Genomic DNA, 72,089 nt, shown 5'->3' on the forward strand with positions numbered 1-72,089 from the left:
GAATAACAGATATTTATTGTTAACCAACTCAATGGTACTCATTTAATTGACCTCACAAGGACAAAAGGCTGAGTGGACCCACTGGGATTTGAACCTGTGACCATGATGTCAAACATAGGCCCCTACAGTAGATGCATTAGTCCACTAAGCCACCAGACCTGGTGTCTAAGCCTGAGCCCTGCAACTCAAACCAAGGCCTACTGATTGATAGTTCACAAGTGGGGTTACACTCAGCCCAAAGACATACACGCAACCAGGGAAAACCCTGATCAATTTCACACATAGGCAGCTACACCACATTCAGGTTGGAGGAAACTGGTCCCAATAACACGTTAGGCCAAAGTCTCAGGTTCCCAAAATACCACAAAGTTAAATGCCACATGTAGTTAGGAGCAATCAGGACACCGCATGCACATCACACGAAGTGATCATGAGTTCTCCATGCGGGACATCTGGACACATACACACTGGTTTACACTAGCTCTCCTCATTATCAGATGGTTTTACTTATAATTTATGTCTAGGCCCAGACCCACATGCTGTCTAAGAATGTGAAATCATTTTATTGTACCTCATGAACTGTCTATATGATCGGCCAAAACTTCTGTACATTGAGACTCTCTCCAGCCGCTGCGTTTTATTAAACCACCTTGTTCCTGTTCTGCCAAATGCCTCTTGTCTTTTAATTTTTTTTAAGGAAAAATCATATCCAAGCAGCATTGCAATATTACTTTTAAAATTCAATAAAATATTTTTTTTTAAATGAAAAACCTCCACAGCAGGAGGGTGGGTGAGAGATCATAGATCGGAGAAGATGGGAACAGTGAGGCATCTTCACAGCAGGAGCATGGATCAGAGAGATCATAAGACTGTGAAAAGAAGATAAATGAAGCATCCCCACATCAGCACCGTGGGTCAGAGAGATCATAAGACCATGAAGATAGGAACAGTGAGGCATCTCCACAGCAGGACCGATGGTCAGATGGATCATGGGACTGAGAAGATGGGAACAGTGAGGCATCTTCACAGCAGGAGCATGGATCAGAGAGATCGTAAGACAGTGAAAAGAAGATAAGTGAAGCATCCCCATATCAGCACTGTGGGTCACAGAGATCATGCAACAGTGAGGCATCTCCGCAGCAATACCGATGGTCAGAGAGATCATGGGACTGAAAAGATGGAAACAACAGCAGGGCAGGAGCATGGGTCAGAGGGACCATAAGACTGAGAAGATGGGAACACTGAGGCATCTCCACAGTAGGACCGCGTGTCAGAAAAATCCCAGTTCCATGAAGTTAGAAGCAGTGAGGTATATCAACAGCAGGAGCACAGGTGACAGAGATCATAAGACCCTGAACAGAGATAGAACAAGTGACTCATCTCCACAGTAGGACGTCAGTCAGAGAGACTACAAGACCGTGAATATAGGAACAGAGAAGCCTCTCAATTGCAGGAATATGGGCCCTAGAAATCATAAGACCATGAAGGTACGAAAAATGAGGCATCTCTACAGCTGGAGTGTCGGTCATGGAGATCATAAGATTATGAAGATAGGAAAAGTGAGGCCCCCCCTTAGTTGCCTGATGGGAGAGGCTTCTTTGCCCCACCAAGCCCTTTGAATTTTATTGGGCCTGAACTAGTCCTTTATTGGCTGATCGTAGGTCATGCCATGGGAAGTGCCATGAAAAAAATTTCTGAATATCCTAAGGTCCCCCTCCATATAATGCTTTATGCACCAGACACAAAGCCATGAAGTCAATGAGTTGCTGGATCGGAAGCCAATGGAGCTCCCTAATACTGTTGGAGATGGGATGGAAGTTTGGGATGTTAAGCAGCACCTGCACTGCAGCATTCTGCAGACACTGAAGTTTTAATCGTTGGTGTTTGCCAATGCCAAGAAAGAGCGCATTGCAGTAATCAATTCTAGAAAGAATTAAGGCCACTACCACAGTCTTTCTGAGATTGTGGAGAATTTACGCAGAATCTTTAGGAGGAAGATGCACGAGGAAGTCAGGAGATTGATCTGACCTGCAAAATTGAGCTGATCATTGAAGATAACTCCTAGGTTTCTGACCTTTTCAATGGGGCCTGGACACTGTCCTGTCTCTGCCTCAGCTGGCCACAACAAGTTATTCCAGAGTGATGGTCCCTTTCCGAACTCCACCACCTCCATTTTATCTGTGTTCAATTTAAGATAATTCAGATGCATCCACCAAATGATGAGCTTCAGACAGATATTAAATATCCCAGCCATTCTTCCTACACTCGAAGATGTGGATATGACTATCTGTGTGTGGTCAGCATGAGAGACCAAAGAGAAACTGTGTTCTTTGATCAGCTTAGCCAGAGGAGTAACGTAGATGTTGAACAGTGTCGATGACAATGCTGAACCTTGAGGAACTCCACAAAGGAGAAAAAAGGCCTCTGATGTTAGGTCAACCCAGCACTACATCTGTTCCCTGAAGGTAAAATAAGCAGGGCCCGATTCACAGAACTAATCTGAGACAAAATCCTAAACTTACTACTTTTGGTATTCACAGAAGACACTTACTACTTTTGGGGTTTTCACAGAATGCACTTACTACTCTTGGTTAAACTTACTACTTTTGGTTAAACTTACTACTTTTGGTATTCACAGAAAGCATTTAGTAGTAGGAAAGTTAGAAGTTCTAACTTTCCAGTGAATTCCAAAAGTAGTAAGTTTAACAAAACTAGTAAGTTTAGGATTTCATCTCAGAGTAGTTCTATGAATTGGGCCCAAGGAGAGTAGGGTTCAAGCCATCCCCTTGATTCCGATTGACTTCTGCCTCTGCCTTCCTACCAGTTGGTTAACAGTCTCAAACGCTGCTGAGAGGGCCAGTAAGATGAGGATTGCTCTCCCCCCCACTGTCCAGATGTTTACGTATCACCTCGGTGGCCATGACTAAGGCTGATTCTGCAAAATGATGTGGTCTGAAGCCATGTTCGGTGGAGTCTAAGAGGCCATTGGATTCTAGGCAGCATGCTAGATCTTGATTGATGGATTTTTCTAGAATTTTGGCCCCAAAAGGTAGGCAGGATATTTTCCAGTAGTTTTTAACTTCGGTTGAATCCAATGAGGGTTTCTTCAAAATGGGGCTTCTACAAGATTTCTTCTAGGAAGAGGGGAAGTTACCTGACGTAAGAATGTTGTTCAGGAGTGGGGCCAAATAGGTGCTAACCCTAGCCAAAGCTGTGTAGAGTATAGCGGGGGACAGGGATCTGCAGGGGAGCCAGATTTAATAGATAGTAGCAGGTCATTTACTCTATGAACGGTTAGAGGGGAGAAACCGGACAGTTGACAGGTAGTAGGATTTTTAGGAATAGCGTCCTCTACTGACATCATATTGGTCTTGTCTGGAGCGTTCCCTGCAAGCTCCTAGTAGACCGTTTGAATTTAGGTTTGGAAGAAGTTTGACACTTTATTATAGAAGGCTTGATCTGGGGGAAATTGATTCTCCGACTGCAGTTTAGACAAAGCGGTAACAGTTTTGGAAAGCTCTCTAATTGAATTTTCTGCCACCTCTATTTTAGAGGTAAAGTAATTCATGTTGGCGATTTTAATTGCTTCTTTGGATTCAACTAGGGCTAGTCTATAATTGAGTTTGCCATGCTCACTGTGTGTTCTAGATGCCTACACTTCGCTTTTATGATTTTAAGTTCTGTTTTGTACCAGAGGAATGACGCTTGATTTCTTTGTTGGTTGCTTGATTTTTCTGGGGCCCGTAGGTCAATTGCTGATCTGATTAAGCTTTCAGGATTATCAGCAGCCTTATTGTTGTCTGGGACTAACAAGGGAGGGTGTTTATCAAGGGCCTTTTCTAGATGCTTTTTGTTGATTTTGTGCTGCGGTCGGGTCTTAGCAGGATGCAGTCTACTTGGGGAGGGCACTTTTCTCTCCGGAAAAAGGAGTTTAAAGACAATAGCCTTACAATCTGTCCATGGTAGGGGCAGTATTTTGTCCAAGATAATATTAGGGTTATTCGTAAATATGCCATCCAGTGTCTGATTGGCCTAATGAGTGGGCTTCATGATGATTGGGCCTTATGAGTGGGCTCTATGATGATTGGCCTTATGAGTGGGCTCTATGATGATTGGGCCTTATGAGTGGGCTCTATGATGATTGGGCCTTATGAGTGGGCTCTATGATGATTGGGCCTTATGAGTGGGCTCTATGATGATTGGGCCTTATGAGTGGGCTCTATGATGATCTGGGTCAGCCCAAACCCAGACATATTATCTAACAAAATAGATGTGTCTGCTCTGTTTCGATATTCAAGGTGAAAGTTAAAGTCACCAAGTACCGTAAGAGCAGAGGAATCTAAACATGATTTCATAAATGTTTGCAGCGATTGTATAAACGGAGCCCTTTGGCACGGGCGGCCGGTAGAGGAGTAGATCGGAGAATGACAAAGTATTACTGATTTTAATATTGGAGGTCATAGCTTCTACTCCAAGATGCTGAGTAGGGTCAAAAATAGCCTTAAAGCTAGAGCAATATATAATTGCTATGCCCCCTCCCCTTTTCCCTGCCCTGTCTACGCTTCCCAGTTCATAGCCCGCTGGTAGCGTTCCAATCCAGTCGGGCTCAGAGGTTTCATTGGCCCAAGCTTCCGTTAAGAAAACCAGACCTGGATAGAAGTCTGCATCAAGCACTCAAAATCATATTTGTGCTTGATCAGAATTCTAGTGTTCAACAAGATGCAGATTAGCGAGTTACCAGCAGGGTTCTTTTTCCTCTTTGAAGGTCTTGGTGAGAGCTCCACTATGGGAGTAGCTGCAGTATCACTGACCAAAAGGGAGAAATTACAAAAGTTACAGTGATAAGAGAGGTTGTCCTTCTTCCCATCCCATCGGAGGAGTTACAGCACTTATCATTATTAAGTGCAGGTAGCTGTTCCTTTGAGTAGATAGGGAGGGGAAAACGACCAGGGGTCCTGGCGCATGGCCATTCTGGACGCTGATGGGGGCAGACAGGCTTGCCTTTGATGCCCCGGTGGGGTGCCCGTTGCATGCGTCTGCTGCGCGGTCGTTTCATCATGCTCTTTTATCCCCTGCATGCAAAAAAAAACTAGCACACTGACCTTGTGAAGACGGGCTGTCTCTTAGAGAGGGTCAGAGAGATCGTTAGACCACAAAGAAAGGAAAGTGATCTACAGAAGGAGAGTGTTTGTCCATGAGAGTCTTCAGTTCTTGTCTCATTCATTGCACCCTAAGCACCTTAATAAGGAAAATCAGTTCTCTCACTTGTCAATGTGAAGAAAGTGTCTGTAAGAAATTGGGGTACTGTTTGAGAAAGGTAAAAACTTACTCAAGCAGGAACCACAATCCTTGTGAAGGTGAAGTCACAAGCAAAGCCTAAATTATCCTGTGCTCAACCCCCTGTTAGTTCGGCACAGAGCACTCAGGCTTAACTCGGAGGCAATGTGCAAAGTATTTGTGCAACACTTCAAACAGTTTCACTGACAACACACCTGAAAAAGGATCCCACATCAGAGTAGAAAAATAGAGTACATTTTATTAAATATAATAAGACCAAAACAACTAAAATCCAATCAGTAAAATAAGAAATATGCAACTTTTAAGGTTTGAGTGAAAATAGCTCCAAAAAGCATAAAGCACTGATTGTGGCTATCTGGCAGCACCAGACCGGGACAAAGATACAAGTTCAGTCCGACTGCGATGAAGTGCTGACCAGCTACAGAAATCCAGTTAGGTCAACTAGGATGCCTCACGCAGCTGAGACGATGCGTCAGTTCCAAGTCCTACAGAGCTGCGATGCGAGGTCCTTCGTAGTTGTCAAGGATCCTGTTGACGAGAGCTTACAATGCTAAGGCTGTGTCAAGGATGCATTGCGCAGTCGAGGTGAAGTGTTGGTTTCGAGGAGCTGTGAAGCTGGGATGCGAGAGCCTGCACCATTGTCTGGGCAGCCACAGAGGGATTTGCGATGCAAGGTCCTGTGTCGGGAAAGCTTTGCACAGGCGGTGGTTCTAATGTGGGTTACCGGGTCGATGTGGACTCCTTGCATCTGGAAAATCCTTGCAGCAAAGGAGATGCGTTGGTTCTGCTCTGGTTTGCGCTGATTGCAAAGGAATTGAGTTGTGTCTGCTGGATCCAAAATGGAACTAGTTGAGCCCCTTCAGGCCCACTTCCAAGGGTCCAGGACTGGGATGGCACAACTTGGCAGGGTGGAACTCACAAAATCCAGATGTTGGGTTTAAGGTTGTTGCAGCCTTCTGTCCCTGAGTCTCCAGTCAGGAGGCCTGGATTCAACTGATGACGGTCCAGTCTTCTCACGCAGGCAAGAGGGCAGCAGGTCAACACAGCAAGGCAGAAGACCAGCAAGGCAGTTGTCCAGCATTCCAGCAGAGTGGCAGTCCTTTCAGCAGCAAAGTAGTCCTTCTTAGTGACAGAGTCTCTACAGGTCCAGAAGTGTACTGAAGAGTTAGTGTCTGTGTTCCAATAATTTTACTAAGGACCTCCTTTGAAGTGGGAGAAGCTTCTAGAGGTTTCCCTATGAAGTGCAGAGTTTCTTGCCTCCCCTGCCCTGGCTCCACACTAACTAGAGGGGGTATGCAGCCCTTTGTGTTTAAGCAAGACACAGCTTATTCAAGTGTAAGTTGGGTTGTGCCCAGCGTCGCCCTCCCATCCTGCCAGTAATGGCAAATCTAGGCTCACCTAAGCTCTTTCTTCTGTGTGGCTGTTTAGGGGGAATACACAAAGTCCAATTGTCAGCTACACCCAGTTATGTGACCCAGAGACAGGCTGCAGGCACTAAGGATCATATTTACAAGCCCCTATCTCCACAGGAATGTCAATTTTTATGACGTTCCTTTGGCAATAGGGGCTTCGCCTTATTTAAAAGGCAGTGTCAAGCCACTTAACCTGGCTTAACGCTGCCTTGCAAATAAGGTCCCCTTTTATGCTATGCTTAGCATGAAAGGGGAGGGCACAACACCCCTTGATTCTGATGCTACCCCTATTTACAAGGAAGGCGTAAATAGGAGGCAGCTCCAGAATTAAAAATAGGGAAAACCTGGCCTTACCCTGGCACAACGAGGACAAATGTTTCATTTCTCCTCGTTTTTGCTGTTTCTATGTGTGCTGCGCTGTGCAGCACACATGAAAACAGCAAAAGGCCAATGATTGTTTATGTGCAGGAAGGTCCCCCTTGGCGCTAGGCTGCTAAGTGTAGCGCCAGTGCAGGGGGAAACGCAGGGTGCAGGGCTGCACTATATTCTTGGAAATATGGTGCAGCCCAGCGTTTCTGAAGTGGCAGAGTGAGGCGTTAAGCCAGGAAGGCTAACACCTCACTCCGCCACTTCCCTTGTAAATATGCCCCTTTGTTTCCCAAGTCCAGCCTTGTTTACTCTCTTGTGCATGGAAAGTTACCTTCCAATATTGGGCCCAAAGTATCCCTTAAAGATGTTGCAGGCAAGTGGCCTCTCAGCTCACATAAAGGCCGCAGGCCCTTCTGTCAGATGTAACATGATGAAACAGGCGCCTTCCGAGGAACTCCATATTTCATCCTAAGTATCAGAACGAAGAGTTCTGAAATCATTATCATTAGCGATGCGGGCCGATTAGCATTTCCCATACATATTGTGTATTTCACATTACCAGGGAGACATTAATGAAAAAAAGCATCTGCTAATGGCCCCCTCCCGCCCTCCTCTGCTGAAATATGTTGAACAAGAGGCGTTTAGCAATCCTTACACATGGCGGCAGCATTTACAGGACCGGTAAAGGACTTTAATCTCTTGACGAGAAATGGAAGCTATAAATCTTGCCACTGTACGTGTTTCATTTGACAATTATGCGGTGCAGTTTCTGGCTTCTTGCCCCTGGTCCAGGGCTAGGTGTGTCTCATTGAGTTCTGGATCTCAACAGGGGATAATTTGGGCCTGATGTATCAAAGGTTTTTGCCCATTCTGTGTCTATGGGGAAATGTGTTGATACATATGGCCGAAACTTTCACACAATTCGCAGAACCATTCATTAACTGTAGTGGCTTGTTTACATTCTTTGCTGAGCCAGTGGCAGTTTTATACAGTAAAGCACAGTGAAAAGAATGGCCTTTAGGCACTCAGTGGACCAGATGAGCGGTTTAGTTGCTAACTTAGAGCATTTTAGGCACCTGGTTGTGTATTGAGAGCAGATGGCCTTTTCACTTAAACAAAAGTTTTAGCCTGTACTTGTTCAGGAAAAGTTGGGAGAGTATGTGACCTTGCAGCTTTGGAACTGGGAAACCAGGTTGGTGTCGGTGTTGGCATTGTGGGAGCGGGCCACCACGCAACCGCTTCTCTCCCGCACTGCCAAAGTCGACCACCTGCCAGATTAGGCGTTTACTCCTGGTTTGGCGGGCGGTCCAGCGGCGGTCCAGCAGAACTGCAGATCTAAGGTACATAAGTGAGCATTAGAAAGACAACACAGAGGGACTGTAAAAGCCAGCTCCTTCACCGTATTGACTGTGAAGTCCACGCCGTGCAGCAACAAGTGGTGTATGTGATAGAGCAAGTATTCCCACGTTAAGCGACTTGCTTGTATCAAGAACCTCAAATAACCTCAATAGACTAAATCAACCTGTTTGTGTTACTATTATTGCACATTTTACACTACACAGGGTGTCCCAGAGACGCTTGCCTATGTGTTTACTAAACAGTAATACGCTAGCCTCTAAAATGGCCGCTGCCTTGCGGGAATTAGTCTGCGCATGCCTCGGTCATAACCATGTGATGTGACGCACTCGCAGTTCTGGTGGGAATTTGTTGCTCATGCGCAATACAGCAAAAAATGGCCGCTTTGTCTTCTCATATGCTCCGAGCTTGCATCACCGCTTTTGCAAAGCTGTCCGTTCTGCTTAAGTTTTAATGCTATAGTTATTATAAAGTAAGGGGTGTAGTATAGCCAATCATGGTATACAGTGTATTCATTTCTTCTGTGTTTCTAAATTGTTTTCGCTTGCTTTTCATGTATCGTATTCTTTGGGCCTGGGAGGTGGTTGCTACTCCATCTTGAAGAGCCCGTATGGTACTTGTCATGTGATGAGGGAAATGAACCTTGCAGCAGTGGAACCCAGCCAGCTGGCAGCCAAAGCCAAGATGCTCCTAGGAATCGATCTGTAACCCAGCAAGACGAAGCTGACTTGCACCTAATTTTGATACATTTGTAATGACTAATGTATACTCTATTGTTCACTGTACATCTTGTGTCATGGGAAAACTAGAATGTAAGGGGAGGGTAAGAGAATTGAATATTAAGCCTGAGAAAGTCTAAACTTTAGGTGGTGTGATGACTTAACCTCCTCCTTTGTCCAATCAGAACTTGGGGATCCTTTCACTTGCAACATTGGTGGGTGGTACTCTGACCCGAAAAACAGTATAACTAGCCTAGGGTTAGCTAGAGAAATTGTCCGACTTGTCCGAATAGCTGACCTGTCACTGACCCAACGTACTCTATAGGAGACTGATACAGCGAGCTGCGGAGCACTCTGTCCGTATTTTCCACAGACCCAGTCGGGGATTTGGGAACCTTAAGTGCTGGCGAAGCACTTTGCAGGGAGATTCGAGAACTCAATCGGGGTTATTGGCAGATTCCTTGCAGAGGGAGTAGCGCAGGCGTTGTAACCGAAGCTGCAGGTGTTGGTCGTACCCTTTGGTGAACCCGGTCTTGATCCAAAATTCTGGGGTTATCCTGTCCTGACTGTCCATGAGCTGAACCTGTTCGCCTACTGGCAACCTAAGTCCTTGAGGGTCCTTTCCCGCCTTTTCCAACTGACCCGTGGCCAGGGTTAGTCTTCAATCTATCCTAGGTAAATATAATCTGTGTGGGTGTTCGTTTTTCCTAAATCTCCTTCCTAACATCTCGAATAAAGCATACTTGCATACGTTCCCTTTTCTCCCCTGTCTTTCTATAAATGAGATTTTCATGCATTTTGTCTATTAGCATGTTCCACTTTTATGTTCCATTCTTATCCTTCCTATAGAGAATAAGCACATCTGGATAAATCAAATTGCATAAGTTTCATTTCCTTTGAACCGTTAGTGAATTTGAAAGACTACTTTGATTAGTATGTTCCCTTTCTTTACCCGCCTTTAGTGAAGTTGTGAAAGCCTGTTAATCTAAAATAGCATGTTCCTTATTTCCCTTCCCTTTATTTCTCAAATTCTAAATGATTCTTACCCTCATTCATAGCTATACGATATTTCTAATTCTAGTTATAGACAGTTTGATCTGTGTAAATCTTTGGCTCATGGCATATGATTATGATGATTAGATAAAGGTGTTCAAAACTTCTTGAGTCTGTGGTCATTATAAAGAGCATTTTATCAAATGGGGAAAGGATCACTTGTCCTGCGAAAAACTCAGGTTTGCAGGTTGGTAACTGGGTGTCTCCCAATAAAATGACCCTCATACACGTGTGTTTCTCTCTTGCTTGTTTTCGTAAGCGGTATATGAGGTGTCCCCGCTTGTATCACATGTGTGTGCGTAATCACTGGGTCAAGTCATTTGTGTGCACCCTCCACCAGGAGGTTGTACCTTAAGTTTTAAGGCAGTAGTGATCGTGGAAATAGAGTGATCGGGATAGTGATGAGTGATGTTAAAAGATAGTCCAGATATCCAGTACTTGGAAGTTTATTAATTTTGGAATTGGACCATTGTTAAAAGAGGGATGATCGTGCTGCTGTGGAATCTGTTATGAATTCTAGCGCACTTAAGGGTCTGCTAAAATGGTCGACATGTTTCAGCTCTAGGTGACAATTTGTCAGACAGCTTTCTTCAGGACCAGGGGGTCCTCATGTCGTTAATCCACTGTGGAATGTAGCGTCATTGTTAATAAATCATTTTACTTTATTTTACCAAGACCCCAAATAAAAGTAATTCCTGAGGACAAGTATTATATGAGGGCCTATGCTGTTTCTAGTCATGCACCTTCTTAGTAACGCATTATACTAGACACAGTGATTGGATGGTGTGTGAGGGTGCCTTCTTACATTTATTTTCTATCTTCTCCTCAGTATATTCCGTTGGTTGCCCTGTGTCTCTCACATTCATCTCTTCCTTGTGTCTCCCGGGCTTCCTCAGATTTACCTGAAGTCTACGAGTCCCTCTTCTGTGTCTACTCAGTATCAGCCTCAAATTCGTCTCTTCCTTGTGTCTCCCGAGCTGCCTCAGATTTACCTGAAGTCTACGAGTCCCTCTTCTGTGTCTACTCAGTATCAGCCTCACATTCTTTTCTTCCTTGTGTCTCCCAAGCTGCCTCGGATTTACCTGAAGTCTACGAGTCCCTCTTCTGTGTCTACTCAGTATCAGCCTCACATTCGTCTCTTCCTTGTGTCTCCCGGGCTGCCTCGGATTTACCTGAAGTCTACGAGTCCCTCTTCTGTGTCTACTCAGTATCAGCCTCACATTCGTCTCTTCCTTGTGTCTCCCGAGCTGCCTCGGATTTACCTGAAGTCTACGAGTCCCTCTTCTGTGTCTACTCAGTATCAGCCTCACATTCGTCTCTTCCTTGTGTCTCCCGGGCTGCCTCGGATTTACCTGAAGTCTACGAGTCCCTCTTCTGTGTCTACTCAGTATCAGCCTCACATTCGTCTCTTCCTTGTGTCTCCCGGGCTGCCTCGGATTTACCTGCAGTCTACGAGTCCCTCTTCTGTGTCTACTCAGTATCAGCCTCACATTCGTCTCTTCCTTGTGTCTCCCGGGCTGCCTCGGATTTACCTGAAGTCTACGAGTCCCTCTTCTGTGTCTACTCAGTATCAGCCTCACATTCCTCTCTTCCTTGTGTCTCCTGTGCTTCCTCAGATTTACCTGGTCTATGTATGTATGTATGTATATGGTGTATGTATTTGAGCTGCCTCAGATTTACCTGAAGTCTACGAGTCCCTCTTCTGTGTCTACTCAGTATTATAGAATCAATGAATAAAGAGCAACGCTCAATGATTTTAAGTGATTCTTTATTTCAGACGGAGCGCCGGGTTTACACTTCTGCTCTACGTGAAGCGGTCGGCGCCAATGACTAGAAATGGCCGCCTTCCGTCTTCGCGTGACGCGTTTCCTGTTCCACCTAGCGGAACACTAGTGCGCTAACGCAAGTGCGTTACCACATATCTCCCCCCTTTACACACAGTAACTCAACAATAAAAGTTCTTACTTCCAGTCCATGTTAAAGTCTTTGAATCTCTCTGGTGTCTTCACTTCTCTTCCCCCTCTGGTTCTCACCTTCATCGTTCCCTCTCTGCACTCCTGTTCCATGCTTTCATTACCTTGCGTACCACTCTTGTCTGTCATGTCCTTGTCCTTCTCTCCATTCCTTTCGCTTCTCTGTTCTTCTCGCTCTCCTGCACCGTTTTCCTCCTCGGCTACTTCCTGCTGTCCTTCTTCCACGTCCACGTTCCTTCCTCTGTTACTTTCTTCTTCTCCATCTCTTCCGACATTCTCTAGACCATCTTCCACGTCGCATTCCTCTTTGATTGTCCTGCTGCACTTGGCCATCCTGTCCTGTGACCATACCTTTCCGTCGCTTAGCAAGGCTGATCGGTCATACGGTTCCAAGACTTGTAATGGCGGCGAGAACTTGCTCTCACCCTTCTTCTTGTGGACTGCTAGTTTGACTCTTACCCAGTCCCCTTTCTCCAGCTCTGCCTTCTTTACTTTGTGGTTCTTATTGAAGTGAGTCGTATAGATCTCCTGTGCTCTTTCCAGGTTCCTTTTCACTATTGCCGGAGACCATCTGCTCTGTATCACCAACTTCCTCCACGCCTGATTGTCCTTGGTGAACGCTTCTCTCCCCCTCAAAATCTTGAACGGGCTGTACCCGGTGCTGCCCGGGGTGATCCTGTATGCCCATACCATCTTCTCCAGTTCCTTCTCTCAATCCAACCCATCGTTGATGGCCGCTTGGATGGTTCCCATGATCACGCGGTTAAACCGCTCCACTTGGCCATTCCCTGCGGGGTGGTAAATGGGTGGGTGCTTCCCTTCTATCCCATTCCTTTCGGTGAAGGTTGTCCATCTTGTCGAAGTGAACTGAGGGCCGTTATCGCTAACGATGACCTTTGGAATGCCCTCTCTTAGGAATGTGGACTATAAGAAGTTCACCACCGCCTCCGTGTCCATGTTTTCTCTTACTTCGATTTCTGGCCATTTGGAGAATTTGTCCACCAGCGCTACTACATATTTCTGAGTCCCTGTTTTGTTTAGGACTGGTCCTAAGATGTCTACTGACAGCACTTCCCACGGGCCATCCGGTATGGGGAATTTCCCCAGGGGTGGTCTGATCAGGTTTTGGGATTTGTCTGCTTTGGCACAAGATTCGCACTGTCTCACGTGCCTTTCTATCTGCGCATCGACAGCCGGCCACCAGTAAGCTTGTCTGGCAAGGGCTTTGGTTTTGGTGATGCCCTGGTGTCCTTCATGTAGTAGTCCCATTAGGTGTTCCAGTACTCCCTTGGGTGGTATCACCTTGTCTCCTCTCAACAGGAAGATAGAATCTTCGGCTAGCGATAGTTCCTCTCTGACCTCCCAGTACCTTCGGAGTTCTTCTCTTAGGTGCCTCTTTTCTGGCCACCCGTGGACTACATACCCCTTGATAGCTTCCAGATCAACATCCTCTTTGTATGCTTCCTCCCACTCTTGCATACTTATTGCCTTCTCTGCCTCCTGGATCGTGGCGACCACATAGCCTGCCCATTCCTGTTCTTCTTGGTCACTCCTCGCTTCCATGGCAGCTGCCCTGCTGAGAAAGTCCGCCACTTTGTTTTGTGGCCCAGGGATGTGTTCCACGTCGTAGAGGAAGTCTAACAGGCGCAGGGTCATCTTTGCGATCCTAGGTGTGGCATGCGCATGGCCGCTTGATGTCAACACACGGACTAAGGGTTTGTGATCAGTTTTTACTAAGAATCGCGCTCCCCACAGGTACTGGCGGAATCTCTCCATGGCCCACACCACTGCCAGCATCTCTTTCTCCACCACGCTGAACTTCTCTTCGTTGGGGGCTAGAGACCTGGATGCGAAGCTGACGGTGTGCAATTCTCCTTTCTCAGTACGTTGCATTAAGACTGCCCCCAGTCCTCGGTCACTTGCGTCTGTCGTGAGGATTGTCTCTGCCTGGGGATCGAATCCTTTGAGCGGGATGGTGGCGCTCATCTCTTTCTTTAAAGTCTCGAACTCTTCTTGTTCCGCTTGACCCCACTGGAATCCGTTCCTCTCCTTGAGCAGCTGTCGTAGGTGGTGCGTCTTGGAGGCAAATTGTGGCACGAACTTGCTGTAGTATTCGGCCATTCCTAAGAATGACCGAACGTCCTCCTTTTTGCCCGGGGTGGGTGCGTCTTGAATGGCGGCTTTGGGCCTGATTCCTTCTTCACTTATTTCGTGACCTAAATAAGTGACTGATTTCACTCCCAATCTGCATTTAGACCATTCTGCTGTCAGTCCGTTGTCCTGTAGGATCTTGAACACTTTGTGGAGCTTCTCATTGTGGTCGTGCATGGACTTCCCCATTACCAGGATGTCATCCTGAAAGAATTGAACGTCGACCACTCCTCTCAGCAATTTGTGCATCATCTTTTGAAAGACTGCGGCTGCCGAAGCTAGGCCGAATGGCATCCTTAGGAATTCGTAACAGCCGAATGGTGTGATGAAGGAGGTGAGGTGTGTACAGGAGGGGTGTAGCTTGACCTGATGGTATGCCGATGACAGGTCCACTGTCGAAAACCATTTGATGTTTTTGGTCTTTGACAACATCTCGTTTATGCGTGGCAGGGGGAACTTGTCAACAAGTATGTTTTTGTTCAATTCTCTCAGGTCCACGCATAGCCTGACTTTGCCGTTGGGTTTTTGAGCTACCACCAAGGGGGAGAGCCACTCTGCACTTTCTATGGCTCTGATCACCCCTTCCTTCTCGAGTCTGTCCAACTCTTGTTGTACTGCCTCTCTGCTCCTGAACGGGATGTTCCTTACTTTGTACACCACTGGCGTTGCTCCTTCCTTTAGTCTGATTAGGTGTTTGTATTTCGCCAGCTCCCCAATTTGGCCATTGAACACTCTTGGGTACGCTCTCCTCCATGACTCCACATCGTCTCTTTTCTCCATGTCCATAAGTAGGATTTTCTCGATACCACCTGGGTTCAACTGGATCCCTAAGGCTCCCTGGTCTCTCCAGCTCAGGACTGAGGGGCATTTCTCTGCTACGTACAGTTTGCATATTGCCTGGCGGTCTCTGAACTCGAACGACAGGGGACAATACCCCAACATTGGGATCTTCTGCCCAGTGTACGTGACAGGACGCAAGTCCATAGGACGCAGTTTCTCACCGTGCGTGGACGCAAATTTGTCTTCCCATACCTTCCTTTGGATGATCGAGATGGGGGCTCCGCTGTCCGCTATCATTTCTAACGGTATACCACCGATGTGCATGTCCAATCGGGGCTTGTCGTTACCCGAGTCGTCCATCTCCAATACTTGGACATCAATATACAGTATTTCCTCCTGGTCATCAGTTCCCTCAGATTCATTGGTATCGTCTTGCTGTTCTCGGTCGACGAATTTCACTGTTGTCCCTTTCGGTTTCCGGCGGCATACTTTCTCGTACTGGCCAAATATTCCGCAAAACAAGCACTTTGCTCGGAACGCCGGGCACGCCTTATCATTTCCAAGATGATTGACACTCCCACATCTGTAGCAACTCAGACGTCCTCCCTTAGCTCCTCTCTGGTCGGTGGGATATGTGGACTTCTGCTTTCTGCCCTCCGGTTTTTTCTGTGGCTCCTTTTGCCTCGGGCGTTCCCCTTTCTGTTGTGTCGATATCTGGCACACTGACTGCGTACCTCCTGAGTCTTTTTTAGCTGCTTGGGCACAGCGTTTTGATAGTTCGGCTTTCTTGACCATGGCCCAAATTTCTTTGAGTGGAGCATCTCCGTTTACCCATAGTTTGTCCTGGACATGGGAGCTCAACGTGTGCATGATAATTTGGTCTCGGATGAGCTCGTCGTGTAGAGCGCCGAATTTGCATGAGATGGCGAGTTTCTGCAGGGCAACAACATATTCATCTACAGTTTCGCTACTCTTTTGTTTCCTTTGGAAAAAATTGTAGCGGTCAATCGCGACACAAACCACGGGCCGGAAGTGTGCGTCTAAGTCAGCAATGGTGTGGCTGAAAACATCGGTGTCTGCGGCATCTCTTTCTACTTTCACGATGGTGTCGTAGATTCTTATCCCCTCCGGGCACAAGTTGTGTAGCAAGATTTTCTTTCTGCGTTTACTCGAGTATGGAGCGCCTGCCTCCTCCTCTAAAGCGTCGAGGTAGTTGAGGAAGTACCTCTTCCAGTCCTCCCATTGTCTCTCCGGTTCCCCTGGGTTGGTTAGGAACGGCACCAGTTGCGTGAGGGACGACGAGTGTACCGCTATTCTGCCTTCCCTGTTTCTGGTGGGTTGGACAGAAACTGTCTTCCCTTGGGGGCTGCCCGGAGCGTTCTGCTTGGTGGGGTCCCCTTCTTCCGGGTCACTCTCGCTGTTTTCCCTTAGTTGTGCGTTGGAAGGGGTGGGTAGTGTTTGCGCCCCTGCCCCTCCTACTGCCTGCACTCCTACGGTCTCTTCAGGGCGAGTGTTCGAAGACTCTCCCCTGCCCACAATCTGTTCCGCCAGCTTGCTTGGCTAGTCCTGCACTCCTTGGGGTGGTGCTCCCCACTGCCCCTTGGTTCGCCTCCGTTGGCGCGGGCTCAGTCGCTACGCTCGCTCGCTCGTTCGAGCCTCCGTGGCGCCTGGTGCCCTGAGTGTCTGCAGGCCTACCTCCTCCGCTGGGCCGTCCTGTGTGCTTCGATAGGGGTGTGCGCCGTGTGGAGCCAGGTGTAGGCCTCTGCCACGCTCCGTCCTGATGTGTAGCACGTGGAACTCGAGTCCGCCGGTGGAATCAGCGTCTTCTGACTTCAATCGCCCTTCAGCTTGCATCCGGGGTTCTGTGTCAATTCCTATGCCTCGTCGCCATTATAGAATCAATGAATAAAGAGCAACGCTCAATGATTTTAAGTGATTCTTTATTTCAGACGGAGCGCCGGGTTTACACTTCTGCTCTACGTGAAGCGGTCGGCGCCAATGACTAGAAATGGCCGCCTTCCGTCTTCGCGTGACGCGTTTCCTGTTCCGCCTAGCGGAACACTAGTGCGCTAACGCAAGTGCGTTACCACAAGTATCAGCTTGCGTTATGTTTAATTTAGTTTGTCACTCCAGTTTCCCTCTTTGTCTTCACTATATGTCTTCTCATTGTTTTCTCTATGGTTGTCTCTCTTTAGCCGTTTCTTCTTATGTCTTTCTCTCTGTCTCTGTCTCCTGGGTCCAGGGGTATTGGCGCTGCTAGTGCGTAGGCCATTGTTCATATATGCTCTTGTGAGAGCTCGGCATGTCACGGACAGGCACTCATGCCGGACAGCTATTTCGTCTGCCGAAGGGGGCAGGTATGGCAGCACATTCTACGGACGCCTGGTGACGAGAGCATTTCTGTCTTTCCAAGGGAATGTGGATGAATAGGTACAGTAATGCTGTGATGACCCAAACCAAGATGGGGGTTGTAGCTTCCAAGTCATCACAGGAAGGAAAATGACTGTAGCATGTAGGGTCTTCATGTGAGGTGCCCTTTGTATCAGGCAGTTCCCTTTGCTTTGTGGCTCTCTGTTCTCCAAGAACACTAAACAAGAGGTCACTTTCGTTTACGTACTTATTTGAGTACAGGCAGCGGAACCGGAGTCACTGGTCGTCCTTGGTTCAGCATACAAGGCTTCTGTGACTTGACTTTCAACTCTGCGAAGTAACTACACTGTTCGCCAGGAAGTTCTTTAGTCATTGTAAAATTTGTCATGTTTATTCTTACTTTTGCTTATATAGTCTGTTCATGCTGTGCTTGAGATTGTGTGCTTCAACTCTATGGCATGCTATTTTTGTTTGTTCTATTCCTGCAACAGTTCTCTCATGTAACGTAACTGGTTCTATTGTACAGTGCTCTGACACCTTCGGGTAAAGTCTGCGCTTTATAAAAATGCATAAAATAAATAAAAAAATAAAAATAAATGGGAATGCTGTTAAGGATCATTTCATGGCAACACTATCGAAATGTATGATGCCAAACTCTGACAGACTTTATAAACACTTCTCACAATACCACAGGCAAATCCCCAGGTGAACTACTCTTCAGGAGAAAGATGAAGACAAATTTCTCAGCCCTCATTGCCACCTAATCACAAGAGCAACGAAGAGACTCTCTGAGAAAGCAAAACATGAAGGAGTACGCAAAAGAAGCGCTAGGTCCTCTCCTCCCACTCAAGGTGATATGTTTCTGGTTCACCTGTCTGCTCACGCTACATATGTGTTTCAGTTGCAATGAGTAATACTAACCTTTTTGCACAGATTGAAATGGCGGATACCTCTGCTGTGACTTATGGGACTATACACCCAAAAACGAATAGGTGAGCTGTCATACCTTACTTACCACAAACAGCACAGTGTGATTTGAGAGGATTTGACATCAACGGGTAACAACTCTTAGATTAAACATTACCCTTATAAACTTACACAGTCTTTCTCTGACCATTTGAACAACATACAGAGCGCCATAAAGCGCTTCTTTTCCCCCACAATGAAATCCATTGTGAGACCAATGCTAATATGCTCACCACAAATGTTTGGCATGCCAGAATGATTTCCCTTTAATATTTTAATTCAACCTATCAGTTTGTTTGTCCATCCCTTACCTTATATTATTCAAAATCACGCTATTCACCTACCAACAAGAACTACTGGGTGATTTGTGGGCGTGTTTGTGACAAAAAGACTATGGTCCTCCAAAGCGGGATTTATATTTTGCATTGAGACAGCACTACTCGATGGGATTACTCTTATTGACTATATGTACTTCTCTTTCTTTTTGATTTTTCGTTCTAGATAGGAGCTCTAGCCTGGTCCTTTGAGTGGCACTACTATACTCAACTAGGCCACCGCACAACCCCACCACATATTTTACTTCCCCTTGGTCCTGAAGAACCGCATAGGATCTCCTCCTGAGACCACACCGCAACGCGAAACATGTCGGACCTATTCCCGACTGAAACAGACTCTGCACTCGTCTAGCTATTGCGTGCCATAATTACCCTTGAGCAGCAAGACCTTTTGGTCTTTTAATGATGACAAAGTGATCCTTTTTGTTAAACTAATCTACCTTTTCTTCCCTCTAGTCACCTTTTAACATTTACACCTCACATACCTTTGCACTCAGACCCGCACACACCTACCGGCTCGATCATTAAAAAGATCTCCAACAAAGCGACCCTTCGGAGGACCTGTAGGGCATTGCAGCACCAGCCCGATGAGAAGCACCACCCCATGATGAAGCATGGCATCCTTCGGGGTGTGTGAGGGCATCAAGTAAAGGTCACACCGGCCCCTCTATAGGAACGACACTTATTCCCGCTCTTCTTACTTCTATCGCAGGAACTGTGACTCTCTTTAGTGACATCTCTAGTATTTAGGAGCACGAGCCACTGGACCTATATCCAGCTCCTTGTCACCCGCCCCCCGTTTTTTCGTCATTCCTCAATCATGGGTCACTCACCCATCTTGCAACTCCTTTCTGTTACTATTTTGGCTTCTGGAGAAACTTAGCACAGTTGTAGACTGGACAGTACTAGTTGTTCTTTGGGTGGAGATGTGGTGTCATTAGGTGAGGCATCTCTGCTGCTTTCCTCACTGAGATAGCGGAAGCCAATGGGCGGACCTCATGTATTTTGTCTCTGCTTTTTCTCTTTATCACTATTTTCCTATTTTCACTTCACACTTCTTTCAGGGCTAGAGTGGCTAACCAAATACAGCCCTTGCAAAAATGTGCAAACCAGCCCTCCTACTTTTGTTTCCTTGCACTCTCTCTTTCCATGCATCCATGCTCTTGCTCCTCTCCTCTCTTTCTTCTCTCTCTCTGATCACTGCCTCTCTACCTTCCCTTCCCCCTCTCTCTCTCTCTTCAAGCCACCAGTGCCTGATGCAATTAACCGCAGGAAATGGGTGAAAGTGAAAGAGGCATCAGCAGCTGATTTGGGCCTTCAAAACGGATCTCTAATGCCCCCAGCCAACGGGGAAAAATGCCCTTTGAAATAAAGGGCATCTTTAAGTCCTACCATCGTTCTCTCATTTCTGTCCTACTCTCTCTTTATCTGGGTCATTTGATGGTGATAAATACGTCCTGGTCCCAAAACTGATTGCTAATGCCCACCACCTGGCAAGCATCTGGACAAATTAAGCATTATATGCATGGTGTTGAAAATGACTATTTTTTGTGTGGTGTTCCCCCCAGATTTTTGCCTTAACTATTTTCATTGGCTGTATAACTACCTATAAGTCCATAGTATATGGGCCAATGTGTACCAAGAGTCTGAAATGTAAATGTCACCCATTGTGCCTCCCACTGCAGTGACAGTGCAACATGGCTGCAGACTACCATATATAACCTGGCTGATGAAGTTTTTAAACTGCAAATTCGACTTGCAAATATAACCTCATTTGACAGGCCCAGATGTTTCTTTTAAATATTAATTAGTCACCCCGTAAATAGTCCTTACTGCTCATAAGGCAGAGTACATGGTATTCAAAAGTAGGACATGTAAAAGTTTATTGTTAAACATTTCCTTACAGTGAAAAGGCCCTAAATGCTATTTTCACTGCAGCAGGGTTAGGCTTGCCATAGGTAAGGATTCATATCCATTATTAAACATAATAATTCCTTCTCCAGCTAGGAAACACCTACAATTTTCTTTTTTGGAATTAATGATATATTTATTGACTGGTAAAGTCCTTGGATTTCTAATAAATAGTTTATTTAGAAATTGTATTTTTGGAAAATCAAACTTTCCTTGCCTTAAACCTCTGGATGCCAATTTGTATGAGCCCAACTGTCACCCTGCAGCTGAATAGCACTCTTGATGAGATGCAAACTTGCTCCCAGAGACGAAGGTATTGGGAGTGGGGAGATGCTGTTTTTCTCTTGACAGAATGGTCTGGAGGCTGTAATCAGGAACATGATTAACTTCCAATGGGCCTACTCTGTGCCACACAGATATAGCTAATACCTGGACATGCCCCCTCCTAATATCTCCCCAGCTAGTCAGTCACCAATCCCAGAAGGAGATGAGCAATCCCCAGACTAGTTTAGAGTAACCACAGAGAAGTAGCTGCTCATTTCCATGGGCACACCTCTAGCATGGGCATCAGAGTTCTGCACAGGGGGAGACAGGTTGTGCCACCTTGGTTTTAGGAAGCAAATGGAAGCGTGAGATTATTTGCAGTAGAACACACAGAAAATGCTGCAAAAGTGGGAGTGTTATCCCTGCGAACATGTAGCCCTTTGGTTTGGGAGTTTACCCCTCCCTCAAGCTGGTGACATGCATAAATGAAGCATCCCAAGTAGCTTCTGCAAAATACTTTCTGGGCTTGTGGAAGGACAAAAGATAACAAGACCTACTGTCGGTGACCTGAGAAGAGCCTAAGAGGCAAGACCTGCATTCCTTCTTCTACCCAGCCAAAAGCAGTGGAGTACAAAGATCATATTACTGACCTCCTCTTCAAGCTACAGGGACACAACCAGACACAATTTCCAGCAGACCAGTTCCAACTAGACCTACCTTGGACTCTGCTGCTGGCCTCTGCTGTAGTGATTCTTGACCCCCAGGTGTTGGCCCCAAGATCCTGGAACCCTAGTTAGTATCAAGGTATGCTCCTAATAAATCCTGAAACCTGGGACCTTCAAATTGTTTGGCTTCAAAGAGCTCTGGTGGACCAGGAACAACCTACATAGTCGCTGGGCCAAATATTCAGGCTGCTTCCGCTCCAAGCTTTTCAGCAGCAATAAATCTTATTCAGCCGGATCTTGCAAAGAAGGTATCTGGCCGCGCAGAGCTCTCTTCGGCGTGACACGCTGAAAGATTTCGAGGTACAAAAAAGGGTGACCGTAGAAATTTTCACTGGGCGAAGGTGCAAGAAGTATCGGCAGATAAATACCTTCCTTGGGCCCAAAATTGAAATTTCTTCAGCTAGGATTTTTCCGGCAAACACTCAACTGCTTCACCAAGACCTCATCGAGCCGCAATTCAATGGCATGGATCCCTCCTCATCTACAAACTGTTGCCTTGCCCCACTTAAGACTTTTGATGCAGTTTTCTCATCAATAATTTCACTGCAAAGGTTGCTGTGACACTATCAATTATATCATAGAAGATGTCATGAGTGATGAAATATGTGGTGTAATTAGCAGTGCATACCTTAGGGCACAGGTTACAGTTACTTGAGATAACACTAGCTATAACTGATGAATTTCTATGGTTTCGTGTGTATAATGTCCCTGTAACCTTTAGTTTTTTAGTTTATTTCTAAGGTTTTTTAATTATTATTTCCTAGCGATAACATCCCTGTAACCCTTGTTTTTTTTCAATAATGTTTTGTCGTTTTTTAAAGCTATTTCCTAACTTTATCATTTATGTTACCGTTGTTTTTTTTCAGTGAATTTCTAGTTTTTTGTAATGTAAAGTAATATTTAATTACCATATGTTAATCCAACCGCTGCCATGCACGGCCTTCAGCACTACACAGCAGGAGGTTGGCTACAGGGCCTGGCCTATATCCAGGCACTGTGGGCAATCCCCCACAAGCAGTCAACCCCACGGCCGCATGCAGCCAACCCACGCCACACACGGCCTCATGCAGCCAACCCACATCGTGCATGTCCTTCAGCCATGTGCAGCAGGGGTAGCCACAAGCCCTAGCCTGCGAAGAGCCCTGTTGGCAACCCCTCCATAGGCAGCCATGCAGGGCCCCCTCCCTGGGCTGCTGTTGGACCCATGGACTCCATCTCCCAGGGCCGGATACATTTTTAAGGGGAGGGGCACGGGTCTCCACCTTGGGGCACGTTTGGCTATAGGGACCACATTCCCCAGGGCCTACTATTATATTTATGAGAGAGTGGGAGGCACGCAGCCCCCCTGCCTGGGACGCCACCATTAATTTTTATATTTTGGGAACCAGTCGCAAACCCCTTGGGTAGGTCTCTCAGACCCCCAAATGTCCTCGTTTTACAGGTTATGAACCACTCAGTTAACCCAGTTTTCCTTGTGGAGAGGTATGCCTTGCAGTAGTGAAAAACAAATGTAGGGGTTTTCCACTACCAAAACATGTAAACCTAAAAAGCACTGCACTCTGCCCTATGGACTGTTTAGTGCCCACCCTAGAGGTGACATATTAATAAGGGGAGATTTCAGCCTGCCAAAAGGTGTATTTTGCCAGGGCGAGATGGCAGTTTAAAACTGCACACACAGATTGCCATGGCAAGCCTGAGAAATGCTTCTAAAGGGCTACTTAAGAGGGTGCTTTAGGCCCACTAGGAGAATTTAATTTACAGGCCCTGGGTACATGTAGTACCACTTTATTTGGGACTTATAAGTAAATTAAATGTGTCAATTTGGTGTAAGTAAATATTACCATTGTGAGAAGTTGGCCTGATATGTAGTGTTTCCAATTCTGGAACCACTGGGTATCAGTCCAAACAAACCCCAAAGATGTCAGGTTGTAAGTCAACCTTGTTAGACAAGCTATCCTAGTGGTAGCATGGACTAAGCAGCCTTAAAGGCTTAACTTAAGAGGTCGTGTTAAGCGAGCTGTTTTACCACATACAATCCTGTAATCAAATGAAAGGACACCACACAAGTATATATTATAAAAATATATGTATTTATTTCTAAATTACTCCCCAGTACTCTTTATGAGGAAAGGGGCACAAGCGTTAAATCAAAAGCACAGTAAAACATATAAAGTTGCACAATTATGGATGAGGGCGGGTGGCCACTCAGACCATATACTAAAAAAGTGGTATAAGGAACACTTATCGAACAATGGTTAGGCCTAGGGCCTAGAGATTCGCTGGGAGCAGTCAGGACTAGCAATGCTGAAGTCGGGAGTAGCCCACAGGAGACGGGTGCAGCACGGAAAGTGCGGCTCGCACCAATGCAAAGTCAATGGTGCGTAAAAGTTGGATAAAGTGAATTAAATGATACTTCCGCTGAACCTAGAGGAACAAAACTTTAGACACAAACCCTAGAGGTGTGTACCAGTGTAAGAACACCGGCGTTGCAAAGTTACCTCACCCACAGGCCGTGGGTGCACAGGGTCGAAGTGGCGTCGGGTTCTGTCACGCAGGTTCTTGGTGCTTGAAGCTGTTGCAGCTGCAGGCGCTGTGAAGCAGAAGTGTCCGGTGGATCCAAGGGTGGATCTGAAGTGGTGAAGACCTGAAAGCAGAGGGGACAATGTTCAAAGTCACTGACCAGTGACCACCTTGGAACCAGATTGGAACCAGGCAAAGTCGGGTGCAAACAGGTGATCAGGGGTTGCTTCTCTCTGCAGCTGCGTGGACACGAAGAGGTCAAGGACGTCCAGGAGTCGATCACGAGCTGTCCCTTGAAGGCTCTAGCTGATGGCGGTGTCGGCAACTCGATTGAAGCAAACAAGCCTTGGCTAATGCAAGCCACGGGGAAAGTGAAAAAGGCTTATTACTCGGACCAGCAAGGTCAGAGCGGATACTCCTTTCTACAGGAGCGAGAGCAGGTCTGGAGCAACCAGACCCACAGTGTAAATTGTAGGTTTCGTCGCCAAGATGGCCGCTGACCACGTGACAAGCGGCCGGGATGGCGAGTCGAGTGGCAAAAAGCAAAAGGGCCCCACGCAGATCGTGGAGATGCTGGAGGGCTGGTCTTTGGTGCAAATGCTGCTCGGTTGTGGGGCTTCTCAAACCCCAAAGCACAAAGTCGAGGGTGCCTCGGGTGCTGCGCAGTCAGCGTCTCGGGGGTCTTTCAAGATGGCTGCTCCCACGTCTCTCGGTGCCTCCACGGGTCCCTTCTTTGCAGGGACTGTGGATTGGGCTGGGAGAAGTCTGGGAAGCTGGGTCTTGTCAGGCTCTGCACTCGGGCTCCGGCGGGAGGCGGCGGCAAAGCAGACGTCGAGGTGCTGGGTGGTGCCTGTGTTCACAGGGTGGCCCCTCCTAGGCCACAAGGGAGATGCTCTTCAGTCTTCTATCATCAGAATGTCGAAGTCCAGTCGTCTTCTCAGTTTAAAGTTGATTTCAGGATGATCTGAGTTGCATTGGCACTGCTCCCCCTCTTATTCCAATCTGAGGGGTGGATCTCCTGCTAGGTCCCTCCCCTATGGGTGGGACCAGGAAGGGGGGTGGTTACACCCCCTTTCCTTTGTCCAGGTCTCACTGGAGCTGGGGCTGGGCTGCCCCAGAACCGGTTTGACCGGATTATGCAAGGGGAAGCCTTGTGCTCCCCAGGCACTGTCTGGTTTCATTCAAACCTCCCTGCTACAATCCACTATCTCCTGTCTGGGGTGGTGTCACACCTCCCTGTGACAGGAAATCCTTTGTCCAGGCCTCCTCTGCTGAGTTTCGGTCAGCAGCAGGAGGTCAGACATGTGTCTGTCGCAGAAGCATCCATTTTGTGGATCTGAGGCTCTTTTAAAAATCAACCGCGTTTTAGCAAAAGTAACATGCCGTCCCCTCTAGAGGGGTGGAATGCTACCCCCGTCACCAGGACTGGCAAGGGGGTAGTATTCCAAATCGTATGACACCTTACACGACATGTTTTGATAAAGCCAAACCAAAGTTGACATATAACCGCGAGGATTATAATGCACTTAATAGTATATGGTTTGGCATTATCCCGGAACAGCTAAGGGAATTGGTCCCGACAGCTGCAGACAGGCTCAGCTCATGCTAGAGCACCATCTCACATTAAACCACGCACTCTGCCTTCAGGATTGTTAAGGCCTGCCATAGGAGTGGCTCACAGGTTTATATGTGTCCAGATAGGTTTAGATATAGGCATACTATATCTAAGCAAGGGGTGATTACACCACCTTGCCCCAGCTGAGTGATCAGCCAGTTGTGTCAATTTTAGATAGCCAGCCAGGGGTGGCAAAAGATATGCTGCAGCCCCTGGTAGGCCTTGGGTGCACCTATGCCCTGTGCACCTATAGTGCTCTGTACAGGGGCTGATAAGGTGACCCAAGCCAATCTAGTTATGCACCTAGGGTACATGGAATCCATTTTACAGAGAGAGCAGATAGCCTGGGGCCCTGATTAGCAGGGAACCAGGCCAACTAAGTCGAAAACCAGCTAAACACAAGGCAAAAAATCTGGGGTAACCATAGTCAGGTAGCCACCTTCCTACATAACCCCCCCCCAAACGAAAGGAGATAAGGCTATCCTTGACCAGGTAAGCCTATATTGCCTGAGTGGCCATATAAGGAAGTACCTGCACTAGCATGGGTACCCCCTGTCTCATGGTCCACTAAGCAGTCCCTCACCCTAGGGGTATTAGAGGGTCTCCACCATAGGGAATCACTACCTTGGGTGTGTTTAGGCAAAGTTAAAGGCTGGTTTGGATATGGAGTATTGAAGTGAGGCTCCACTATTTTTGGGCTCAACTTCCTCCAATTATCTTCCACCATGTGTGCCTTTCTTTCTTCAACTGAGTTGCACTGAGCTCTCAGGGTCAACCTCTGGCTACCTAAAGCTGGAGGCTGGGTCCCTCTGTTTGGCTTGCTGGAGGGACAGTTCAGGTTTGGGCCCTTTGGGTCCCAGGTTTGGCTGTGCCCAACAGAATCCATCTGTGGGAGGTCCCTAACTGTTTTTAAGGGGGCTCCCTCAGGAGTTTTTAAAGTTTTCACCTTACTAGGCCTACTAGTTTTGGTGCCCCTAATCTGTTGATGGGGGTGCTTTATTTGACAGGGGGCCCTCTGGGTCTCACTGTCCTTCTTGTCCTCTGCAGCCCTGGGCTGACTGAGGCAAGGTAGAGAGGGGCAGGTTACCTGCTCCAGACTGGATCCCACCTGAGAAGGGTCCACTGCCATCAGAGGCTCTGTCAGGCCAGGCCTAACAACCTCTGGGGCAGTTCCTTCATCAGGGGTAAGATCAGTTCCCTGAGGAGGCTGATCCTGTCCTACTGTCTGGTGAGGGGGAGATTTCTCTTCCTCCTCCATGCTCTCAGTTTGGGTGGAGTGATCCATCATTTCAGGCTTCACAACACACATATCTGTTTGAGTTTGGGCTGTGGCCATCACAGCCCCACCAACCTTTTCAGGAGGAGACTCAGTTTGGGTTTCTGCTGTTATCATAACAGCTTTGCTATTCTGGTTTGGAAGAGCTTCTGGTAAAGATGGGGCAGAGAGTTGCTCAGCCCTACCAACCTTTTCAGGAAGGACATCTTGAATTGGGGCTATAGCCAGTACAGCCCCACTAACCTTTCCATTGGAATTTACCATTCTAGAATGGATTTCCTGTTCAACCTCAGCCCAGGCTGAGATTTCCAAATCATTACCCAGTAGACAGTCTACAGGCAAGTTTGGTGACACTGCCACTCTCTTTGGGCCAATGACACCTCCCCAGCTGAGACTTACTACTGCCATGGGATGATTTGTTTGGATGCCATCAATGTTTGTTACCTGGTATGTGGCACCAGGTAAAAGTTGCTTAGAGGGGACTATACAGTCAGCCACCATGGTGATGCTAGCCCCTGTGTCTCTAAAGGCTTCAACTTTCAAACCATTGATGATGGGTTCTTGTCTATATTTGCTCAAGGTATTTGGGCAAACAGAGAAGTTGGCAAACCCCATGCCAGTCTCATAAACAAGAGCATTTGGGGATGGGGACCTGGATAGGCCAGGGTCCCCTTGGGCTCCAAAAGTAAACCCACCCAGATTCCTGGGTGTGCTCCCACTTCCTGGGGGATTACTGCTGACAGTAACAGGAGGTGTTGGAGCTGGTTTTGGAGGTATGTTTTCTTTAATGCCATTCTTGGGACAACAGCTGTCTGTTTTGTAATGCCCAACCTGTTTACAGGCATGACAATAAGGCTTTTTGTCAGTTGATGAAGTGTCTTGGGACCCACCCCCCTTCTTGGAGTTTTGGGGCCCTGGGGAAGTGTTTTCTTTACTTTTATCCCCACCCTTATCTTGAGGCTTGGTAGACTCCTTCTTCTGGTTATTGTCCTGATTCTTAGGCCTAATCCTGGTTCTGACCCACTTATCTGCCCTCTTTCCCAATTCTTGGGGAGAGGTCAAATCTGAGTCCACCAGGTGCTGGTGTAAGAGCTGGTTCTGACAATTACTTAGGATCTGCTCCCTCATAATCAAATTATACAATCCTGTGAAGTCATGTACTTTGCTGCCATTTAGCCAACCCTCCAGAGCCTTAGTTGCACAATCAACAAAATCAGTCCAGTCCTGAGTCTGTGCCTTCTGGGTGTCTCTGAACTTTAACCTGTACTGTTCAGTGGTTAAGCCAAACCCATCTATTAGAACACTCTTCAGAACTTTGTAATTGCTGGCATCCTCCTGTCTGACAGTGAGGAGCCTATCTCTCCCTTTCTCTGAAAAGGAGTACCATAAGATTGCTGCCCACTGTTCCTCAGGAACCTGCTGTACCATGCAGGCTCTCTCCAGAGCAGTCATCCATTTGTGGATGTCATCCCCTTCCTGGTAGGGGGGCACAATCGTTGTCAGGTTTCTACTATCATAGGACCTGGGTTTCTCTTTAGGAACTTTGCTGCCACCAGTGGCATCTAAGCCACACAATTTTCTTTCTCTTGCTAAAGCAAGTTTAGCTTGAGCCAAGGCTACCTCTTCCCTTTCTATTTGGAGTTGGACAGCCCTCATCCTGGCCCTATGCTCTTTTCTCTGGGAGGAAGTCATCCCTCTTTGAGATTCTCTTGAGGCACTAGAAAGATGAGAGTCCCCTGATGGAGATCTCACCCTCCTGTTGCCTGGGAGAATTTGGTTATGAGATCTGGAGTGGTGCTGGCCCTCTCCATTCTCATGTAGGTCCAAGTTGGCCTGGTTAAGCCTGGCAACCTGTACCTGGTTTCCCCCCTGATCCTGATCTTCAGGCTCTTCTAAATCAGAGTCTTCCTCTTCCTCCTCCTCCACTACTTCATCTGGAAGATTCTCATTCTCAGGGGAGTTTATCCCTTCACCTGATTCTAAGGGAGCCTGGCTCACCTTATCTAGGTCATCCTTTTCTAGGAGAGCTACTAGGGAAGGATTGGTAGGGCCTCTGCCCTTTTTTAGCCCCCTGGCTGTGCACAAGGCACTCAGGTCTTTGTGGCTAAGGTTGTCATATCTGGATGTTGTCCCTATAGGATCAACTATTACAGGAGCAGAGCCTGAGGCTCTACCTGTATCAGACATGACTGCTAGTGAGGTGTAAGTGATGCACTTACCTACACTAAGTGGTTTCCTACTGTACCTTGCTAGTGAGTTGTAGTCAGGGTGTGCTAATCCCTTTAATCTACAACTACTAAGTTCAGTAGAACTTAATATGCTAAGCTTTTGATTTATATGTACCTAGAGGTACTTGATGTGATCTTTCAATTTGATAAAGATTGCAATGGTAAAACAAACAGCAAGCTCAAATCCGCACCGCTGCACACCAATGTGAGAAGTTGGCCTGATATGTAGTGTTTCCAATTCTGGAACCACTGGGTATCAGTCCAAACAAACCCCAAAGATGTCAGGTTGTAAGTCAACCTTGTTAGACAAGCTATCCTAGTGGTAGCATGGACTAAGCAGCCTTAAAGGCTTAACTTAAGAGGTCGTGTTAAGCGAGCTGTTTTACCACATACAATCCTGTAATCAAATGAAAGGACACCACACAAGTATATATTATAAAAATATATGTATTTATTTCTAAATTACTCCCCAGTACTCTTTATGAGGAAAGGGGCACAAGCGTTAAATCAAAAGCACAGTAAAACATATAAAGTTGCACAATTATGGATGAGGGCGGGTGGCCACTCAGACCATATACTAAAAAAGTGGTATAAGGAACACTTATCGAACAATGGTTAGGCCTAGGGCCTAGAGATTCGCTGGGAGCAGTCAGGACTAGCAATGCTGAAGTCGGGAGTAGCCCACAGGAGACGGGTGCAGCACGGAAAGTGCGGCTCGCACCAATGCAAAGTCAATGGTGCATAAAAGTTGGATAAAGTGAATTAAATGATACTTCCGCTGAACCTAGAGGAACAAAACTTTAGACACAAACCCTAGAGGTGTGTACCAGTGTAAGAACACCGGCGTTGCAAAGTTACCTCACCCACAGGCCGTGGGTGCACAGGGTCGAAGTGGCGTCGGGTTCTGTCACGCAGGTTCTTGGTGCTTGAAGCTGTTGCAGCTGCAGGCGCTGTGAAGCAGAAGTGTCCGGTGGATCCAAGGGTGGATCTGAAGTGGTGAAGACCTGAAAGCAGAGGGGACAATGTTCAAAGTCACTGACCAGTGACCACCGTGGAACCAGATTGGAACCAGGCAAAGTCGGGTGCAAACAGGTGATCAGGGGTTGCTTCTCTCTGCAGCTGCGTGGACACGAAGAGGTCAAGGACGTCCAGGAGTCGATCACGAGCTGTCCCTTGAAGGCTCTAGCTGATGGCGGTGTCGGCAACTCGATTGAAGCAAACAAGCCTTGGCTAATGCAAGCCACGGGGAAAGTGAAAAAGGCTTATTACTCGGACCAGCAAGGTCAGAGCGGATACTCCTTTCTACAGGAGCGAGGACAGGTCTGGAGCAACCAGACCCACAGTGTAAATTGTAGGTTTCGTCGCCAAGATGGCCGCTGACCACGTGACAAGCGGCCGGGATGGCGAGTTGAGTGGCAAAAAGCAAAAGGGCCCCACGCAGATCGTGGAGATGCTGGAGGGCTGGTCTTTGGTGCAAATGCTGCTCGGTTGTGGGGCTTCTCAAACCCCAAAGCACAGAGTCGAGGGTGCCTCGGGTGCTGCGCAGTCAGCGTCTCGGGGGTCTTTCAAGATGGCTGCTCCCACGTCTCTCGGTGCCTCCACGGGTCCCTTCTTTGCAGGGACTGTGGATCGGGCTGGGAGAAGTCTGGGAAGCTGGGTCTTGTCAGGCTCTGCACTCGGGCTCCGGCGGGAGGCGGCGGCAAAGCAGACGTCGAGGTGCTGGGTGGTGCCTGTGTTCACAGGGTGGCCCCTCCTAGGCCACAAGGGAGATGCTCTTCAGTCTTCTATCATCAGAATGTCGAAGTCCAGTCGTCTTCTCAGTTTAAAGTTGATTTCAGGATGATCTGAGTTGCATTGGCACTGCTCCCCCTCTTATTCCAATCTGAGGGGTGGATCTCCTGCTAGGTCCCTCCCCTATGGGTGGGACCAGGAAGGGGGGTGGTTACACCCCCTTTCCTTTGTCCAGGTCTCACTGGAGCTGGGGCTGGGCTGCCCCAGAACCGGTTTGACCGGATTATGCAAGGGGAAGCCTTGTGCTCCCCAGGCACTGTCTGGTTTCATTCAAACCTCCCTGCTACAATCCACTATCTCCTGTCTGGGGTGGTGTCACACCTCCCTGTGACAGGAAATCCTTTGTCCAGGCCTCCTCTGCTGAGTTTCGGTCAGCAGCAGGAGGTCAGACATGTGTCTGTGGCAGAAGCATCCATTTTGTGGATCTGAGGCTCTTTTAAAAATCAACCGCATTTTAGCAAAAGTAACATGCCGTCCCCTCTAGAGGGGTGGAATGCTACCCCCGTCGCCAGGACTGGCAAGGGGGTAGTATTCCAAATCGTATGACACCTTACACGACATGTTTTGATAAAGCCAAACCAAAGTTGACATATAACCGCGAGGATTATAATGCACTTAATAGTATATGGTTTGGCATTATCCCGGAACAGCTAAGGGAATTGGTCCCGACAGCTGCAGACAGGCTCAGCTCATGCTAGAGCACCATCTCACATTAAACCACGCACTCTGCCTTCAGGATTGTTAAGGCCTGCCATAGGAGTGGCTCACAGGTTTATATGTGTCCAGATAGGTTTAGATATAGGCATACTATATCTAAGCAAGGGGTGATTACACCACCTTGCCCCAGCTGAGTGATCAGCCAGTTGTGTCAATTTTAGATAGCCAGCCAGGGGTGGCAAAAGATATGCTGCAGCCCCTGGTAGGCCTTGGATGCACCTATGCCCTGGGCACCTATAGTGCTCTGTACAGGGGCTGATAAGGTGACCCAAGCCAATCTAGTTATGCACCTAGGGTACATGGAATCCATTTTACAGAGAGAGCAGATAGCCTGGGGCCCTGATTAGCAGGGAACCAGGCCAACTAAGTCGAAAACCAGCTAAACACAAGGCAAAAAATCTGGGGTAACCATAGTCAGGTAGCCACCTTCCTACAACCATGTTTTAGGAAGTGAGGACACGCACTTTACCACAGGTCATCAGTGGCAAAGTGCACAGAGTTCTAAGGCCAACAGAAACAAGATCAGCAAAAATTGAGGCAAAATGCAAAACCTTTGGATGAAGACCACCCTAATGCTGATAGGTCTAACAGAAAGACACACATAAAAGGACAGAAGGATCAAGAGACCGGAAGAAAGTCGGATATATGGATGCAGAGTTCATGGCCAAATGTAAGAAAACTTTTCCATCCTGACCAAATCAAATGTTAAGCTAGAGTAAATAATGGAGTCACTAGCTGATCAACCCATGACCTCTCCTTGGAGAAAACATTTTCATTCAATTTCCAGTCATTGCCCTCTTCAGAACGTTCACCTATCACAATAAAGGAGTGCTATCCACATGTTCATCCCTTTCAAGGTGCTTTGGCTATAATGGTATTGCTACTCAATACCTTATTTTCTGTTCCTTATGTAATTCTGCCTGATATCTCCTTCTATACCAACCATTTTGGTCCCATTTCTCTAAGTAATGTCAAAATCTGCGCCTGGAAAGCTGCATCAGTCGCAACTTCCCAGGAGTTGTCCTTTAAAGCTTTTGTTAATTTCCATTACCATCTCTGCATGCATAAATGTACACAGTGTAAAACTATGCATACAAAAATATTTTCCCATTATTACAATTATATTCTTCAACAGTGAAGTAGTTTTTCCTTCTAGAGAAACCCTGACACACTTTGGGGGTGTTCTCTGCCTATTCCCACCCTGTGAACACATTCAATCTTGCCCTTAACAGTCCTCTTATAGGATGAGAAAAGGGGATTAAAAAGTTGTTTGGATGTGCACAACATTCCAAGGTAGTCCAGCTCTGGTTTAGTCACTTTCCACCCATGCATGCAGATTACTTGTACGTAACATTACACAATACTGAGGTGTGGGTAGAGCATTTTTCTAAAATCTACGCTGTACCAGGGCCTCTTATAGATACTGCTCCTCCTGTTATGACCGCTAGACCTTTGAATATCGCATTATCCGAGGTTGAGGATGCTATAGTTGAAAGCCCGGGCAATAAAGCACCTGGCCCGGACGGCCTTTCAATAGATCAAATTAAATCTGAAATTAATTTTTGGGCCCCTTTATTATGCCATTTGTTCAATAATTTATCTGATAATTCAATCCCAGAATCATGCTCAAATAGTGTTATTGTACCAATATTTAAAAAAGGCGACAGACTAGACCCTGGCTGTTACCGCCCGATATCACTAATTGACAATACACTGAAGGTTCTCGGGAGGGTAATTTTTAACAGGATCAGGAGTTGGGCAGAGGACAATAATGTCTTACACCATTGCCAGCTCTGTTTTAGAAGCAATGTGGGCACTGTTGAACAATGCTTGAATTTGAACCAGTTAATGGCAAAGTACACTATTGTAAAAAAATCTCCATTGTACCTTGGCTTTATGGATTTAAGTTCAGCCTTTGATTTCGTTAATCGTTCTAGTTTGTGGTCACTTTTGCTTAGTTATGGTTTGGATGATTCTTTGGTTTATTTTCTTTCTTATTTGCATAGGGACTTAAAGGCCAGAGTGCCCATTAACACTGAGGGAGAAGTCTCGAATGATATTTTAATTGGCAGGGGTGTTAGACAGGGCTGCGTACTCGCCCCACTGCTTTTTATCTTGTATATTAATGGGCTGAGCAGCAACTTGTGTGCGATAACTAAAGATGTCCCAATTATAAATGGCAACCCCATCCCCGCCTTGCTGTACGCGGATGACACAGTGCTAATGGGCCGCACACCCAATGCCCAGCGTATTTTAATCTCTGGTTTTGTTGCTTTTATGTCAGATTTGGGCGTCAACACTAATTTTAAAAAATCCTTCATCATGAACTGTGGGCCCAAAAAATATAACATAACCTCAATTAAATCAGGCGAAAACATCTTAAAATGTACAAGTACTTTTCCATACTTAGGATTGCTATTCTCTAATACGGGCTCCTGGCAACCTAATGTTGCCTATGGGAGAAACAAAATTGGCAAATCCATCAACTCGATTCTCTCCCTACGGCAACCTAAACAGGCTGACGTTATCACTTCTTTGCTGAAGATTTACAGTACTCAATGCCAACCTACTGGAACCTACGGCGCAGAAGTGTGGGGATATTCTAATTGTGTGCCCATTCAGACTGAGGAAAACAGATTCTGCAGAAAAGTCTTGGGGGGAGTCTTCTGTGCTCCAACATTTATTTGTCATAATGAGCTTAAGTTACTGTATATTGAGGACTTCATTCGATCAAGGCCCGCTCTTTTCTGGCTAAAAATTTGGCTAAATCCTGCGGCCCACTTAACTCGCAGCATAATATCTGACTGCCTACAAAGTGAAAGGTCCCACCTTGTACCATGGTTGAAAGCAGTCGAGAAAAGCCTGTCCAGTGTGGGCCAGGGCCTTATGTTTAGCTCCCCAAACACCATTGTCCACTCACACAAGAACATAGTTAAAAGGGCACTTTATGTTTTATACGGGGAGGAGCGGATAAGATTAAAACACCCCAAACCTTCAGTTATCAAATACATTTCCTATGCTGAACCTGATAATGGCTCTCTAGCCTCACCACAGAGGTATCTGCTCATTACATTAGGAAGATGGAACAGGAGCCTTCTGGTCCGATTTCGGGATGGAAGTGTTGTAAATCTATTAAGCTTTCCCCTTGGTTATAATAAACATCTGGAACAGCTGGATTGTCCTTGTTCCGAGGGCGGTAAACAAAGTTTGACACACTATTTTTTCTTCTGTGGTTTTTATAAATTTTATACTACCCAATATCTAATGCCGTATTATCGTAAACATGATTTAAGGGACTTTACTCAGGCAATGAGAACTCTTCAAATGATGATCTCAGATGAAGTGATATTTATCGTGAGCTGTTTCCTTAAAGCTAGTGTGCGTTCACGGGCAACTATGGAACTTGCCTGATGAACATTAGCACTCTGTTTTTTTGCACATTTGCTTTTTGCACATCTGAGTATTTGCATATTAGCGCATAGATATGTAGACGTTTGGGCTTACTGGAAACGATTTCTGTGGAACCCCATCTGTAAAATATCCACACACTGTGAACTCCTGTACTACTGCCTCTTGCACATCCGATGTTTCTGATATATAGCTGTTCCCTTGTATTTGGAAAAGATCATTTTTATGTATATTTTTAATAATATTCTGATGTTTTGCTCAACAGTATAATGAACTTGTTTTTATCAAATTTTTATTGCACTTTTTTAACCTGTGTGTACTTTTATGGATGTATTAATTCCGAATAAAGATCATTTGACTTGACTTGACAATACTGAGGTGATAAAACATGTGGATTTAATTAGAAGTGCAAATTCACTATTGGTAAATTGCATGAGTGAAGTTTGACTCATACATAAAGTTATTGGTTCATCTAACTAAAAGTTATATGAGCAAATGGCTTTATGGGTGCACCTTGTATATTCAGCATGAAACCTGTAGTTCTGGCACTAGCTAAGACCTTTTGATTGTACTGAAATTATATGTGTAATAAACCTACTTATGAGCTATCAACTAGCTCTCTTGATCCTTTGGTCTGTTGTTTCATTCATATTTTGCTTCTGCCCTTTGGATGTGTAGCATGGGCCAGTGGGTTATCTTACTTAAGCCTCTAGTTAACTTCATCTTGAGTGACTGCATGTTGCTCCTTTACAATGAGCATATCCTCACATAAGGTAGTTCCCTTCAGTGTTTTTGTTTTTACTTAAACATTACTTTAGTGCTGCCTTTGCATTTAGGGCTTAATGTGATAGCAGGACAAGTTTGATGTAACTAAGGCGCATTCCAGGGTTATCAGTTTCCGTCTCCTGTCTATGCTGTTGTAAATTACTTGTGGAGAGCCTTTGTTCATCTTTTAGATGTCTTTCCTTTCTTCTTTCTTTCCTTCTTTCTTGTCTTCGTTCTTGCATTCGTTCATTATTTCCTTCTTTCTTTCTTCTTTCTTGACTTCTTTGTTTTTCTTTTTCCATTTTACTCCTTTCTTTTACTCCTTCTTTCTTTCTTGCCTTCTTTCTTGTCTTTGTTCTTTCTTTCCTTGCTTTTTACTTGGTGTCTTTCTCTCTTTCTTTCCTTTTTCCTTCATCTTTTCTTTCTTCCTTGACTTCTGTCATTCCTTCTTTCTTGCTTTTTGCCTTTCTTTCTTGCCTTTCTTCTTGATTTTTGCCTTTCATCTTTATTGACTTCTGTCTTTCTTGCCTGCTTTCTTTCTTTCTTTCTTCTTTCATTATTTCCTACCTTCTTTCTTGCATTTTTTCTTTCTTATCCTTCTGTCTTTCTTGGTGCCTGTCCTGGCTTTCATTATTGTTTCTCTTTTTCTTCTTTCTTTCTGCCTTTCCTTCTTATTTCCTTTACCTCTATCTTTTTTTCTTGCCTTCTTTCTTTTTCATTTTCTTTCTTTATTAATTCTTTTCCTTCTTCCATTTTTCCTTTCTTTTTTTCCTTCATTCTTTTGTTCTTGCCTTTTTTTCTTTATGCCTTTCTTCTCCCCGTGTCAAGAAGAGGCTTACAGGCAACGCCATATCAATTGTGTTTTTAAGGTCTGTTTTAGACAAGACTGTTTGTTTTTGCTAAACGCGTGTAGATAGCATAGTTACCTACAGGGTTTTTTCAGACAGACCTCATCCATTGGTCTGTGGTTGTGTCATTCACATTTGTCAAGGGGCAATGTGTCAGGCTACTTAAGCTATTGACTGGCTTCACAATGAGCTACAGCATGCTGCCCTTTCTGAAGGAGCACATCCACAGACAAAGTTGTTAACTTCAGTGCCAGGGAGACCTATGGTAAAGTGTGCTTTTTTTAGACCAAAAAACCTTTTTGCCTTCAGATAATGTTATATTTTACATCAATGAGGTATTGACAGCTTCACAAACAATATAGTTTTGCAAAAACCATGACAAAACAAAACAAAAAATTGCCAAAGGGCTAGTGGACAATGGCAGACTTTTTGTCTTTGCCAAGGCTTGTTGTATTTTCTTTGCAGATTATATAGCAAAAATGTGAACCAGGGGCATAAGAGAGCTTTACATGAGCATTATATTACATTAGACAAAGTCAGATTCATTTTTTGTTATTTTAGGCACAGGGAGATTGAGTAATATGGCTTGAATCACAGGATGTTGAGCTGCGGCCAGTACTCGACCCAGGTTCTACGGTTCCAAAGTTAGAAGCTCTGCCATTACGCTACATTCCTTCCCTCTATATCAATGGTGTTATCAAATGACTTGGTTGATTGGAGCAAATGAAGATTACAACTGCAAGAATAACTGATTTGCTAAAAGAAAGATGAGGAGCAAAATATGATGCCCAGCATACCTCGAGCAAGTTACTTACCTTTATAAGTCTGCTTTCAAACCAATTAAATGAACCTTGGCTTTTCAAATGACAATTATAAACGCATTTGACTTATTTTACAGTGTTCTATTTACATTTGGTGTCTACCATGTGTTACTTCCCGCTATCACACATGTTTGTCGCTTGGCAACAAAAACAGCTCTTATTCTTAGCTTCCTGCATCTTTTTATTGATCAAACTGACAATTACATCCATGCAATTGATCAAAGTAGAGCAATGGGGAGTGTCACAATAACCGAAGCAGGATCACTGTTGATAACTGCAGAAATCATGCGTTAAGTGAATTTGCTACCTTAGCGCCCCTCGTCCATCTTTGTTGTAGTGTTGTACTGCATCACATGATTAACTTTACTATCTTATTCTCTACCAGAACAAAATGTATTATGCTCCACAAAGCGAGTGGAAAAACGTACGGAGGGAAATGTAATTTTCTCAAGGTTGAATTTAGCTGTCTCAGACTGAATACCATACCATGCAACCATTGTGTCCCCATGCAGTAGAGTTTGCGAACGAAGAATCCCATGTAATGTAATAGTGGGAAAATCTTCGGATGTATTCTATTGCAAATGTTTCTCTGTTCTTGATCTTTATTGGTCAGAAGCATGTGAACCATGTATAAATGCGGTGAATGTATGAACCTCTTGTCTAAAATACTACAAAAGAACCTGGTGTTAGGAGAAAAGAAGAAAACCCATTTCCTACTCTTAGAAGTTTAACCTATGTCAGTTTTATTCGAGAAACCGTCCTAATTTATTGGTTTCCTGTAACGTTTGGGCTTAGTACACTGACTGATTAATTTCTATTTGACTAATTGTGCCTTTGTTCTTTGAATATATTAGAAGTAAGCCTTTAACTTGGGACTTTCGCGTGTTTTCCTTTTTGAGTGTCCCTGTGATTGAATAGCAAGGCTCCACTGAGTTGTATCCATAAGAGATGGGTGCATCGAGGAGCACCAGAGAAAGACAGTGCACCCAGGAGTAAAGAAAAGTTTGAGTTTGCCCACTCACATCTCATTGCTTCTTAAGCAACTGTACAAAAAGTCTACAGACCTATGACCATAGTCCCTTCACATATGTAATATACAATAATTTGCCATGAATGGCGTAATAGCTGTGCATGAAATCTGGATATCAAGGTGCATTAAACTCTGCAGTAAGAAAGCTCAGAAGGTTCATATAACTAATTTGGAAATATATCTACATCACAGGTTCAAGCCCAGGCAGATGTAACTCGGGGGCGTAGCTACCAGTGGTGCAGCAGGTGCAGTGCACCGGGGCACATTGATCCCTGATAAGTTCTGTATTTTACTACCACAATAGCAAAGGGGGCATTTTCCTTCCTTGCATCAGGGCCCATCACATCCTTGCATGCTATGGATGTGACTTACCATTTGATTATTCGTATGCTGATACACTAAGCATAGTTGAGATGAGTACTCTCCTGGCTTCATGACTTTGGCAGCAATTAGGTTTGTGGTACAGTAAGTAGCATGTCAAGCACGCATGATGTGGTTTTTCACTATTCATGGGTCGGTAAAGTGAGCAGCAGTGAGGTGTGCAAACTCACCTTCTGAGGAGTTGAGGCTCGGCCTACGTCACTGTAGAAGTAGCTGCATTGTGGCCTGTTATCATCTTACTATGTGTCCCAGGTGCTGTGGCATGGTTCCCCAGCAACTATGGCTTCCAATTTTGGAATCCGGCTCAGGGATTCTGAGAAGTTGGAGTTTGTAATCAGTTGCTGAACCTGGGGCAGATTTACAAGAAACTGACACATCTGTAGCGATGCGTCAGTTTCCCTGCGCCAGCCTGCCCCACCATGGATGCGCCATATTTACAATACGGCACACCATGGCGAAAGGATGAACAGCTGGGTCAGAAATTCTGGCGCATCTGTTGGCACAAAAGTCACCCGTTGCAGGTGTTGTGTCACAAGCACGATGCAACTCCAGCAGTGCATTTTGAGGCGTATTCTTACTACACTGCGTCACTCCCTACGCCTGCTCCATGCAGGTGTAAGGTTTTGATTCAGTGGCGTCGTAGAAGTGGGGCAGTGAAATCTTGTAGATTTCACTGCGTCACATTTACCAGGCTTTCCTGCGGGGGAACGCCCACCCTGCATACATTATACCTGACGCAAGGCTTTACAAAGTGACTCATCTCCCTAGATACATCACGTTGTAAATTGGCCACATTTTTTCAGGCTCAGCTGCATCACAAAATTGATGCAACTGCAGCGCAAAAGTATCGCAAGGGGCTTGTAAATCTGCCCCTAAGTGCTTCTGTACCTGCAAGGGTTTATGAATAATTGTGTGCACTTATTTTATGCTGTTGAACATTTTATAAAAACGTTCAAATTGCGTCTGAATCAATGCAGCTAAAGTGATGTTGCCATGTTTGAGCCAAGAGACAATTCAGTTTGTGGAGTGCACTATAAAAGTGATCAATAGTATTATATATGTGGCCTTATTGTTCTCAAATAACCATAAATCAATTAGACCTTTCTTTGTAGTATCCATTCTGAGAAACGAATCAATTCTGCTTGAAAATGTGTCAGGTAATGAAAGCAGGGTACACAAAGGTAAACTGATTTACCCAGGATCAATCAGCTTGGTTAATGCGAGATGCTGGGATTCCAGTCAATGTTTTCCAAAACCAAAGTCTGCATTTAGGCTCTGGATCATATCTTTCTTGTCATACGTTAGCCTTTACACTCATGTACAGCGCCTTGTGCAGTCTCGTTACACTAGAAGTAACAAGTACTCTCTATTAGAAATTAAACTGTAACTCATTTTTTGAGAGTTCATTGCATTGAATGTATAGGCATTTATGTATCCTATATTAGTGATTAGTCTATAAAATATATAATTACAGACCAGGGTTACTTTGAAGATTTTTGAAAAAACACGATACGTGCAGAGGCAGTAAATAACATTGCTTTAAGTTTCGTAATACCATTATTAACAATATTTTATTAATAAAATGTTATTTTTCTTCTACTGGAGTAATTCAAACAAAAGATCAAAATCAATGAAAATAAGGTTATGGGCAAACTACACATTTTTTACATAAGCTTTATTAATAATTATACAACATACTATTGTAAACGATCCATAAGCTGTAACGTAATACACAAACATTGGATGAGTATAATGATAAGCAACGGGCCCCAGGAAGCAGACTCTGCATGCCTGTCCGTGGCGGCATGTTCACATTTCAGACACCGCCACTATATTGAACCCTTTTCCGCCCGGTCGACTTGTCAGCCGGTCGGAAAAGTGGCGGACGGTCTTTCCGTCTGCCGCGGACCCCCCAGCCATTGTAATATGGCAGGGGGTCTTTGCAGCAAGGATGGCGGGCAAATAGCCCCCGCCGTGCCGGCAGTGACTTCCTCCAGCCCGGCGGGGCAATCTGCCCGCCATCCTAATGGGGCCCTTAGTTTTAAAATATCTTATGGTAGGTAATCAGGGAGGACAGTCCTGTGAGAGCATGAGACCGTATGTATATTGTCTCATGGATTGTTTATCACATAGATGTATCACAATTGGAACAAACCCAAACACTGGGGGAAGATGAGTAGAGGGCAGGGGAGGCCCAGTGATATTAGGCGTTTGAAAGTAGTATTGTAGTGTCCTAGATAGTGGTCCCATTGTGAAGCCAAGGGGAAGGGGTGTTGTTGTTGCATGTCACACTTCCTTTGATATATTGTCGTTGTTTGAGGATTCATCCTGGGAGGTGTGGGCTCCCTAGAGATGGGTCATCCATGTCCCCCGTGTGTTGAGGTATGTTAGAGAATTATTTCCATTCTGATAGAATCATTTTCACTGCAACTGTTAACAGGAGGTCTAACAAAGCCATGTCCTTGGGCTTGAGATTCGGAGCAGTCAGAGAGGCCCAAGGACCCAGGGCGATCATTGGGCAGTTCAGGAAAATAGGCGTGTTAAAAAGAGTGGCTCTATGGCTCTGGATCCAGAACCAATACGAAATCAGGAGGTGGCAACTGAAGAACATATGTTCTTGGGAGCCTGTAGATAATTTGCAGTTCCAACAAGTGTCACTTTCTCTGAGCTTTAGCTTGTGAGCCTGGCTGAAATCCAGTGAAGAAATCCCGTGTAAAGAATTTTGATTGTAGGAGGGAAGGCGCAGTTTTGATGCATAGTGTAGTCTTCCCTATTTTTGACCATTTTTTATCTGTGATATAGTCGACAATTCCAGGTTCTAAGTGTCTGGAGTCTAGATATGGTGTTATATCATTTTGAAGCCATGTGTTCTGAGGAGTGCCATCAGTCGTGAGAAGATAGTTCATCCTGCTAAAATTTAGACAGTTTTACATTAAGTTTTAGGAAGCTGTAGAAATCTGGGTTAGAAAGGCTATATAATCTTTGGAGCTCTGCAAAGGAAAGTGGATTGTTATTTGTGTCATATACGTCTCTCATTAGAGCTCTGCATTCGGAAGCCCATGATGTGCCTAAATTATCAATAGCCTCAGCCTTGATTTTGAGGTTGTGCCAGAGTGATGTTAATGGAGAGTTATGGATGGAGTTCGGTAAACTTTTGTCCAATAATCTGAGTTCATTTGCAGTGTCAGTGAATATTTGTTGAGATGCATAGGTTTAATTTTCTTCATTGTGATGATGGAGGTGGTGTAAAATGCAGAATTTAATGAGAGTTCTATTTCGATCCAGTGGGCATGATTTAAAATGTCTGGTATGTTATGTTATGTTATGTTAATTTATTTCTTCTATAGCGCTCGGCTACTCCAAGGAGCATCCCGGCGCTTTGGCGAAGAGTATCAGCAGGTAAAACAACAACATAACAACTAAAATGCAGACAGAAGAAAGATAAAGAAATTATTTGGTAAAAAAACACGTTTTAAGATCTTTTCTAAAAGCAAGAAGACTGGGAGCCTGTCTAAGGGAAAGTGGTAGTTCATTCCAAGCCTTCGGAGCTAGGTAGCGGAATGACCGACCTCCCATCCTTGCACACCTGATAGCCGGGACTGTCATTTTGGATAAACAAGATGATCTCAAGGACCTGCTAGGTACATATCGGGAGAGACGTTTCCTTACGTACTTGGGGCCAGTGCCTTGTAAAGCTTTGAAGGCAAAAGTCAGGCTTTATAAAAGAATTCTCTTTGCGATCGGTAACCAGTGTAAGGTGTTCAGTAGGACAATGGCACCTGCTCTTCTCGGGAGCCCATAGATAGCACGGGCTGCCGAGTTCTGGACTACTTGCAAACGGGTCAAAAGATATTTTGGTAGACCCAAGAAGAGAACGTTTGCATAGTCCAGTCGAGATCCAATCAAGGCCTGAACAATTATCTTCCTATGCTGGAAAGACACTAAAGGAAGAAACTTCCTCAGCATCCGTGAAATGCCAAAGCATTTACCTGAAAGGCACGAAATATGTGGCCCAAACGGTATCAACAACGAAACCCCTCGTGTTGCTAGGAAGGCAGCTTGGCATATATTCCAATCTGGGTGGTTACAGCCCCCATCTTCAAAACATAGTCTAAGAACTAAATAGGAGACCCTTGATCTTTTGCCATTCCAAAGGAAATTAGATGTTATATTACCTAACAATTTAAAGAAGTCTGGGGAGAGTTTCAGAGGTAACGTGGATGATACAAAGTTTACTATTGCTGTAACCATCATTTTAAGTGTTTGGAGTGTGTCCCATCATGAAATGTGCTTAGGAGACCAACAAGAGAGCATATTTTTGACTTTAGAGATGGTTTGGGTATCATTGTGTCATACTGTTTCAGCTAAGTCGCTGATCCCCAATTATTTGAGGAATTTGGGTTGCCTTTGAGTACTGAATTTACTAGGTGTGTGGGTAAGCAGTGTGGGTTGAGGAGAAAAAAATCTGTTTTATCTTTTACTTATGGTGTATCCAGAGACCGGGAGAAATCATGGATGATATTATTTGGGAGAGGAGTTGGCCTAACGGTTAGGGGCGGTCGATCTCGATACCGGGGAAATGGCTTTGAGTCTTGGCAATGACGCTGAATATCCTGTGATTCTAGGCAAATCACCTAATCTCCCCGTGCCTAACAAAAATGTATATGTCCTCACGTAATAGCAACTGGTGCTATGAAAAGCGCTCTGATACCCGATTCGGGTCAAGTTTGTGCTATATAAAACTCTGTAAAAGAAATAAAATATTACTGATCTCTGGAATAGCTTTTCCAATGTCATCAGAGAAAATTAGGATGTCATCTGCATATGCAGCAGTGTTGTATGACTTTGTGCCATATTGAAACCCAATAATTTTAGGAGAGCAGTTGATTATTTGGAGTTAGGTGTTGATAGATAGTTAGAAGATAAGGGAGGAGACGGGGCAGCCTTTTTGTGTACCTTGGTGTAGGTCAAAGAAGATAGATAGTGCGCCTGTTACTCTGATATTTGCTTTGGGTTTGGCATATAGAGCCATGGTCATATTAATGAATGAATCTCCGAGGGTGTGCAACTTAAAGACTAAATGAAGAAAAAGCCATTAGCCTTTATCGAAGGCCTTTTATACATCTAGTGAAATAGTCGCTGCAGGTATGGTGGAACATCGGGCCTTTTCTATTATATGGCAGAATTGTCTCTGGCCAATCTACCTTTAACAAATCCAGTTTGGGAATTGTGAATACGTTTAGGGATGCATGTTTGTAATCTTTTGGCTAATATTTGTGTGGATATTTTGGCATCAATATTTAGGAGGGAGATTGGTCGGATGTTTTTGGTTTCTTTACCCTCTTTACGAATCACCACAATCGTGGCCTTGGCAGCAGTGCCAGAGACCTTGCCTTGAGTGAAAAAGTGATCAGGAGGATCCAATAGGGGTTTAAAAAATTAATTCCTTAATTTATTTATAGAAGATGAAGGGAAAGCCGCTGGGGCCTGGTACTTTCCCAGAGCGACTTTATTTTACTGCATTGACAATTTCTTCATTTTCTATAGGTTTGTTTAGGCGGGCTCTATCTGAATCGGAGGCTGCCTAATTGGGAGGGTTCGGAGGAACACCATACAATCTTCCTTATTGCACATAGTCTGTGGGCTGTATGAGTTTTCATAAAAGTCTTTAAATACCTCTAAAATGTCATTATTTGAATATTGAATCTGAATTTTTGAGAGCCATCCTGTGCTCTAATATGAGTAACTTGGTTGTTAAAAATTTTTAATTTGTGAATGGCCACTAGGGCCTTACCGGCCCTGTTGAAGAATAGTAATCTATTTGATTTTTGAGCATGCACCATCAAGTATGCCCTTTACCTACCATGGAGTTATAGTCATATTTTAGTTGTTTAATTTCATTTAGAAAACTATAAACTTTGGAATCTCAGAACAACATCTCTTTTTTTTTAGTTTTGTCTACTATTTTTTTTAAAGTTTCTTTAATGTGTCTGTTTCTTTTGGACATGGGTTTGAGAAATTGCCCTCTATTGGCACATTTAACTTCTGGCACAATTAACTGCGTCCCATATGACATCTGTAGAGCTGACTGAGTGTTTGTTTTTTCAAAAAAATAGTTCGATTACATTCTGTAGAGCCAATATTTCAGAATCCTAATCTAAGGTCTAAGGCTCTAATGATGCCCCGGAGGTGATCAAGGGTGGGGGACTGCTGTAGGTTTAGGCGGTCGCTGCCATCTTTAACTGCGCTTGGGATCGGGAGCGAGAGAAGAGGTGCAGCGAGCCTCCGTATTTGTACAATCTGGAGGTATGCAGGTATACTATGTTGATCTTCAGAAATTATATTTTGGGCGATTCAGTGAGAATGTTTAGCCAAAAACATGCTAGTCGAAGCGCAGAGAAGACCCATCATCATAGCTGCGCACTTAGCCACACCCCCTGCAATTAACATAGTTGAAATTAAGCTGACGTAATATCTAACAGGAAGGAAGCCTGGAGTAGTGGTACAGTGTTCAAAATCATCCTCAGGAAAAGTGTTCTGTCTCTTTAGTTCCCGCTTTCAGGTCAGCATTGCTCCATCTGTAGAAGAAGGCACATAATAAAATGTCTTACTGCTTGGCAACTGTGCACTGTGATTTTCTGATGCTGCTTTAGTTCATCACCGGGCCACCTCGTATTTCACATTTATTGTGTTTTCCCTTTGTCATCCTCAGTTCTTTTGTCTTTCTCCCTTGGTTAGAAAGGATTTGTTGTGCTGTGCTGTCTTCACTTCCTCCCTCTGCAGGTACTGTCTCTCTCAGGCCCTCTGCTTCTGTCTGGTTGTTGGGAACCTCTCCTGGCCTGTACAGTACAAGCCTAATCAAAAGGCAGTGGAGGGCTGTACATGGTCAAAGACAATCATAAAGTCAACGAGTAAGAGAAAATGGAGTTAAGATGAGGATTGTTAATGCTTTGTGATTGAGTTATAAGTAACAGCCTTCTATCCAGCACAAACTTACCTCTTGAACACCATTTAACATTAGGGAGTTTTCATATCGCCCCCATTGACCAAGACCTGATGGGAGTAGCACCGGGGTCTCAATAGGGCTGTGCTTGTCTGCCACAATGCTGGCTCCACCACCTGTGGTGCGTCTGATGTCCTCGGCCCACACTCACAAAGGAACAAGAGGTGCACTGGCAGACTGCACCCAGAACTGGTTTAGATTGGGTCCAGGACCCCTCACACAAGAAGAACAAAAACCTTTGGGGTATAAAAGTAGGACTGGAGCCCCAGTAAAAATAGATTAGGAAACTTTGTCATCAAGAAGGAATCCGTGCTGAGTGTCTGGGAGCTGACCTACAGTTGCTGTGATTGCTGAGGAAGGGACTGTCTGCTGTGTGCTGTGTCCCCCTAACTTGAAGAGAAGCTGTGCTGTGTGCTTTGCCCCTCTGAAGCCTGCCTGTCTCCAAGGGCCTAAGAAGAGCTGTGAACTCAGGGATACAAAAGACTACAGCACCCATCCTTCCAGCTGCTGTGTGGGTCTCTGCGCAGGGCCTTCGGGAAGCTGCCCCCTGTGAAATCTGTCTCGGTGTGCTCATCGGCACACAGCTAGGGCGTTAGGTCGTGAGGCCTGCTCTGCCTCAAGCGTGATCTGCCTCAGGATCGAGCCTGTCTGCTCGTGCCAAGCTACCAAGGGGGTGAGCAGGGGTTATCTACAGTGTGTACCCACTTACCCTGACTAGAAGTAAGGGTCCCTATTTGGACAAAGGTACTTACCTCTGCCAACTAGAGACCCCTAGATCTAACAGTTACACTCTACACAGATGGGGAATATAACATCACACTGACTGGTACCGGGTATAAGGCTGATGTGCAACTTCGCTTTGACGCGTGATTTTACAAATCCATTACACTTGGGTTTCTCAGTGAGAGAAAAGTGATGGGTGGAATGCTTGAAATACTATATTTTATGTTTTTGAAAAACAACATTAAAAATCTTAAAGGAAACCATTAGTCAGCATCAAGTGCTTACGCAGTCTCAGCAAAATTGCTTAGTTACTACTGGAAAAACCAAATAACACTTATTTGAAATTAGACAGTTTCCCTTAAGTGTGTAATAAGAGAATAAGAGAATAATTAAAGAAACATTCAACAAACTTTGGGAACATTTGCACTGATTACTGTGGAATTTCTCTCTGGTGATGGTTAAGTTTGCTCTAGTCTTGAATTGGCATTTTCTCCTAACAACAATATGTGGTGTAAAAGCCACCATTCGAATCAATTTTTTTGTCTGTATTTATCATTATTTATTTTTTGCTAATATTCTACGAAGAGACGCAGAAGTCTATTCTTGTTCCACTGCACAATGAAAGATCCTTTCAGGAGCAGCACAAAATGAAGAGTTACATCTGCCTGCCAAATGGCACTTCAATTAAACATTGTGGACCCCTGGAGTAAACTAATACATTTTTGTTGCAGATTAGAGGCTTAATATTCTCGTTGTGTGACGCAAGGCCTTATCACCTGGAAACCAAAATCAGCAGAGGAAATCAGCACAGGAAGATTTTCTTTTCTTTTTCAGATACACCAGTCCAGCCTTCAAGAAGGAAGTTCTAAAGTTTACCATGGCTACTAGTGGCTTATCTGCTTCTGCTCTAAAGCGCAAGTCAATGCAGTCTTCATTGATTGACTTCCTACTGCCACTGAAGTGCCAGCGTGTTACAGGGAGTCTTGTCCAGTGCAAACAACTAGTGATGAGGCTAGCAAAGCTCAGCAAGAGTCTGCCAAAGACAGTCCACCTTTACAAAGACTTCAACGTGCGCCAGAGAAAGAAACCTTCAAAATCCCTGACTGCTGGAACACTAAACAGTGGTATTACTTTCAAGAGGAATATAAATGGTTGTATCTTAAGTCAGGCAATATTGGATGTTCTTCCTGCAAACAGGCTCAATCAAAAGGTCTTTCAGTGCACAATAGCACCCAGGGCATGCGCATAAGTAAAGAGTGGGCAGTTGGCGAGGTTGGTCCTACCAGTGATGGAAAAGCTTTCAGACAGAAACAGCTCAGGAAGAAGATTAAGAAGCATAAGGTGAGCGCTGATCACTTGGCAGCTAAAGACATTCTTACAGCTCAGCAGGAAAATACATTAGTGGTGACAGTACACAAATGTAATGCAAAACATATGGAGAGCACATGCGGGGTATTTGACACTGCCTACTACTTGGCAAAAAAAGATCACCCTTTCACTGACCACCCTGATCTAATTCGCCTTCAGGCAAAGAATGGCAGTGCAATGGGCCGTGTTTTGCACAGCAATGTGATTGCAACTAAAATAATAAAATACATTGCACTGTATAATGCAACAAAGATTGGTCTGGTATATCAGACAACACAAACCAAAGATCACAGTATTAATTGATGATACCACTTCTATTAGCGATGCTTCTACCTTAATCATCTACCTCCTTGGCATTTTTGGAAATGTAAGTACCCTAGTGACCATATATTTCGGCCTGCTGGAGCTGGCAGAAACAAATGCCCTTGGCATAAAGACAGCTCTCCTAAGCTACTTCGAAAAAATTGGACTCACAAAAAGTCTGCTACATAATATCTTGATTGCAGTATGTTCTGATGGAGCAGCAGTAATGTTTGGTAAAAAAAGGAGGAGTAGTAGCATTGCTGAAAGCAGAATTTCTAAATCTTGTACTGACATATCTTTGTTTGGCTCACAGACAAGAACTTGCTGTGACAGATACAGTTGATGAGGTTGCTGGGGTCAATCACTTCAAGATTTTCATGGACTCATTGTATGCATGTCACCAAAAAAACAGAGAGAGCTATATCTGGCAGCCAGCGAGCTATGTGTACAGCTTCAGAAGATAGGGAAAATGCTTGATACTAGATGGTAGCATCTAGTTACAGATCTGTGAAAGCTGTTTGGAACTGCTTCCCTGCCTTGTGCAAACATTTTGAGAATGCTTCTAAAGACCCATCCAGACCCATAAGAGACTGGAGTAAGTATGAAGGTCTCTTGATGAAGCCTATATCCTATTCTTTAATCAGAGATTTGGGGGTAATGTGGGATGCACCTCAAGAGCTCAAAGACTTATCACTCTCCTTACAGAAGAGGGACATTACAATTGTTAATGCCCACAGACTTTTGGTTAGTCAAGTACGTATATTTAGTGCAATGAAGGACTCACCAGGGAGTTTGCTTCTGCGGCTCAGAGAGCAATTGACGAGGGCAAATTCAAGAATGTTCCTCTTTTCCATGGTAGAAGTAACTTTGTTGCCCTTTTATGTCAAATCAGTTTTACCAAAGTCTGTCTGTAAATATCAATAACTGATGTGCCCCGGATTCTGAGAAAGAACTTATAGCCAGCTTCAGTGTGCTAGATGCAGGCAACTTGCCTTCTGGTGATGAATGCATTCTTTATGGTAAAACAGAGATCCAGAAACTGTGTTTAGAGTTTCAGCTGCCAGCAAGAGATACTATCCAAGCTTTTAGACTTTTCAAAGATTTTGGTGGAAAGAAAACCCCAGAAGCATTAAAAAAGTTAGTAGTTTGCATGGAAACCCTGCTAGCAAGTAATGCGGATTGCGAGAGAGGTTTCAGTGCAATGAACTTAATTGCTAGTCCAACAAGGGCCTCTCTTCTTGTAGAGACCATTTCTTCATGCTTATGGGTAAAACTCAATGGTCCTCCATTTGAAACATTTGACGCAAAGCTGTATGTAAAGAGTTGGCTGGCAAAAGGTAGAAGGTCTGCTGAAGAAAATTGTTGTGAGAAACCCCAGCAAAATAGACACAGTGAATATCTTCAAGGGTTTTGGGAAATCCTGCAATAGATTTCTAATTAATGTAAATAAGTTTTACATGTTTTTTTAAAGTGTTTTTATTTTATGGTTTATACTTAATAAATATACATTTTTGCCGATTTTATTATACTTTGCTGGATGCGACTTCATGATTTTCTTAAGCACACAATGCTAGTTATCTTGATTTAGAGCATGCCCCTACTTGGATAGGCCACACCCCTTTACGAAATTTGCCACGCCCCTTTTAGAGCACCCCCAGTGTTTTTTTTCCCACTTAAAGCCCTGGATACCTTGGAACAGGTGTGCTTTCTCTCTGGCTAAAAGAGAACTTAAAACAATCAAGGGTAGATTTCTTCACAACACTATTGAACCTTCACAGATACACTGAGATCTGTGCACTGTATATAAAGAATTTATTGTATGCTGAAGCTAAAAATAAAGAGCTAATTTTGCTTGCTGTCATGGACATACTGCTACAGCAGCTTAAAGCGAGTTACAATGCAAATAACAAATTAGATTGTGCTTCATGCAGAACGTTTTTTGGCCTATTCACTGTATTTACAGACAATACTTTGAAGCAATCATTAGCAAAGCAAGTAGATCTTACCTCTAAAAGGATGAGCTAATGACTTTACCAAAACATTTTGCCAGTTGTATGGATGCACATGCACCAGGATGAATGTGCACACATGGTCAGTAATCATGTAGCGGGTTTTGCACTAAAAACCCTTGCTTTTTCTTTAGTTTGAGTCGCACGCATAAGGAGCATGGTCGCCTGACTGGCTCCTGTTTGGGGGAGCTGACGAGGATGATCAGGTTGCCCTCAGTCCCATTTCTATCTCCCCAGGTCGATCGTGCATGCGCTTTCCTTCTGTGCTGCCTTTCAAACGTGCGACACACCAGCACCTACAGTGTTAGACAGGGTCGGGCAGTGGTGTTTGCTTATCCACCGCATAATCATTGGAGCCTTGCTTTGTGTCCAGACATGTGATGTAAACAAGTGATTGATATAGGTGCGGCTTATTGCACTACGCTTCACACCTCTGTCATCAGGTTTGGTGGTGAGTTGTACAAATTGCATAGACCCTACCTAGGACTTAGCTAGGCACTCCCTCCACATAGGAACACATATATCATGGACTGGCAGTGTTTAGCTTCCCCCTAATTGGATTTGGTGTGTATTTTTTCTGCACTTAATATTTTAAGTATATGGCTTACTTCCAGTTCCAGCCTATAAGGAGTATCAGGGGGAACCTGAGTACTCAGTGTACGAAAGGCTGATTGACAGGTTTAGACAATCGCGTCCAGCATTCAGTAAACCAAGCTTTAATGCTGACCCTGCAGCCTTCCACCAAGCAGGTACAAGGATACACGCAGCAGGATATGGCCCCAAAACGATGGCAGACCCAACTTCCTAAAAGGCAATGGAAAAGCAAAGAATTGGCTCTGTACTGAGACCCTGGAGAAAATGTCCGACACCTATCTGAAGGACAATGTCTATGGACGAACACCTACACCTGATAACATGGCCTCTGAAGATCAGGGATCAGAAACTGGCCCAGGCTCTGACCATTCCTCCCACTCGAGTTCCTCTGAGACTGACGAGGCCCCAGAGCCTAGCAAAAGGAAGAGCAAAATGAAGGCTCAAGCCCAACAATCAGGCACCAGACTTTTGGATTTTGACCTGGATGATATCATCCACCTCAGGTCATCGGAATGGGTTCAGTTATGTCCAGACATGAATCATAAAAAGATTTGAGAGGGATGTCTGTACTTACCTCAGGGTGGAATGCCCTCAGCCCAACTTTCCAGCCAAGGTCACTGACAACCCCGGAAGTACACTCAAGCTTGGCGACATTCATGAAGAATTAAAAAAGGGTTTGGATAGAGCTTGGCGCAGTTGCCAAGATAAAGTTCTCGACCTGGTGGGTCCCTTAAGCATAGATCTTGCAAATGGCCTATCGGTCCAAAGTTAACGCAGAACCTGTGGCTCTGGATGTCTTGCCGGGTAGGACACAGTGTGCAATCTGCCAACTCAGCAGTGCAAATTGTGCAATCATCCCAGAGTGGGGCTCTATCCTGCTTCGGATGGATCGCAAGCTTAATGACCTGGCAAGCATTGAAGCTGGCCCTGAAGTTGAGGTTTTGTTATATGGGGCCCTCTTTGTCAAAAACATCAGCACATTCTTGTCCACCTGCAGTACCCTGGATAAGGCTCAAACCTCTTTTAGGGAGGTTTTTTATGTGGGTGTATTTGGCAGGGCATGATGCTACAGAGGTTGAGCATTTGGTCGAGGTTTGTTACAAAGACCTCAGAGTGGAAATGGTGACTGTAGACGAGCCGGTGAGAGGTACTACCTTCTTCCCATCCAAAGCCAGAAGGTAGAGGATGCTTCCAGTGGGAGGATATCATGGCACGACCTCCGGAGCAGACGCCCATTTTCCAGGTGAGATTGATTCTCCTCAAAGAGGGGATATTAGGGGAACACATTCAATTGTCTTTTTCCCTTCAGGAGCAATCCTTCATAAATCTAAGGACTCAAGCACTTGGCAAAGGCCACTTGATAATCTACATCTCATCCAAAGGGTTTCATCAGCACAAACATTTTGGTGCAGAAGGAAGGTGGGGGGTCCTGGTTGGTTCTCAACCTTCAAGACTGCAATGCCCGGATTTTTTACCATCATTTCAAAATTGAGGATGTTGGACTTGGTCTTCTGTGCAGGGTCATCCCCTAACTCTTTGCCTTCACCCTTCTGTTTTCCGAACCTGTTTTTGTTTGCCTTTAGGAGTGTGCACACTTGATAAATGATAACCAGTGCTAACGTAAATCAATCAATCAGCAACATTTGTATAGCGCGCTACTCACCCGTAAGGGTCTCAAGGCGCTGAGGAAGGGGAGGTCGCTACTGCTCGAACAGCCAGGTCTTGAGTTGTTTCCTGAAGGAGAGATGGTCCAGGGTCAGCCGTAGGTGAGTGGGGAGGGAGTTCCATGTTTTGGCTGCCAGGTAGGAGAAGGATCTTCCTTTGATGGTGGATTTCCGAACTCGTGGGACGGAGGCAAGGGCGAGGCTGGCGGATCGGAGCTGGCGGGTGGGTGTGTAGAATGCGAGGCGGCTGTTGAGGTGCTTCGGGCCCTTGTTGTGGAGCGCCTTGTGTGTGTGGGTGAGGAGTCTGAATGTGATCCTCTTGTCGACGGGGAGCCAGTGCAGGTCCTTCAGGTGGGCCGAGATGTGGATACGACAAGGGATGTCCAGGATGAGTCGTGCTTAGGCGTTCTGAATGTGCTGGAGTCTCTTCTGGAGTTTGGCTGTGGTTCCAGCATAGAGGGTGTTCCTGTAGTCCAAAAGGGCTGGTGGCGAGGGCCTGGGTGACAGTCTTCCTGGTTTCGGTGGGGTTTAGGTGGGGATCCACCGGAAGATCTTTTGGAGCATGCGCAGGTTGTTGAAGCAGGATGACGAGACGGCGTTCACTTGCTTGGTCATCGTGAGGGTCGTCTTTCATTCCTTCCTGGAGGTTCGCTTTGGCGGTGGTGGGGTCGTTGGTGAGGGAGAGGATCAGCTGGGTGTAGTCGGCCTAGGAGATGATGTTGAGGTTGTGTTGGCGTGCAATGGCTGCGAGGGGGCTCATGTAGACGTTGAAGAGGGTGGGGCTGAGTGAAGATCTTTGCGGGATGCCGCAGATGACTTCGGTGGCCGCAGAACGGAACGGGGGGAGGCGGACTCTCTGGGTTCTTCCGCCGAGGAACGCGATGATCCACTCCAGTGCCGTTCCTTGGATTCCGGTGTTGCTGAGGCGCTGTATCAGGGTGCGGTGGCATACGGTGTCAAAGGCTGCTGAGAGGTCTAGGAGGATGGGGGCAACAGTTTCCCCGTTGTCGAGCAGGGACCTGATGTCGTCGGTGGCAGCGATGAGGGCGGTCTCGGTGCTGTGGTTTGCTCGGAAACTGGACTGTGAGGGGTCAAGGGATCTGTTGGTCTCGAGGGAGGCGGAGAGTTGTTTGTTGACGGTCTTCTTGATGACGTTGGCAGGAAAAGGGTGGAGTGAGATCGGGCGGACGTTCTTGAGGTCCGTGGGGTCTGCGGTGGGTTTCTTCAGGAGGGCGCTCAGCTCGGCATGTTCCAGCTCTCCGGGAAGGTGGCGGAAGCAAAGGAGCTGTTGATGATGTCCCGAAGTTGGGGTGCAATGATGGAGTCGGCTTTGTTGAAGATGTGGTGTGCTCGCTCATTTAAACATGATCACATTTGCTTACACCAAAATGGCACATTTTATTTACATGTATGTCCCTAGAAAATTAGTACTACATGTACCCAGGGCCTGTAAATTGAATTATATTAGTGGGTCTGCAGCACCTATTGTGCCACCCTCCTACGTAGACTCTTAAACATGCCTCAGACTTGCCTTTGCAGCCTGTTTGTGACTTTTTAAACTGCCATTTTAAAAATGGCAAAATAAACCTTTTGGCTGGCCTAAACCTTCCTTTTTAATAAATATAAGTCACCCCTAGGGTAGGACCTAATCAGCCTATGACGCAGACTGCAGTGTATTTAAAAGCTGGACATGTAATTGTAACTTTTACATGTCCTGGCTTCTGAAAAACTCTTAAATTCAGTTTTTCACTACTGCAAGGTCTACCTCTCCCATAGGAAAACATTGGGTTACCTTATTACATTTAATACTTTATAACTTTCAATTGGGGGCAGGTAGGAATTTCAATGTTGATGTCCAATGAATTATAATTCAAAGCCCTCTTAAATGGTGAATTCAAATTTTAAGTTAGAATTTTGAAAATGCCTCTTTTAGAAAGTTGGCAATTTCCTTCTCTATTTGGTGCCTGCAGCCTGTTCCTGGATCACATGACTGGGTGCAGTTGTCAGTTAGACTTTGTTTATTCCTCTCAGACAACCACACAATAGAGGGACTAGGTGTGCCTAGATGGGCCATATACTGGTAGGATGGGGGCGGAGCTAGGCACAGCCCCAGTAGCAGCTACATAGGCTATGCCCTGTCTTTACACAAAAGACTTGTCACCTGTAGGAAAGTAAATCTTTTGACATGGTTAGCCCCCAGTTTTTGCTTGATGCCTGATATGATTTTGAACTTTAAGTGCAATGGGTCCCTGCTAACCAGGTTCCCTGTGCCTGATCTTGTTCCCAAAACTGTGCCATGATTGGTAGCACTTCAACAACCTCTATAAGTCCAAAGTAAACGGCACCAGAGGGTCCTCTTGGGCAGCAGCACCAATTGTGCCACCCGATAAACCCCTCACCGAGACTATGGAAACTGGCAATTGCAGGCTGTGTGTCTTGGTGGACAGAAAACTAAAGAGTCAACACATACCCCATATGCTACATGAGGTACAGGTAATTCACCTACACCTACCCCTACTGCAGGCCTTCCAGCCCTAAGGCAGGATGCACTATATCCCACGTATGGACATATCTGCATGAGCAGATATTACCCTGCAATATCTGAGCCATACTTGGATATTGTAAATGTACAAGGAAGCCAGAGAGATTACATGGGATTGATATTTGTCATAATGAGTTTCCTAGCTTCATGATGAATTCACTGTACCCTTAGATGTTTGGTACCAAACATCTTGTCTTAATAAATTCTCAATGATGCCAGTGATGGATTTATAAGTAAATGCACACAAGAGACCCTTTAGAAGGTCCCCTGAAAACCTACCAAGTACTGATATGGTCTCTGACTAGTCATTGCCAGCCTGCCCCCACCAAACATGTTTCTGACCTCATCGAGTGAGAGCCTGCATTCTCGAAGGCCCGAAACAAAGCCTTCCCTCGGCAGAGGTGCTTCACACGTCCTCAAGGCTGGAATGGTCTTCCTGAGCAGGAAGCATCAAAGGCAATGCCACCTTTGAAATGCAACCCAGACATCTCCAGATAGTGGAGGATACTAATACCCCCCTCCCCCCTTCCTGCTCTTCTTTTGGCAGGAGGAAAGGCGGAAACATTAGTTAGATGAGGAGGTTTGCCCACATTCAGCCAGCACCACCCCTAAGGTGCTACAGGCAATGTGGACCCCACTTTTGAAAATCCTGCTTCTTGAGATGGTAGGAAAACAATCTATCAGGGCTAGGGTAGTGCTCCATCTCACAGGAAGTGGTCACATAGAGGGTGTAGACTTACTAAAGATAGTTAGCCCATTGGCTACTACCTGTCTCCCCCTGTAACGCCCCTAAATTTAGCATTTTGGTGGCATCTTTGGACCTTGAACTGGAGATTTAATTCAAAGGACATAAAGAAGAAATGGATCAAGAAGAACTGCGGCCCAAGAACTGAAACCCTGCTGCAGAGAAATTGGTGACAAACTCATTCTGCTGTCTTAAAGACTAGTCAATCGTGGTGTGCTGCCTTGCATTGCCATGGTGAGGTCTCCAAGAAACCTGAATCACCTCCAGTCTTTGACAAATTGCCAAAGAACCTCCCTTGGAGCAGAGGCTCTCCTCCCCTTCGACAGCAGGCTCCGAACCACAGACTCCAGTCTTACTGAATTGCTGCTCACTGGTGACTCAAAAGAAGCACCCGGACCAAAAGTGGTACACCCCCTCTGAAGGGTCAGGTATGTCCCCCTACCAAGTTGAAGGACAGCAGGGCCTACCGGAGTCACTCTGCCCACAAAGCAAGCACCTGTCCTGGGACACACACCGAGACCCCTGAGATCCACTTCATGAGTGGCCCTGCAGTCCCAAAATCACCTCACCAAGTTGGTTGCTCCTGACCATGAGGAGATCTTGACGCATGCAGCACGGTTGACCTATCTGCTCTGCATCCGGCCTAACCGGCCTTCGTAACGACAATCCAGCTGTGCTCCCAGGGTGCTTAGGCCTTTGCAACCTGCTCCCTCAAGTGGGCCCCCTCGGACTTACCTATTAGTCCCCTTGTGCAGTACATTTTCAAGTTGCCCCCTCTCCCGTAGTGCACCAGCTCCCGGCCGGATCTGGAACCCTTCCAAGAATAAGCTGGTAGAACATTGCATCTTGCCTTGCTAACTACCGAAATCCACGAGGTGAACCCTGAAAGTTGCTTGTATGAATTTACATGCATTTTTGTCTTTTTTCGTATTGATTTCAATGGTGAGTAATTGAGCACAAATGTGATTGATTTTGTGAACTTTAAAAATTCATAACTTTAAAATTACTTATGGTAGAACAAAGTTCTTGGTCTGAAATTTTTTTAAAAATCACAATTATTTTTGCAAATTGGTCTTGGATTTATTCTTTTGTGTGTGTCTCATTTATTGCCTCTGGTAGTACAACAAATGCTTAGCATTACCCTAATTTCTCGCCTACACTACCACAAATAGAGTAATAATATATTATACTTTTGCCTCTGTAAACCAATAGGGGACTCACTGGACTCTCTGAACAGGGTACTTCATTTTAGTACACTATATAGAGAGCAAACTTTCCACATCACAGCTGCATTTTTTTTTTGAGTTTTGTATTGCGCGAACTAGACCTGAGACATGGGGTATCAGAGCGCTTTACATGAGCACCAGTTTTGTTACAGATACACATTATTTTTTTTGTTAAGCACAGGGAGATTAGATGATTTGCCCAGAATCAGAGGATGTTGAGCGTCGTTTCTGAGTCTCGAAGCCAGTTCCACAGCTTCGAGGTTGACCGCTCTAGCCATATAGCTACATCCTCTCATTGTTCTGGCAGCCAGCTTGTAGCCAGGGCAGGGAAGGCCGGAAACTTCAAGAATTTCAAAGGTAAGTCTCTAAAAACGTATCCTACTTCAAAGAGGACATAGGGTATAAAAAAGAACCCACAGACCCACTCTTCAGTTCACTCCTGGACCTGTGGATACTACAGAAGTACTGTTCTGCTGCTTTGTTGGAAGTAGGACTGCCACTCTGCCGCCCTGCTACTCTATTGCTGCCTTGATTGCTGAGAAGAAATACTAGACATGGACCCTTCATCCAAGGTTGAAGTGACTACAAGGGTCAGCTGACTGACCTCCTGTTCTGAGCTACAGGGCCAAAAAAGGCTCCGAGAGCTCCCTGCAACAGCCCAGCTGACCTGCAACTGGACCTGCAACTGGAGTTCATGATCCCCAAGAGGTGCCCCTCAGGTCCTGTATGCATGTTGTGGCATTGGGAAAGCTCTTCTCTAAGAGAAGGAGAAATCAAGTATTTGTGGGGATTCCATGTTTAAATATCGATGTAAAAATTATAGTTTACAAAAATATAGATGTAAAAATATCGACTTAAAAAATATTTATAACTTAAACAAAATATATAAAATATGATTTTTTAAATAAAATTAATTACATGTAATATATATTTTAATAAAATATGACACATAAACTTAATTAAAAAAATATAAACACACAGAAATGTACACATATACATATATTTACTTGAATACATTGTATTAACTATTATCTTTATTTAATGTATACATTTTAAATTATTAAAAATAAAATAAATACATATTTCAATAATTTAGAATAAAATAAAACATCCTATAATTAATTACCACATTTAAATATTAAAAAACAAAACACATTTCACAACACAACAATTGCAATAGCAGGGAAAATGTTGGATAGCGGAGGGGTAAAAATTACTATTCCCACTCCAGTGAGTGCAACAGCAGGGAAAGTGCCAGAAAGCGGGGGTGGGGGTAGTAAAAATTACTATTCCTACTCCAGTGAGTGCAAAAGCAGGGAAAGTGTTAGATAGCGGAGGGGTAAAAATTACTATTCCCACTCCAGTGAGAGCAACAGTAGGGAAAGTGTTGGATAGCGGAGGGGTAAAAATTACTATTCCCACTCCAGTGAGTACAACAGTATGGAAAGTGCTGGATACAACACCATGCCTGGACTGCGCCCAGCGCCAGGACCCCTGGACACCACGACACCCGACACTGCTACGATGCCAGAACCCTCCACGCACTCAACACCGGACGATCACACACCTGCTTCCTGGCCGCCGCGAAGCGCACCCACGGAGCTTTCACCTGCCGGAACTGCAGCTTCACAAGCATCATCCCCACCATGCTGCCGACCAGGAAAGAACCCAACCACCTCAGATTCATCCTTCTCAACACCCGCTTCGCCCAAAAACATACTGTTGAACTCTGGGACCTACTCGACTCAACCTCCCCAGAATTCGCCTTCCTGACGGAGACCTGGCTGAACCCTGCCTCGGCACCCGACATAGCCATAGCCATCCCGGAAGGCTACAAGATCACCAGCAAGGACCGCACCAACAGAGCAGGAGGAGGAATCACCATCGTCCACAGGAACTCTCTCAGAGTCTCGACTAACACCGACGACACCCTCAGCACAGCCGAACACCTGCAATTCCAGATCCACACCGACCCCAACACCACCCTCAGAGGAACCCTCATCTACAGACCGCCCAGACCCCGACCACAGTTTAGCAACTCCATCGCCGACTTCGTCAGCACACACGCTGAACTTCCACCTCGAGAACAATGACGACACCAACTCCACCACCCTGATCGACAACCTAGCCAACCTCGGACTCAGACAACTCATCACAACACCCACCCACTCCGCCAGTCACACGCTTGACCCCATCTTCTCCGCAAGCCCCCACCCCTCCTTCAACCATACCACCGAACTCCACTGGACCAACCACTGCTGCATCCACTTCAACTTCAAGAAACCCACCACGCACCACCGCACCCAACAGATGCCTCACCGCTGCTGGAGCAAAGTCACTGAAGACCAGCTAACCACCACCCTTGCCCAGAGCCCACCTGCCGACCATACCAACCCCGACACCACCACCCGCAACCTCAGACAGTGGATCAACGACTGCGCCAACACCCTCGCCCCGATCAAGAAACCCTCCAACAATCTTACCAACAAGAAAGCCAGCTGGTTCACTGAAGACCTCCGGGCCTCCAAGCAATCCTGGCAAAAGCTGGAGATTAATTCATTTTCTACATTACCAGCTACCCGAACTGGCGGCTTTGACCTAGGTCGGACCTTCCCAACGTTATTATACAGTGTGAACCTAATTGGTTACTTCACTTTATTTAGAACGGACAACGTACACGGTTTGTCCAGTGGCCAACTAATCTATTGGCGTCCTGTGAAACTGTTGTTTGTAATACTTTCCAATATATTCCAGCGATGGGTCTAATTCTACGGGAAATTTCCTTCACCCAATAGCCCTGACGAAGTTCTTTGTGAACGAAACGCGTTGGCTGAGGAATTTGTTTTAATTGGAATTGAATAAAGACATTTTGGAATACTAATTGGAGCTTTTGAGTGCTCCCTTTTTGGTGCACCGTCCTTTTGTATATAAACCTGCCGAAAGCTGGAGAAGATCTGGCTCCATGAACGAACACTGGACAGCCACGCCGCCCACAAGAATGCTACCCGCAGACACCATCCCCTCATCAGATCCGCCAAAAGGGCCTCTTTCAAAGACCACCTACACAACAACAGCAAAGAGCTCTTCAACATCTTGAAGGAACTCTCCAACTCCAGCTCCAACACCAACGACGTCCCACCCTCGCAAGACCTGTGCAACTCGCTGGCCACCTTCTTCCACTGCAAGATCAGACATCCACGACAGTTTCAATGCCACAACCACCCCGACAACCACTGAGACCTCCGCCCCCACGACCACCATCCGCACCAACCGCCTGCTCTACTGGACCAACATCAACAACGATGACACCATCAAAATCATGAACACCATCCACTCCGGATCTCCGTCAGATCCATGCCCACACCACATCTTCAACAAAGCCAGCAGATCCATCGCACCCCATCTCCGGAAAGTCATTAAGGAAAGTCATTAACACCTCCTTCGAGACAGCAACCTTCCCAGAGAGCTGGAAGCCCTCCGAGATCAACGCCTTACTCAAGAAACCCAAGGCGGACCCCAAGGACCTCAAGAATTTCCGGCCCATATCCCTGCTCCCGTTCCCGGCAAAGGTCATCGAGAAGACCGTCAACTAACAACTGACCCGCTACCTTGAGGAGAACAACATCCTGGACCCTTCCCAGTCCGGGTTCCGCAGCAACCACAGCACCGAGACTGACCTCATCGCCGCCACCGATGACATCAAGTCCCTGCTGGACAACGGAGAAACAGTGCCCCTCTTCCTCCTGGACCTGTCAGCCGCCTTCGACACGGTCTGTCACCACACACTACGAACACGCCTCCACAACGCTGGGATTCAAGAGAAGGCCCTGGACTGGACCATCTCCTTCCTCTCTGACAGAATACAGAGCGTCCGCCTTCCCCCTTCCGCTCCGAAGCCACAGAGATCATCTGCGGCGTACCCCAGGGCTCATCCCTAAGCCCAACTCTGTTTAACATCTACATGGCACCGCTCGCCCACGTCGCCCTTCGGCACAACCTCAACATTCTCTCCTACGCCGATGGCACCCAGCTGATACTCTCCCTCCCCTCACCAAGGACCCCCACACCGCCAAAACCAACCTTCATGAAGGAATGAAGGCCGATGCTGAATGGATGCGGAACAGCCGATCGAAGCTGAACTCGGACAAGATGGAGGTCCTCATCGTCCGATCCAACCCTTCGGCCTGGGATAACTCCTGGCGGCCGACCGCACTGGGAAACGCACCAACACCCAACAGCCACGCACGCAACCTAGGGGTCATCCTAGACTCGACCCTCTCCATGACTAAACAGGTCAATGCCGTCTCCACCTCCTGCTTCGACACCCTCCGCATGCTCCGTAGGATCTACAAGTGGATCCCCACTGAAACGAGAAGAACAGTCACCCAGGCCCTTGTCAGCAGTAGGTTGGACTATGGAAACGCCCTCTACGCAGGAGCCTTGGCCAAACTTATGAGACGGCTCCTACGCATCCAGAACGCCGCTGTACTTCTGATCCTCGACATTCCTCGCCGCAGCCTTATCACACCCCACCTGAGAGACCTGCACTGGCTCCCGGTCAACAAGAGGATAACCTTCAGGCTCCTCACCCACGCACACAAGGCACTCCACAACACCGGACCAACGTACCTCAACAGAAGACTCAGCTTCTACACCCCCACCCACCAGCTCCGCTCCGCTGACCTCGCCCTCGCTACAGTCCCTCGCTTCCGAAGAGCGACCTCAGGTGGCAGATGGTTCTCCCACCCCGCCGCAAAGACCTGGAACACCCTCCCCATCCACCTACGGCAGACCCAAGACCTGCTGACCTTCAGAAAACTCCTCAAGACCTGGCTTTTCGAGCAGTAGAAGCATTCCCCACCTAAGCGCCTTGAGACCCTCGCGGGTGAGTAGTGCGCTTTACAAATGATATGATTGATTGATTGATTGATTGATTGATTGATTGATTGATTGAATAAAAAAACATCAACATTTTTATTAAATTAAATTTCCATTATTAACATCAATAATATTTAATTAAAAAAATATATTAATATTTAAAAAAATAATAAACATTCATTATTTACAGATTGTTTACCACTATAATTTCCACAACACACACCTAAAATTAATTACACAATTACAATTAATAATTAATTCAAATTAATTAACACATAATTAATAATTCATCAATAAAAAATAGAATACTTCCCACCCTTCCCACCATTTACACCTATAAACACCACAACACACACCTAAAATTAATTAAACAATTACCATAATTAATTAATAATTAATTAATTTAAATTAATAAATAAATTAGTGTACAAATTTAACTCAATAACATCGCAACTATACAATTATGAATAAATATAAATTACTAAATAAATTTCATATAATTAAGTTACTTCCCACCCTATTCCCCTATAAACCCACAACCTGCTACAGAACTAAAAACGCAAAATTCAATGTAAACATTTTTATTAACTACTATAAATAATAAATAAAATCTATCAAATTAAATTACTTCCCACCCTATTCCGCTATAAACCCACAACCCGCTATGGAACTAAAAATTGTATTTTAAAAAAAAATATGAAATACTAAAATTTTAAAACGTACTAAACTTACAAACAATTCTCATACAAAATACTAAAATGCATAGCATTAATAATAATTCGATATTTTTTACAACTATATTTTTATAAACGATATTTAACACTTCAATATTTTTACAATCGATATTACTTACCTAACAATCGATATTCTTGACTACGATATTTTTTCCATCTATATTTCTATCCCACAATATTATTACCTCGATATTTCTGTACATCGATATTTATACATGTATATTCTAGCTCGGTACCATTTTTGGGCTCTTGGCTACCAAAAACAGGTCACATAAAGACCTGTGCAGCCTGGCAAGACAAAGCTCTGGTGAACCTGACTCCTCGTGCCACAGCGACCACCAACCAAGCCCGGCAATGCGGGATCTGCACTTCAGCGTACAGCATAGACAATTTGTGGTCACCACCAACGCAAAGCTCTCGTAATGACCACATGTGATGCCTGACAGGATCTTCGACTACAGCAACAACCATCTGCAACACCAGGTCTGCCCTTTAGGCTAGATCAATGGCCATTTGCAATGCTCTCCCTGCTCCTCATGTTATGAGTCAGGCCACTGCTCAACTCTCCCCATGGTAAAATATAGAATAATACGCAATGTAAAATTAGGAATGCATCTCGCCATTCTTTTCCTGCAAATGCAGACGTTTAAACATTCAAAACGTGTAAAAAACTAAAACAGCAATGAGTGTAGGGTATTTAAACGAGTTCCACTCTTCAAGGCTTGCTTAGCCTCGTTTACCGGAACTGCTTACCTGGCTCCAGATCCTTGTAGATGTCGGTCCCAGCTGGAGTTCTCCTCCCGGGCTCCTTCTTCCCTCAATGGCTATCACTTCCTTTTGGCCCTTTTGGCCTCTTCTCCTTCCTGATTCCTTGCCGGCTCATCCATGGACCCTGAAAGAAGGCTCACAAAAAAGAACATAACTATTAGTACAGTTACATTAAACCAAGTAAGGTAAAATAGACTTTGCGCTCGCATTAAGGTGAGTTAAACTTTCATTTTATTTACTCATTCTCTTAAGGAAAAAAAATAATTCTATTTAAGTAACACCAGTGGTAATGTTACAAAGCAAAAAGGAGAACAATGATTAATATTAGGGTGAGGATTAACCGTAATCTTGGACATGCTTTAATCTGCTATTAAAAGTCATTAGCATAACAATTGTTGCAAGAAAAAGAACATTTGTTTATTGTGCACTGCGGGATCATTATTTAATGTATGTTTCTTTAACTCATTATTTAGTTGCATAACCAGGATAATTGGAAATCAGTTGCAGGACCAGCTGATAGTAAATTGGAATTATATGAACAACAATAATTTTATACACTATAAATATATGTATGTTATCAGGTTTATAAGTTTTTATTCTCTTTATAGGAGGGCTGCCCTTCATTTTCCTGCCAGAAAGAGGTTCTGTCTGAAAAGGTTCCTAAGTTATATAGAGAAGGATACATATTCAGAAAAGTTAAATATTGATTAACAATAGCTATTACATGTTATGAGCAGTAATAACATTTGGGAAAACTCACACTATCTATCTCTTATATGAATATTCGTTTTCTTTATTTAATAGTAACTTCATGCAGAATCCATTTCTCTGAATAAGGGTTGCACACAGTTTGAATTCTGAACCCCGAGATACCCTAGACATTTAGAGGGAGAACTTTCCAGCTCAGAAAGAACTATAGGTGTCTTTATAGCTTGTTTCTCTTTCTCGTCCCCATCCCTTTTCCCCCTGGGGTCTACTAGATTGGCAGTGTATATCTGCTTATTGCCATTACGTTAGTTCCCAGAGGATAGGGGACTTATCGTCGCCAAGGCAGAACAATCTAGAGTGCAGGTGAGTGGCTTACCATAAAGCCTCAAGGCCATCTCCACTGCAAACAGAACTCTTTGCTCTGGACTTTTAAAAATAACTCTTTGAGCGAGTGTAACCTAGTCACTGTATCCAGCCTGTGCTCCATTACGGGTAAGTCTGAACTTGCAACTTTCTAGACGACTCGCACGACCAGATAAACGTCAGTGGTACTTTGTGCTTTTAGGCTCTGTACTTTTCTAAAGCCTTTAAAATTGTATTTCTCCAGTTCTACCTATTGGATTTTTATAGCTTTGGTTTCTAAATTGTTGTTGAATTTGTCATGTTTTGTGTTTTCACTTTATTGCTGTTTGAGGTGCTACATAGATACTTTAAACATTGCCTCTAAGTTAAGCCTGACTGCTTTTGTGACAAGAAGACAGAGGGTTGAGTGCATGTTAATTTGGGGTTTGATTCTGACTCGCTCTTACATAGACTGTGGTTGCTGTTGAGTAGGGATTCACTCCTCTGAACCAGTAACCCAATTTCCTACACAGGGCATTCATCTTTAAAGAGATCTATACCAAGACAAGGATTGGCTAGTGCATCTGCATCTGAAGGATGCTTATCTAATGAGCCCTCTATTCGCACCCCCCCCCCCCATAGGCAATTTCTGCTATTTCTTTGGCAAGGTGCCTGTTTGATTTCAAAGTTCTACCCTTCGGGCTGTCGTTGGCCCCTTGGTGTTTCATCAAGTTGATGAGACTAGGAGTAGAGACTCTGAGATCAAGAGAGGTTCCCCTGATCATCTACCCAGATGGCATGATCATCATGGCACAGGACATTCAGACAGTCCTTCTTTACCTATCTTGGACTATACAGTTGCTGCCAGACCTAGGTTTTCTAATCAACTTCCAGAAATCCTGTATGAGGCCCAGGTAGTGCCTGGATTTTCTGGGCTTCCAAGAGCACTCAATGCGGGCGCAATTTCAGTTGCTAGCATTAAAGTGATAATGATCAGGAAGGAATTGAAGTCTGTGTTATCGAACCAGATTGGGTTATTAAATTCCCTAGCCAGGATAGTAGGTCATTTGGACTCGTTGATCTCAGGCCTTCTGTACTACAAGCCCCTTCAACAATTGAAAATGTAACACCTTCGAATAGGGTTGTCATATGATCAACAGGTAACCCTCTTGGAGGAGTCCAGAATGGTATTGGCCTGGTGGGTGAATCACAAAGAGGCCTCTAGAGTTTGTAAAACAGCCGAACGCCAGCAGATGGGGCTAGTTTGAGAGGTGTGGTCTCTGAGGGAATTGCAACTGCACATTAACTTCCTGAAAATCCTGGCAGAATCCGTTGTGATCTGGGGGTCTGTCTCCTCAGAAGATGAATTGCTGCATCCTTCTCCGCATGGACAATGTTTCACTGGTGTAGTATGTAAACAGGCTGGGGGGCGATCTCTCATTTGATAGAGGAGATACCAAGGATTTCTGACATATTTTTTTTCAAGCATCAAATCTCTGTGATTGCAGAGTACCTTTTATGTCAGTGGAATGTGAATGTCGATGACTATTCTTGACAATTGACAACAGCAATTGGAAATGTCTTCTCCGGATCTTCAAGACCCTCACTATCTCTGGGGCTCATGTCTGATGGACTTGTTTGTCTCCCGACTAGACAAACAAGCTGTTCTTCAGTTGCCAGCTGGAGCCTCTGGCAATGGCCACAGATGCATTTCTGTAGAATTGGTCACAGAAGCTCCACCGCCCCGTCCCGCCTTTGTTATGATTCCCAGGATCGGGTCGCACGTGAGATGACAGAAAGTGGAGATCATTCTGGTGACTCCGATTTGGAGAGCCAAAGCAAGGTTACCGAGTCCTTTGGAATGTTTATGCAACTTCCCAATCAAATATCAATCGATCCAGAATCTATTTTTAGACCCACAATATCAACCTCACATTCTGATCCTATTAGATCAACTGAAGATCATGGTATGGAGGGTTTGCTTCAACATTGGAGTCTGCCAGGAATTTTGCTGCATGCTTAGCAATACATCCAACAAGCTTGGTCTGCCTCTACCCACAAATGATATTCTTTGGCTTGGCGAAGATGAGTTAGTTGGTTTGATAAACAAGCTGCTAACCCCGTGGAGGCATTACTGTCAGTGGTGATCAATTTTGTATCCTATGTGGTGGCTATCTTACAGACCAGTAAACAACTTTCGTTCCACCCAATCACCAGGCCACATGCCTCTGGAGGTCAAACTAGTAGGAGAGCATTTATACTATGCAAAATAATGAACAGCATCAGAGTTTCAAACCCTCCATGACCATAATTCACCACACTGTAAGAAATTGCCTGATAATAGCAATTTATCTAGGAAACAATTATCGGCCAAATTCAATATGTTAATCTAATGTAAAGGCATTGGGCTTAACAGGTGGAGTGTTGTCACTTTTTTACTATTTGAAATTCTCCATAAATACTTTACACATTGCCTCTAAGTTAAACCTTACTGCTCTATGCCAAGCTACCAGAGGGTTGAGCACAGGTTAATTTGGGGTTGGTTTGTGCCTCACCCTGACAAGGACTGTGGTTGCTACTTGACCAGGGCTCACACCCCAGTCAACCAACAACTAATTTCTTACAGTATCTGTTTATTGCAAAGAAAGAGGAATCAAATGCTGGACTGGCTACTTATGTCAGACATTGGTATTTGATTGGTACATGTGACCTAAGAGAAAATACAAGTGTTTATTGGAAATATAGTTCTTTGCATTTAAACTGTTCGTTGACTGCTGTACGTTTTGCTGTAAAGGAGAATCATAATTCTCACCTCTTTGACCTTAGTAGAAGTGAAAATTCTTGACGTTCTAGCTCAAAACCTTTTATTTACATACAACCACATCAGTGGTGCCCATCTTTGAGCATAAAGTAGGGACCATACATGACAAATCCACCAGATGTGACCATTACAGATCTTGAGGTATGCACAGCACATGAAAGACCCCATAGAGGTGAACATCCAAGAGCCTTATAGTATGGGCAATATAACATAGGCCCACAAGATGAATCCATCTTAAAAAGCGAGATAAGGGAAAATACTGTACAGCTCAATGGAGGTTGCCATCACAGATGTGGTAGGGACTGTATAGACCGTCCCACAGGAGGTAGCCATGTCGAAAAGTATAGTAGGGACAGCACATTGAGTGCCTTAAGAGGTAGCTGTCTGAAGTAGGGGTAGAACCACATAGATCCACAGTAAGCAGCCATCTTAGAGACTATTATAGTGACAGTGCACGACAGCTACATCAGAGTTGGCCATCTTTGAGTTTTAGGAAGCAACAGTAGACAACTGCCCACAGGAGGCAGCTATCGTAGGGAGTAAAATACGAACAGCATACGAGTAGTGGCCTTCTTAAACCCTGAGGTTGGTACAGTACAGCATAGTGCCACAGGATGCAGCCATCTAAGAGAGTAGAGAAGAGAAAGCCATCTTAGACTGAGAAGTAGGGATGGTACAGCGTAGAACCACCTGAGGTTGATGGCTGTCCAGGTACAGTAAGTGACAGATCTACCACAGGCCAGCATCTTAGAGGGTAAGGTGGGGCCAACATATGATAGACTCACTGAGATTTCCAATTTAACTAGTTACGCAGCCCCAAGCAATATAAACTCCCCATTGGTCCAACACATTAGAGAGTGGTATCCTGAAAGATGGGATTTTAGATTTCACGGATTATAAAAAACGGATGTAGGTCCCAGAGGTGGAGATTTGGATCTCAATCTTTGCCAGGTAGGAGCTAGATGGATTATAGATGACAAACATTGGAAAATGGGCTAAATACGGAAAGTAAGCTACATTATGTTTTGTAGAAGCATTGAGCACTGTACTCTGATATGCTGAGTTGTTTGGCCCGGATATGATTTTAGATGGATGGGACAGCATTATGAGTATGATTTGATTGGCTGGCAGAAAAAAAAAATCTTTTGAGTGGGCTCTGATCCTTGTATCACAATGTTCCTTACTATCTGCATTAATGTGTCCCCATGATCAAGTTCAAGTTCAAGTTCAAGTTCTACAATTTGTATAGCGCACTACTCACCCGGAGGGTCTCAAGGCGCTTGAGGGAGGGAGGTGTTTTACTTATCGAATATCCAAGTTTTTAGTTGCTTTCTGAAGGAGAGGTGGTTCTGTGTAAGGCGGAGGTGGGTGAGGAGGGAATTCCAGGTTTTGGCCGCTAAGTAGGAGAAGGATCTACCCCCAATGGTGGATCCGTGGATGCGCGGAATTGCGGCGAGGGCTTGATTGGATGATCATAGTTGGCGGGAGGGGGTGTAGAAGGAAAGTCGCGTGTTGAGGCAGTCGGGTCCTAGGTCGTAGAGGGCTTTGTGTGCGTGGGTAAGGAGACGGAAAGTTATTCTCTTGTTGACAGGGAGCCAATGGAGGTCTTTCAGGTGGTCGGAGATGTGAGCTTGTCGAGGGATGTCCAAAATGAGTCTGGCTGAGGCGTTTTGGATAAGTTGGAGTTTTTTCTGCAGTTTGGTTGTGGTTCCGGCGTAGAGGGTGTTTCCATAGTCCAGTCGGATTGTGACCAGTGCGTGGGTGACCGTTTTTCTTGTTTCGGTGGGGATCCAATGGAATACTTTTTTGAGCATGCGTAGGATGTTGAAGCATGATAATGAGACGGCGTTGACTTGTCTGGTCATCGAGAGGGAGGAGTCCAGGATGAAGCCCAGGTTACGTGCGTGGTCCATGGGACTGGGTGCGGTTCCCAGGGCCGGTGGCCACCATGAGTCGTCCCAGGCAGAAGGGGATGATCCTAAGATGAGGACTTCCGTTTTGTCCGAGTTTAGTTTAAGGCGGCTGTTCTTCATCCACTCGGCTACTTCTGTCATTCCTTCGTGTAAATTGGTTTTGGCGGTGTTTGGGTCTTTGGTGAGGGAGAGGATTAGCTGGGTGTTGTCTGCGTAGGAGATGATGTTGAGGTTGTGTTGGCACGCGGTGGATGCGAGAGGGCTCATGTAAATGTTGAAGAGGGTGGGGCTGAGTGAAGATCCTTGTGGTACGCCGCAGATGACTTTGGTGGCTTCTGATTTAAAAGGGGGGAGGCAGACTCTCTGGGTTCTTCCGGCGAGGAACGAGATGATCCAGTCCAATGCTTTTCCTTGTATTCCGACGTTGCTGAGGCGCTGTATAAGGGTGCTATGACAGATTGTGTCGAAGGCTGCGGAGAGGTCGAGTAGGATGAGGGACAACTGTTTCTCTGTTGTCCAGTAATGTTCGGATGTCGTCGGTTGCTGCGATGAGGGTGATTTCGGTGCCGTGTTTGGCTCGGAAGCTGGACTGAGAAGGGTCGAGGGATTTTTTGGATTCAAGGAAGGCTGCAAGCTGCCTGTTGACGGCTTTCTCGATGACTTTGGCGGGGAATGGGAGAAGCGAGATTGGGAGGCAGTTCTTAAGTTCGGTGGGGTCTGCTGTGGGTTTCTTTAGAAGGGCGCTGAGTTCGGCATGTTTCCAGTTTTCCGGGAAGGTAGCGGAGTTGAAGGAGCAGTTGATGACATCTCGGAGGTGGGGAGCGATGGTGGAGTCTGCTTTGTTGAAAATGTAGTGGGGACATGGGTCGGATGGCAATCCTGAGTGGATGGAGTTCATCAGGCGGATGGTGTCTTCGGTGGTGATTGGGTTCCAGTCGCAAAGAATGTTGGAGAGCGGTTTAGGTTCGAGGGAGGGTGGAGTGGGTTGGTCTCTGGACTGGTTTTCAAAGCTGTTATGTATTTTGGCGATTTTGTTGTGGAAGAATGAGGAAAGAGAGTCGCAGAGGTCTTGGGAGGGAGTGATGTCGTTGGTGCCGGCGGTGGGGTTAGTAAACTCTTTGACGATGTTGAATAGTTCCTTGCTGTTTTGGGTATTGTTGTCAAGTTGATCCTTGAATGCTGATTTCTTGGTGGATCGGATCAGTTGGTGGTGTTTGCGGGTGGCGTTCTTGAGGTTGGCTAAGTTGTCAGTGGTTGGGTTTTTTTCTCCAGGTTTTCTCGAGAGTACGGCAGAGCTTCTTGGATTTCTTAAGGTCATCGTTGAACCAGGGGACTTTTTTGCTACCTTGCTTGATTAAATGGTTTTTCAAGGGTGCTAGTTCGTCTGCGCTGTGGGTGATCCATTGTGTGAGGTTGGTGGCTGCTTGGTTTGGGTCCGATAATTTGGGAGGGGGGTTTTGGAGAAGCGATGTGAGGAGCTGGTCAGTGGTGATATTGTTCCAGTTTCTTCGAGGAATAGGTTGTGGGGGGTTGTGGGTCGTGGTCATATTGTAGTTGAAGTGAACGCAGCTGTGGTCCGTCCAATGGAGAGCTGTGGTGTGGTCGAAGGAGATGTGCTTGCTGAAGGTGAAGCTTGGGTTGAGCGTGTGTCCGGCTAGGTGGGTGGGGGTGTCAACAAGTTGTTTGAGTCCGAGATTGGCCAGGTTGTCTAGGAGGGTGGTGGTGTTGCTGTTGTTGTTCTTTTCCAGGTGGAAGTTGAGGTCTCCCAGTAAAATGTAGATCTCGGAGGGGAGGGCATGTGGGTTGATGAAGTCAGTGATGTATTCGCTGAATTGTGTGCGGGGTCCTGGTGGTCTGTAGATGAGGGTGCCTCTGAGTGTGGTTTTGGGGTCGGTGTGGATTTGGAAGTTAAGGTGTTTGGCGGAAGCGAGGTTATCGTCGGAACTGGTCGTGATGCGGATGGTGTTCTTATGGACGATGGCGATGCCTCCTCCTGTTTGGTTGATGCGATCTTTACGGATGATCTTGTAGGCGTCCGGGATGGCTATGGCGATGTCGGGTGCTGATGAGGCATTCATCCATGTTTCTGTAAGGAAGGCGATGTCCGACGATGTGGTGTCGAGTAGGTTCCAGAGTTCAATGGAGTGTCTGTGGACAGAGCGGGTGTTGAGCAGGATGCACCCTTAGGTGGTTAGTGTCGGAGTTATGTTTGGAGTTTGTGGATTTGGTGTGGGTCCTGATGCAGCAGAACTTGCAGGAATGGCAGGTGAAGGGTCCATGGGTGTGTCCTGGTGCGGCTCGGTAGCAGGTTGGGAGTTGGCCGGGGTTAAGGGCTGAGAGGGTTGCGGCGTCGTATGTTATGCGGGCGGGATGGGTTTTGTGGGGGCCAGGGGAGTTGGCGCTGGGCGCGGTCCAGGCGCGGACGGGCGTAGACGGGCATACCTTTGGCGCACCTTCGGGCGCGCATGGGGCGCGACCGCTGCGCGCAAAAGCATCTGTCATATGTGGGGGGGGAGGGGCGAGGGAGGAGCAGCTGGGAGGCGGGTGCGGGGCGCAGATCCGGGTCGGTAGGCACAACAACAGCAACAAAATGGCAGCGAGCCAAATCGGAACAGGACTGGGGCACAAACCGAAACAACGCAATGCAATGGTACAATCAGACACAG

General features: G+C 45.5%; 1 pseudogene; it reads left to right on the top strand.

Annotated features, from left to right (window-relative positions):
• The first annotated feature begins 16,286 nt into the window (after positions 1–16,286).
• Positions 16,287–49,908, top strand: LOC147729304 (E3 SUMO-protein ligase KIAA1586-like; annotated as a pseudogene).
• Positions 49,909–72,089: the final 22,181 nt, after the last annotated feature.

This window comes from Lissotriton vulgaris, chromosome 2_2, assembly GCF_964263255.1.
Source record: "Lissotriton vulgaris chromosome 2_2, aLisVul1.2, whole genome shotgun sequence".
NCBI classification, from domain to species: domain Eukaryota; kingdom Metazoa; phylum Chordata; class Amphibia; order Caudata; family Salamandridae; genus Lissotriton; species Lissotriton vulgaris.